This window comes from Kogia breviceps, chromosome 7 (assembly GCF_026419965.1).
Source record: "Kogia breviceps isolate mKogBre1 chromosome 7, mKogBre1 haplotype 1, whole genome shotgun sequence".
Lineage (NCBI taxonomy): Eukaryota > Metazoa > Chordata > Mammalia > Artiodactyla > Physeteridae > Kogia > Kogia breviceps.
The window spans coordinates 93,911,253-93,981,277 of NC_081316.1; positions in this window are offsets into that span (position 1 = coordinate 93,911,253).

Consider the following 70,025-nt stretch of genomic DNA (forward strand, 5'->3'; position numbering starts at 1 on the left):
TGCCCCGGTGTATGGGGTGGCTCACTGGCCACTAGCAATGTTTCTGCTCGCCACTGTGGGGCAAACGTTGTGCAGCTAAGCTCACTTGGGAAGTACAAGTGCCAGAGTTCCTTTCTGCGGCACCATCAAGAGATCACATTCGTAGCATGCGGGTACTGCTTTCCTCCTAAGCTGTGCATTCGCAGCCAGCTTCAAGGTGTTCCTTTTGTGGATAGACTCTGGAGGAGAGGCCGCTGGAGAAGGCCTCTGCTTCTATGCCCTTTGAGAAGGCTGCTTTGAGGAACCTCTTACCCTAGCCTCTGTCAAGTACAGCCTTCTGCCTCTCTCCAATACTGACTTACTTTTGACAGCTTGTCTTTCCGTTTGAGAAACCAAGAGCCCTTTTCGTGCAGGGAAAAATGTCCGTTTTCTGTTCTTCTTTTGCAAACGGTGACGTGCTTTCAGGGCTGGGGTTAGGCTTTTACCCACTCGAGGGAGGGCAGGTTCCCATTCACTTTGGAGATGGCACTCCTGCAGCGCTGTGGGCCATGTCTGTGCTTCGCAGACTGCAAACTACCCTCTCCATTCGAAGAGAACACGCACGGATTGGGAAGTCTCTGTTCTCTGGGAGTTGTGTGTGGTGCTACTGCCCCGGTGTATGGGGTGGCTCACTGGCCACTAGCAATGTTTCTGCTCGCCACTGTGGGGCAAACGTTGTGCAGCTAAGCTCACTTGGGAAGTACAAGTGCCAGAGTTCCTTTCTGCGGCACCATCAAGAGATCACATTCGTAGCATGCGGGTACTGCTTTCCTCCTAAGCTGTGCATTTGCAGCCAGCTTCAAGGTGTTCCTTTTGTGGATAGACTCTGGAGGAGAGGCCGCTGGAGAAGGCCTCTGCTTCTATGCCCTTTGAGAAGGCTGCTTTGAGGAACCTCTTACCCTAGCCTCTGTCAAGTACAGCCTTCTGCCTCTCTCCAATACTGACTTACTTCTGACAGCTTGTCTTTCCGTTTGAGAAACCAAGAGCCCTTTTCGTGCAGGGAAAAATGTCCGTTTTCTGTTCTTCTTTTGCACACGGTGACGTGCTTTCAGGCCTGGGTTAGGCTTTTATCCACTCGAGGGAGGGCAGCTTCCCATTCACTTTGGAGATGGCACTCCTGCAGCGCTGTGGGCCATGTCTGTGCTTCGCAGACTGCAAACTACCCTCTCCATTCGAAGAGAACACGCACGGATTGGGAAGTCTCTGTTCTCTGGGAGTTGTGTGGTGCTACTGCCCCGGTGTATGGGGTGGCTCACTGGCCACTAGCAATGTTTCTGCTCGCCACTGTGGGGCAAACGTTGTGCAGCTAAGCTCACTTGGGAAGTACAAGTGCCAGAGTTCCTTTCTGCGGCACCATCAAGAGATCACATTCGTAGCATGCGGGTACTGCTTTCCTCCTAAGCTGTGCATTCGCAGCCAGCTTCAAGGTGTTCCTTTTGTGGATAGACTCTGGAGGAGAGGCCGCTGGAGAAGGCCTCTGCTTCTATGCCCTTTGAGAAGGCTGCTTTGCGGAACCTCTTACCCTAGCCTCTGTCAAGTACAGCCTTCTGCCTCTCTCCAACACTGACTTACTTTTGACAGCTTGTCTTTCCGTTTGAGAAACCAAGAGCCCTTTTCGTGCAGGGAAAAATGTCCGTTTTCTGTTCTTCTTTTGCAAACGGTGACGTGCTTTCATGGCTGGGGTTAGGCTTTTACCCACTCGAGGGAGGGCTGCTTCCCATTCACTTTGGAGATGGCACTCCTGCAGCGCTGTGGGCCATGTCTGTGCTTCGCAGACTGCAAACTACACTCTCCATTCGAAGAGAACACGCACGGATTGGGAAGTCTCTGTTCTCTGGGAGTTGTGTGTGGTGCTACTGCCCCGGTGTATGGGGTGGCTCACTGGCCACTAGCAATGTTTCTGCTCGCCACTGTGGGGCAAACGTTGTGCAGCTAAGCTCACTTGGGAAGTACAAGTGCCAGAGTTCCTTTCTGCGGCACCATCAAGAGATCACATTCGTAGCATGCGGGTACTGCTTTCCTCCTAAGCTGGGCATTGGCAGCCAGCTTCAAGGTGTTCCTTTTGTGGATAGACTCTGGTGGAGAGGCCGCTGGAGAAGGCTTCTGCTTCTATGCCCTTTGAGAAAGCTGCTTTGAGGAACCTCTTACCGTAGCCTCTGCCAAGTACAGCCTTCTGCCTCTCTCCAATACTGACTTACTTTTGACAGCTTGTCTTTCCGTTTGAGAAACCAAGAGCCCTTTTCGTGCAGGGAAAAATGTCCGTTTTCTGTTCTTCTTTTGCAAACGGTGACGTGCTTTCAGGGCTGGGGTTAGGCTTTTACCCACTCGAGGGAGGGCAGCTTCCCATTCACTTTGGAGATGGCACTCCTGCAGCGCTGTGGGCCATGTCTGTGCTTCGCAGACTGCAAACTACCCTCTCCATTCGAAGAGAACACGCACGGATTGGGAAGTCTCTGTTCTCTGGGAGTTGTGTGTGGTGCTACTGCCCCGGTGTATGGGGTGGCTCACTGGCCACTAGCAATGTTTCTGTTCGCCACTGTGGGGCAAACGTTGTGCAGCTAAGCTCACTTGGGAAGTACAAGTGCCAGAGTTCCTTTCTGCGGCACCATCAAGAGATCACATTCGTAGCATGCGGGTACTGCTTTCCTCCTAAGCTGTGCATTGGCAGCCAGCTTCAAGGTGTTCCTTTTGTGGATAGACTCTGGTGGAGAGGCCGCTGTAGAAGGCATCTGCTTCTATGCCCTTTGAGAAAGCTGCTTTGAGGAACCTCTTACCGTAGCCTCTGCCAAGTACAGCCTTCTGCCTCTCTCCAATACTGACTTACTTTTGACAGCTTGTCTTTCCGTTTGAGAAACCAAGAGCCCTTTTCGTGCAGGGAAAAATGTCCGTTTTCTGTTCTTCTTTTGCAGACGGTGAGGTGCTTTCAGGGCTGGGGTTAGGCTTTTACCCACTCGAGGGAGGGCAGCTTCCCATTCACTTTGGAGATGGCACTCCTGCAGCGCTGTGGGCCATGTCTGTGCTTCGCAGACTGCAAACTACCCTCTCCATTCGAAGAGAACACGCACGGATTGGGAAGTCTCTGTTCTCTGGGAGTTGTGTGTGGTGCTACTGCCCCGGTGTATGGGGTGGCTCACTGGCCACTAGCAATGTTTCTGCTCGCCACTGTGGGGCAAACGTTGTGCAGCTAAGCTCACTTGGGAAGTACAAGTGCCAGAGTTCCTTTCTGCGGCACCATCAAGAGATCACATTCGTAGCATGCGGGTACTGCTTTCCTCCTAAGCTGTGCATTCGCAGCCAGCTTCAAGGTGTTCCTTTTGTGGATAGACTCTGGAGGAGAGGCCGCTGGAGAAGGCCTCTGCTTCTATGCCCTTTGAGAAGGCTGCTTTGAGGAACCTCTTACCCTAGCCTCTGTCAAGTACAGCCTTCTGCCTCTCTCCAATACTGACTTACTTCTGACAGCTTGTCTTTCCGTTTGAGAAACCAAAAGCCCTTTTCGTGCAGGGAAAATTGTCCGTTTTCTGTTCTTCTTTTGCACACGGTGACGTGCTTTCAGGCCTGGGTTAGGCTTTTATCCACTCGAGGGAGGGCAGCTTCCCAATCACTTTGGAGATGGCACTCCTGCAGCGCTGTGGGCCATGTCTGTGCTTCGCAGACTGCAAACTACCCTCTCCATTCGAAGAGAACACGCACGGATTGGGAAGTCTCTGTTCTCTGGGAGTTGTGTGTGGTGCTACTGCCCCGGTGTATGGGGTGGCTCACTGGCCACTAGCAATGTTTCTGCTCGCCACTGTGGGGCAAACGTTGTGCAGCTAAGCTCACTTGGGAAGTACAAGTGCCAGAGTTCCTTTCTGCGGCACCATCAAGAGATCACATTCGTAGCATGCGGGTACTGCTTTCCTCCTAAGCTGTGCATTCGCAGCCAGCTTCAAGGTGTTCCTTTTGTGGATAGACTCTGGAGGAGAGGCCGCTGGAGAAGGCCTCTGCTTCTATGCCCTTTGAGAAGGCTGCTTTGAGGAACCTCTTACCCTAGCCTCTCTCAAGTACAGCCTTCTGCCTCTCTCCAATACTGACTTACTTTTGACAGCTTGTCTTTCCGTTTGAGAAACCAAGAGCCCTTTTCGTGCAGGGAAAAATGTCCGTTTTCTGTTCTTCTTTTGCACACGGTGACTTGCTTTCAGGGCTGGGGTTAGGCTTTTACCCACTCGAGGGAGGGCAGCTTCCCATTCACTTTGGAGATGGCACTCCTGCCGCGCTGTGGGCCATGCCTGTGCTTCGCAGACTGCAAACTACCCTCTCCATTCGAAGAGAACACTCACGGATTGGGAAGTCTCTGTTCACTGGGAGATGTGTGTGGTGCTACTGCCCCGGTGTATGGGGTGGCTCACTGGCCACTAGCAATGTTTCTGCTCGCCACTGTGGGGCAAACGTTGTGCAGCTAAGCTCACTTGGGAAGTACAAGTGCCAGAGTTCCTTTCTGGGGCACCATCAAGAGATCACATTCGTAGCATGCGGGTACTGCTTTCCTCCTAAGCTGTGCATTCGCAGCCAGCTTCAAGGTGTTCCTTTTGTGGATAGACTCTGGTGGAGAGGCCGCTGGAGAAGGCCTCTGCTTCTATGCCCTTTGAGAAGGCTGCTTTGAGGAACCTCTTACCCTAGCCTCTGCCAAGTACAGCCTTCTGCCTCTCTCCAATACTGACTTACTTTTGACAGCTTGTCTTTCCGTTTGAGAAACCAAGAGCCCTTTTCGTGCAGGGAAAAATGTCCGTTTTCTGTTCTTCTTTTGCACACGGTGACGTGCTTTCAGGCCTGGGTTAGGCTTTTACCCACTCGAGGGAGGGCAGCTTCCCATTCACTTTGGAGATGGCACTCCTGCAGCGCTGTGGGCCATGTCTGTGCTTCGCAGACTGCAAACTACCCTCTCCATTCGAAGAGAACACGCACGGATTGTGAAGTCTCTGTTCTCTGGGAGTTGTGTGTGGTGCTACTGCCCCGGTGTATGGGGTGGCTCACTGGCCACTAGCAATGTTTCTGCTCGCCACTGTGGGGCAAACGTTGTGCAGCTAAGCTCACTTGGGAAGTACAAGTGCCAGAGTTCCTTTCTGGGGCACCATCAAGAGATCACATTCGTAGCATGCGGGTACTGCTTTCCTCCTAAGCTGTGCATTCGCAGCCAGCTTCAAGGTATTCCTTTTGTGGATAGACTCTGGTGGAGAGGCCGCTGGAGAAGGCTTCTGCTTCTATGCCCTTTGAGAAAGCTGCTTTGAGGAACCTCTTACCCTAGCCTCTGCCAAGTACAGCCTTCTGCCTCTCTCCAATACTGACTTACTTTTGACAGCTTGTCTTTCCGTTTGAGAAAGCAAGAGCCCTTTTCGTGCAGGGAAAAATGTCCGTTTTCTGTTCTTCTTTTGCACACGGTGACGTGCTTTCAGGCCTGGGTTAGGCTTTTACCCACTCGAGGGAGGGCAGCTTCCCATTCACTTTGGAGATGGCACTCCTGCAGCGCTGTGGGCCATGACTGTGCTTCGCAGACTGTAAACTACCCTCTCCATTCGAAGAAAACACGCACGGATTGGGAAGTCTCTGTTCTTTAGGAGATGTGTGTGGTGCTACTGCCCCGGTGTATGGGGTGGCTCACTGGCCACTAGCAATGTTTCTGCTCGCCACTGTGGGGCAAACGTTGTGCAGCTAAGCTCACTTGGGAAGTACAAGTAACAGAGTTCCTTTCTGCGGCACCATCAAGAGATCACATTCGTAGCATGCGGGTACTGCTTTCCTCCTAAGCTGTGCATTCGCAGCCATCTTCAAGGTGTTCCTTTTGTGGATAGACTCTGGAGGAGAGGCCGCTGGATAAGGCCTCTGCTTCTATGCCCTTTGAGAAGGCTGCTTTGAGGAACCTCTTACCCTAGCCTCTGTCAAGTACAGCCTTCTGCCTCTCTCCAATACTGACTTACTTTTGACAGCTTGTCTTTCCGTTTGAGAAACCAAGAGCCCTTTTCGTGCAGGGAAAAATGTCCGTTTTCTGTTCTTCTTTTGCACACGGTGACGTGCTTTCAGGCCTGGGTTAGGCTTTTACCCACTCGAGGGAGGGCAGCTTCCCATTCACTTTGGAGATGGCACTCCTGCAGCGCTGTGGGCCATGTCTGTGCTTCGCAGACTGCAAACTACCCTCTCCATTCGAAGAGAACACGCACGGATTGGGAAGTCTCTGTTCTCTGGGAGTTGTGTGTGGTGCTACTGCCCCGGTGTATGGGGTGGCTCACTGGCCACTAGCAATGTTTCTGCTCGCCACTGTGGGGCAAACGTTGTGCAGCTAAGCTCACTTGGGAAGTACAAGTGCCAGAGTTCCTTTCTGGGGCACCATCAAGAGATCACATTCGTAGCATGCGGGTACTGCTTTCCTCCTAAGCTGTGCATTCGCAGCCAGCTTCAAGGTGTTCCTTTTGTGGATAGACTCTTGTGGAGAGGCCGCTGGAGAAGGCTTCTGCTTCTATGCCCTTTGAGAAGGCTGCTTTGTGGAACCTCTTACCCTAGCCTCTGCCAAGTATAGCCTTCTGCCTCTCTCCAATACTGACTTACTTTTGACAGGTTGTCTTTCCGTTTGAGAAACCAAGAGCCCTTTTCGTGCAGGGAAAAATGTCCGTTTTCTGTTCTTTTGCACACGGTGACGTGCTTTCAGGCCTGGGTTAGGCTTTTACCCACTCGAGGGAGGGCAGCTTCCCATTCACTTTGGAGATGGCACTCCTGCAGCGCTGTGGGCCATGTCTGTGCTTCGCAGACTGCAAACTACCCTCTCCATTCGAAGAGAACACGCACGGATTGGGAAGTCTCTGTTCTCTGGGAGTTGTGTGTGGTGCTACTGCCCCGGTGTATGGGGTGGCTCACTGGCCACTAGCAATGTTTCTGCTCGCCACTGTGGGGCAAACGTTGTGCAGCTAAGCTCACTTGGGAAGTACAAGTGCCAGAGTTCCTTTCTGGGGCACCATCAAGAGATCACATTCGTAGCATGCGGGTACTGCTTTCCTCCTAAGCTGTGCATTGGCAGCCAGCTTCAAGGTGTTCCTTTTGTGGATAGACTCTGGTGGAGAGGCCGCTGGAGAAGGCTTCTGCTTCTATGGCCTTTGAGAAAGCTGCTTTTAGGAACCTCTTACCGTAGCCTCTGCCAAGTACAGCCTTCTGCCTCTCTCCAATACTGATTTACTTTTGACAGCTTGTCTTTCCGTTTGAGAAACCAAGAGCCCTTTTCGTGCAGGGAAAAATGTCCGTTTTCTGTTCTTCTTTTGCAAACGGTGACGTGCTTTCAGGGCTGGGGTTAGGCTTTTACCCACACGAGGGAGGGCAGCTTCCCATTCACTTTGGAGAGGGCACTCCTGCAGCGCTGTGGGCCATGTCTGTGCTTCGCAGACTGCAAACTACTCTCTCCATTCGAAGAGAACACGCACGGATTGGGAAGTCTCTGTTCTCTGGGAGTTGTGTGTGGTGCTACTGCCCCGGTGTATGGGGTGGCTCACTGGCCACTAGCAATGTTTCTGCTCGCCACTGTGGGGCAAACGTTGTGCAGCTAAGCTCACTTGGGAAGTACATGTGCCAGAGTTCCTTTCTGGGGCACCATCAAGAGATCACATTCGTAGCATGCGGGTACTGCTTTCCTCCTAAGCTGTGCATTCGCAGCCAGCTTCAAGGTGTTCCTTTTGTGGATAGACTCTGGTGGAGAGGCCGCTGGAGAAGGCTTCTGCTTCTATGTCCTTTGAGAAAGCTGCTTTGAGGAACCTCTTACCGTAGCCTCTGCCAAGTACAGCCTTCTACCTCTCTCCAATACTGACTTACTTTTGACAGCTTGTCTTCCCGTTTGAGAAACCAAGAGCCCTTTTCGTGCAGGGAAAATTGTCCGTTTTCTGTTCTTCTTTTGCACACGGTGACGTGCTTTCAGGCCTGGGTTAGGCTTTTATCCACTCGAGGGAGGGCAGCTTCCCAATCACTTTGGAGATGGCACTCCTGCAGCGCTGTGGGCCATGTCTGTGCTTCGCAGACTGCAAACTACCCTCTCCATTCGAAGAGAACACGCACGGATTGGGAAGTCTCTGTTCTCTGGGAGTTGTGTGTGGTGCTACTGCCCCGGTGTATGGGGTGGCTCACTGGCCACTAGCAATGTTTCTGCTCGCCACTGTGGGGCAAACGTTGTGCAGCTAAGCTCACTTGGGAAGTACAAGTGCCAGAGTTCCTTTCTGCGGCACCATCAAGAGATCACATTCGTAGCATGCGGGTACTGCTTTCCTCCTAAGCTGTGCATTCGCAGCCAGCTTCAAGGTGTTCCTTTTGTGGATAGACTCTGGAGGAGAGGCCGCTGGAGAAGGCCTCTGCTTCTATGCCCTTTGAGAAGGCTGCTTTGAGGAACCTCTTACCCTAGCCTCTCTCAAGTACAGCCTTCTGCCTCTCTCCAATACTGACTTACTTTTGACAGCTTGTCTTTCCGTTTGAGAAACCAAGAGCCCTTTTCGTGCAGGGAAAAATGTCCGTTTTCTGTTCTTCTTTTGCACACGGTGACTTGCTTTCAGGGCTGGGGTTAGGCTTTTACCCACTCGAGGGAGGGCAGCTTCCCATTCACTTTGGAGATGGCACTCCTGCCGCGCTGTGGGCCATGCCTGTGCTTCGCAGACTGCAAACTACCCTCTCCATTCGAAGAGAACACTCACGGATTGGGAAGTCTCTGTTCACTGGGAGATGTGTGTGGTGCTACTGCCCCGGTGTATGGGGTGGCTCACTGGCCACTAGCAATGTTTCTGCTCGCCACTGTGGGGCAAACGTTGTGCAGCTAAGCTCACTTGGGAAGTACAAGTGCCAGAGTTCCTTTCTGGGGCACCATCAAGAGATCACATTCGTAGCATGCGGGTACTGCTTTCCTCCTAAGCTGTGCATTCGCAGCCAGCTTCAAGGTGTTCCTTTTGTGGATAGACTCTGGTGGAGAGGCCGCTGGAGAAGGCCTCTGCTTCTATGCCCTTTGAGAAGGCTGCTTTGAGGAACCTCTTACCCTAGCCTCTGCCAAGTACAGCCTTCTGCCTCTCTCCAATACTGACTTACTTTTGACAGCTTGTCTTTCCGTTTGAGAAACCAAGAGCCCTTTTCGTGCAGGGAAAAATGTCCGTTTTCTGTTCTTCTTTTGCACACGGTGACGTGCTTTCAGGCCTGGGTTAGGCTTTTACCCACTCGAGGGAGGGCAGCTTCCCATTCACTTTGGAGATGGCACTCCTGCAGCGCTGTGGGCCATGTCTGTGCTTCGCAGACTGCAAACTACCCTCTCCATTCGAAGAGAACACGCACGGATTGTGAAGTCTCTGTTCTCTGGGAGTTGTGTGTGGTGCTACTGCCCCGGTGTATGGGGTGGCTCACTGGCCACTAGCAATGTTTCTGCTCGCCACTGTGGGGCAAACGTTGTGCAGCTAAGCTCACTTGGGAAGTACAAGTGCCAGAGTTCCTTTCTGGGGCACCATCAAGAGATCACATTCGTAGCATGCGGGTACTGCTTTCCTCCTAAGCTGTGCATTCGCAGCCAGCTTCAAGGTATTCCTTTTGTGGATAGACTCTGGTGGAGAGGCCGCTGGAGAAGGCTTCTGCTTCTATGCCCTTTGAGAAAGCTGCTTTGAGGAACCTCTTACCCTAGCCTCTGCCAAGTACAGCCTTCTGCCTCTCTCCAATACTGACTTACTTTTGACAGCTTGTCTTTCCGTTTGAGAAAGCAAGAGCCCTTTTCGTGCAGGGAAAAATGTCCGTTTTCTGTTCTTCTTTTGCACACGGTGACGTGCTTTCAGGCCTGGGTTAGGCTTTTACCCACTCGAGGGAGGGCAGCTTCCCATTCACTTTGGAGATGGCACTCCTGCAGCGCTGTGGGCCATGACTGTGCTTCGCAGACTGTAAACTACCCTCTCCATTCGAAGAAAACACGCACGGATTGAGAAGTCTCTGTTCTTTAGGAGATGTGTGTGGTGCTACTGCCCCGGTGTATGGGGTGGCTCACTGGCCACTAGCAATGTTTCTGCTCGCCACTGTGGGGCAAACGTTGTGCAGCTAAGCTCACTTGGGAAGTACAAGTAACAGAGTTCCTTTCTGCGGCACCATCAAGAGATCACATTCGTAGCATGCGGGTACTGCTTTCCTCCTAAGCTGTGCATTCGCAGCCATCTTCAAGGTGTTCCTTTTGTGGATAGACTCTGGAGGAGAGGCCGCTGGATAAGGCCTCTGCTTCTATGCCCTTTGAGAAGGCTGCTTTGAGGAACCTCTTACCCTAGCCTCTGTCAAGTACAGCCTTCTGCCTCTCTCCAATACTGACTTACTTTTGACAGCTTGTCTTTCCGTTTGAGAAACCAAGAGCCCTTTTCGTGCAGGGAAAAATGTCCGTTTTCTGTTCTTCTTTTGCACACGGTGACGTGCTTTCAGGCCTGGGTTAGGCTTTTACCCACTCGAGGGAGGGCAGCTTCCCATTCACTTTGGAGATGGCACTCCTGCAGCGCTGTGGGCCATGTCTGTGCTTCGCAGACTGCAAACTACCCTCTCCATTCGAAGAGAACACGCACGGATTGGGAAGTCTCTGTTCTCTGGGAGTTGTGTGTGGTGCTACTGCCCCGGTGTATGGGGTGGCTCACTGGCCACTAGCAATGTTTCTGCTCGCCACTGTGGGGCAAACGTTGTGCAGCTAAGCTCACTTGGGAAGTACAAGTGCCAGAGTTCCTTTCTGGGGCACCATCAAGAGATCACATTCGTAGCATGCGGGTACTGCTTTCCTCCTAAGCTGTGCATTCGCAGCCAGCTTCAAGGTGTTCCTTTTGTGGATAGACTCTTGTGGAGAGGCCGCTGGAGAAGGCTTCTGCTTCTATGCCCTTTGAGAAGGCTGCTTTGTGGAACCTCTTACCCTAGCCTCTGCCAAGTATAGCCTTCTGCCTCTCTCCAATACTGACTTACTTTTGACAGGTTGTCTTTCCGTTTGAGAAACCAAGAGCCCTTTTCGTGCAGGGAAAAATGTCCGTTTTCTGTTCTTTTGCACACGGTGACGTGCTTTCAGGCCTGGGTTAGGCTTTTACCCACTCGAGGGAGGGCAGCTTCCCATTCACTTTGGAGATGGCACTCCTGCAGCGCTGTGGGCCATGTCTGTGCTTCGCAGACTGCAAACTACCCTCTCCATTCGAAGAGAACACGCACGGATTGGGAAGTCTCTGTTCTCTGGGAGTTGTGTGTGGTGCTACTGCCCCGGTGTATGGGGTGGCTCACTGGCCACTAGCAATGTTTCTGCTCGCCACTGTGGGGCAAACGTTGTGCAGCTAAGCTCACTTGGGAAGTACAAGTGCCAGAGTTCCTTTCTGGGGCACCATCAAGAGATCACATTCGTAGCATGCGGGTACTGCTTTCCTCCTAAGCTGTGCATTGGCAGCCAGCTTCAAGGTGTTCCTTTTGTGGATAGACTCTGGTGGAGAGGCCGCTGGAGAAGGCTTCTGCTTCTATGCCCTTTGAGAAAGCTGCTTTTAGGAACCTCTTACCGTAGCCTCTGCCAAGTACAGCCTTCTGCCTCTCTCCAATACTGATTTACTTTTGACAGCTTGTCTTTCCGTTTGAGAAACCAAGAGCCCTTTTCGTGCAGGGAAAAATGTCCGTTTTCTGTTCTTCTTTTGCAAACGGTGACGTGCTTTCAGGGCTGGGGTTAGGCTTTTACCCACACGAGGGAGGGCAGCTTCCCATTCACTTTGGAGAGGGCACTCCTGCAGCGCTGTGGGCCATGTCTGTGCTTCGCAGACTGCAAACTACTCTCTCCATTCGAAGAGAACACGCACGGATTGGGAAGTCTCTGTTCTCTGGGAGTTGTGTGTGGTGCTACTGCCCCGGTGTATGGGGTGGCTCACTGGCCACTAGCAATGTTTCTGCTCGCCACTGTGGGGCAAACGTTGTGCAGCTAAGCTCACTTGGGAAGTACATGTGCCAGAGTTCCTTTCTGGGGCACCATCAAGAGATCACATTCGTAGCATGCGGGTACTGCTTTCCTCCTAAGCTGTGCATTCGCAGCCAGCTTCAAGGTGTTCCTTTTGTGGATAGACTCTGGTGGAGAGGCCGCTGGAGAAGGCTTCTGCTTCTATGTCCTTTGCGAAAGCTGCTTTGAGGAACCTCTTACCGTAGCCTCTGCCAAGTACAGCCTTCTACCTCTCTCCAATACTGACTTACTTTTGACAGCTTGTCTTCCCGTTTGAGAAACCAAGAGCCCTTTTCGTGCAGGGAAAAATGTCCGTTTTCTGTTCTTCTTTTGCAAACGGTGACGTGCTTTCAGGGCTGGGGTTAGGCTTTTACCCACTCGAGGGAGGGCAGCTTCCGATTCACTTTGGAGATAGCACTCCTGCAGCGCTGTGGGCCATGTCTGTGCTTCGCAGACTGCAAACTACCCTCTCCATTCGAAGAGAACACGCACGGATTGGGAAGTCTCTGTTCTCTGGGAGTTGTGTGTGGTGCTACTGCCCCGGTGTATGGGGTGGCTCACTGGCCACTAGCAATGTTTCTGCTCGCCACTGTGGGGCAAACGTTGTGCAGCTAAGCTCACTTGGGAAGTACAAGTGCCAGAGTTCCTTTCTGGGGCACCATCAAGAGATCACATTCGTAGCATGCGGGTACTGCTTTCCTCCTAAGCTGTGCATTCGCAGCCAGCTTCAAGGTGTTCCTTTTGTGGATAGACTCTTGTGGAGAGACCGCTGGAGAAGGCTTCTGCTTGTATGCCCTTTGAGAAGGCTGCTTTGCGGAACCTCTTACCCTAGCCTCTGCCAAGTACAGCCTTCTGCCTCTCTCCAATACTGACTTACTTTTGACAGCTTGTCTTTCCGTTTGAGAAACCAAGAGCCCTTTTCGTGCAGGGAAAAATGTCCGTTTTCTGTTCTTCTTTTGCACACGGTGACGTGCTTTCAGGCCTGGGTTAGGCTTTTACCCACTCGAGGGAGGGCAGCTTCCCATTCACTTTGGAGATGGCACTCCTGCAGCGCTGTGGGCCATGTCTGTGCTTCGCAGACTGCAAACTACCCTCTCCATTCGAAGAGAACACGCACGGATTGGGAAGTCTCTGTTCTCTGGGAGTTGTGTGTGGTGCTACTGCCCCGGTGTATGGCGTGGCTCACTGGCCACTAGCAATGTTTCTGCTCGCCACTGTGGGGCAAACGTTGTGCAGCTAAGCTCACTTGGGAAGTACAAGTGCCAGAGTTCCTTTCTGGGGCACCATCAAGAGATCACATTCGTAGCATGCGGGTACTGCTTTCCTCCTAAGCTGTGCATTGGCAGCAGCTTCAAGGTGTTCCTTTTGTGGATAGACTCTGGTGGAGAGGCCGCTGGAGAAGGCTTCTGCTTCTATGCCCTTTGAGAAGGCTGCTTTGAGGAACCTCTTACCCTAGCCTCTGCCAAGTACAGCCTTCTGCCTCTCTCCAATACTGACTTACTTTTGACAGCTTGTCTTTCCGTTTCAGAAACCAAGAGCCCTTTTCGTGCAGGGAAAAATGTCCGTTTTCTGTTCTTCTTTTGCACACGGTGACTTGCTTTCAGGGCTGGGGTTAGGCTTTTACCCACTCGAGGGAGGGCAGCTTCCCATTCACTTTGGAGATGGCACTCCTGCCGCGCTGTGGGCCATGCCTGTGCTTCGCAGACTGCAAACTACCCTCTCCATTCGAAGAGAACACGCACGGATTGGGAAGTCTCTGTTCTCTGGGAGATGTGTGTGGTGCTACTGCCCCGGTGTATGGGGTGGCTCACTGGCCACTAGCAATGTTTCTGCTCGCCACTGTGGGGCAAACGTTGTGCAGCTAAGCTCACTTGGGAAGTACAAGTGCCAGAGTTCCTTTCTGCGGCACCATCAAGAGATCACATTCGTAGCATGCGGTTACTGCTTTCCTCCTAAGCTGTGCATTCGCAGCCAGCTTCAAGGTGTTCCTTTTGTGGATAGACTCTGGTGGAGAGGCCGCTGGAGAAGGCCTCTGCTTCTATGCCATTTGAGAAGGCTGCTTTGAGGAACCTCTTACCCTAGCCTCTGCCAAGTACAGCCTTCTGCCTCTCTCCAATACTGACTTACTTTTGACAGCTTGTCTTTCCGTTTGAGAAACCAAGAGCCCTTTTCGTGCAGGGAAAAATGTCCGTTTTCTGTTCTTCTTTTGCACACGGTGACGTGCTTTCAGGCCTGGGTTAGGCTTTTACCCACTCGAGGGAGGGCAGCTTCCCATTCACTTTGGAGATGGCACTCCTGCAGCGCTGTGGGCCATGTCTGTGCTTCGCAGACTGCAAACTACCCTCTCCATTCGAAGAGAACACGCACGGATTGGGAAGTCTCTGTTCTCTGGGAGTTGTGTGTAGTGCTAATGCCCCGGTGTATGGGGTGGCTCACTGGCCACTAGCAATGTTTCTGCTCGCCACTGTGGGGCAAACGTTGTGCAGCTAAGCTCACTTGGGAAGTACAAGTGCCAGAGTTCCTTTCTGGGGCACCATCAAGAGATCACATTCGTAGCATGCGGGTACTGCTTTCCTCCTAAGCTGTGCATTCGCAGCCAGCTTCAAGGTGTTCCTTTTGTGGATAGACTCTGGTGGAGAGGCCGCTGGAGAAGGCCTCTGCTTCTATGCCCTTTGAGAAGGCTGCTTTGAGGAACCTCTTACCCTAGCCTCTGCCAAGTACAGCCTTCTGCCTCTCTCCAATACTGACTTACTTTTGACAGCTTGTCTTTCCGTTTGAGAAACCAAGAGCTCTTTTCCTGCAGGGAAAAATGTCCGTTTTCTGTTCTTCTTTTGCACACGGTTACGTGCTTTCAGGGCTGGGGTTAGGCTTTTACCCACTCGAGGGAGGGCAGCTTCCCGTTCACTTTGGAGATGGCACTCCTGCAGCGCTGTGGGCCATGTGAGTGCTTCGCAGACTGCAAACTACCCTCTCCACTCGAAGAGAACAGGCACGGATTGGGAAGTCTCTGTTCTCTGGGAGTTGTGTGTGGTGCTACTGCCCCGGTGTATGGGGTGGCTCACTGGCCACTAGCAATGTTTCTGCTCGCCACTGTGGGGCAAACGTTGTGCAGGTAAGCTCAGTTGGGAAGTACAAGTGCCAGAGTTCCTTTCTGGGGCACCATCAAGAGATCACATTCGTAGCATGCGGGTACTGCTTTCCTCCTAAGCTGTGCATTCGCAGCCAGCTTCAAGGTGTTCCTTTTGTGGATAGACTCTGGTGGAGAGGCCGCTGGAGAAGGCTTCTGCTTCTATGCCCTTTGAGAAAGCTGCTTTGAGGAACCTCTTACCCTAGCCTCTGCCAAGTACAGCCTTCTGCCTCTCTCCAATTCTGACTTACTTTTGACAGCTTGTCTTTCCGTTTGAGAAACCAAGAGCCCTTTTCGTGCAGGGAAAAATGTCCGTTTTCTGTTCTTCTTTTGCACACGGTGACGTGCTTTCAGGGCTGGGGTTAGGCTTTTACCCACTCGAGGGAGGGCAGCTTCCCATTCACTTTGGAGATGGCACTCCTGCAGCGCTGTGGGCCATGTCTGTGCTTCGCAGACTGCAAACTACCCTCTCCATTCGAAGAGAACACGCACGGATTGGGAAGTCTCTGTTCTCTTGGAGTTGTGTGTGGTGCTACTGCCCCGGTGTATGGCGTGGCTCACTGGCCACTAGCAATGTTTCTGCTCGCCACTGTGGGGCAAACGTTGTGCAGCTAAGCTCACTTGGGAAGTACAAGTGCCAGAGTTCCTTTCTGGGGCACCATCAAGAGATCACATTCGTAGCATGCGGGTACTGCTTTCCTCCTAAGCTGTGCATTGACAGCAGCTTCAAGGTGTTCCTTTTGTGGATAGACTCTGGTGGAGAGGCCGCTGGAGAAGGCTTCTGCTTCTATGCCCTTTGAGAAGGCTGCTTTGAGGAACCTCTTACCCTACCCTCTGCCAAGTACAGCCTTCTGCCTCTCTCCAATACTGACTTACTTTTGACAGCTTGTCTTTCCGTTTGAGAAACCAAGAGCCCTTTTCGTGCAGGGAAAAATGTCCGTTTTCTGTTCTTCTTTTGCAAACGGTGACGTGCTTTCAGGGCTGGGGTTAGGCTTTTACCCACTCGAGGGAGGGCAGCTTCCCATTCACTTTGGAGATGGCACTCCTGCAGCGCTGTGGGCCATGTCTGTGCTTTGCAGACTGCAAACTACCCTCTCCATTCGAAGAGAACACGCACGGATTGGGAAGTCTCTGTTCTCTGGGAGTTGTGTGTGGTGCTACTGCCCCGGTGTATGGGGTGGCTCACTGGCCACTAGCAATGTTTCTGCTCGCCACTGTGGGGCAAACGTTGTGCAGCTAAGCTCACTTGGGAAGTACAAGTGCCAGAGTTCCTTTCTGGGGCACCATCAAGAGATCACATTCGTAGCATGCGGGTACTGCTTTCCTCCTAAGCTGTGCATTCGCAGCCAGCTTCAAGGTGTTCCTTTTGTGGATAGACTCTTGTGGAGAGGCCGCTGGAGAAGGCTTCTGCTTCTATGCCCTTTGAGAAGGCTGCTTTGCGGAACCTCTTACCCCAGCCTCTGCCAAGTACAGCCTTCTGCCTCTCTCCAATACTGACTTACTTTTGACAGCTTGTCTTTCCGTTTGAGAAACCAAGAGCCCTTTTCGTGCAGGGAAAAATGTCCGTTTTCTGTTCTTCTTTTGCAAACGGTGACGTGCTTTCAGGGCTGGGGTTAGGCTTTTACCCACTCGAGGGAGGGCAGCTTCCCATTCACTTTGGAGATGGCACTCCTGCAGCGCTGTGGGCCATGTCTGTGCTTCGCAGACTGCAAACTACCCTCTCCATTCGAAGAGAACACGCACGGATTGGGAAGTCTCTGTTCTCTGGGAGTTGTGTGTGGTGCTACTGCCCCGGTGTATGGGGTGGCTCACTGGCCACTAGCAATGTTTCTGCTCGCCACTGTGGGGCAAACGTTGTGCAGCTAAGCTCACTTGGGAAGTACAAGTGCCAGAGTTCCTTTCTGGGGGACCATCAAGAGATCACATTCGTAGCATGCGGGTACTGCTTTCCTCCTAAGCTGTGCATTCGCAGCCAGCGTCAAGGTGTTCCTTTTGTGGATAGACTCCTGTGGAGAGGCCGCTGGAGAAGGCTTCTGCTACTATGCCCTTTGAGAAGGCTGCTTTGCGGAACCTCTTACCCTAGCCTCTGCCAAGTACAGCCTTCTGCCTCTCTCCAATACAGACTTACTTTTGACAGCTTGTCTTTCCGTTTGAGAAACCAAGAGCCCTTTTCGTGCAGGGAAAAATGTCCGTTTTCTGTTCTTCTTTTGCACACGGTGACGTGCTTTCAGGCCTGGGTTAGGCTTTTACCCACTCGAGGGAGGGCAGCTTCCCATTCACTTTGGAGATGGCACTCCTGCAGCGCTGTGGGCCATGACTGTGCTTCGCAGACTGTAAACTACCCTCTCCATTCGAAGAAAACACGCACGGATTGGGAAGTCTCTGTTCTCTGGGAGATGTGTGTGGTGCTACTGCCCCGGTGTATGGGGTGGCTCACTGGCCACTAGCAATGTTTCTGCTCGCCACTGTGGGGCAAACGTTGTGCAGCTAAGCTCACTTGGGAAGTACAAGTGCCAGAGTTCCTTTCTGGGGCACCATCAAGAGATCACATACGTAGCATGCGGGTACTGCTTTCCTCCTAAGCTGTGCATTCGCAGCCAGCTTCAAGGTGTTCCTTTTGTGGATAGACTCTGGAGGAGAGGCCGCTGGATAAGGCCTCTGCTTCTATGCCCTTTGAGAGGGGTGCTTTGAGGAACCTCTTACCCTAGCCTCTGCCAAGTACAGCCTTCTGCCTCTCTCCAATACTGACTTTCTTCTGACAGCTTGTCTTTCCGTTTGAGAAAGCAAGAGCCCTTTTCGTGCAGGGAAAAATGTCCATTTTCTGTTCTTCTTTTGCACACGGTGACGTGCTTTCAGGCCTGGGTTAGGCTTTTACCCACTCGAGGGAGGGCAGCTTCCCATTCACTTTGGAGATGGCACTCCTGCAGCGCTGTGGGCCATGTCTGTGCTTCGCAGACTGCAAACTACCCTCTCCATTCGAAGAGAACACGCACGGATTGGGAAGTCTCTGTTCTCTGGGAGTTGTGTGTGGTGCTACTGCCCCGGTGTATGGGGTGGCTCACTGGCCACTAGCAATGTTTCTGCTCGCCACTGTGGGGCAAACGTTGTGCAGCTAAGCTCACTTGGGAAGTACAAGTGCCAGAGTTCCTTTCTGGGGCACCATCAAGAGATCACATTCGTAGCATGCGGGTACTGCTTTCCTCCTAAGCTGTGCATTGGCAGCCAGCTTCAAGGTGTTCCTTTTGTGGATAGACTCTGGTGGAGAGGCCGCTGGAGAAGGCTTCTGCTTCTATGCCCTTTGAGAAAGCTGCTTTTAGGAACCTCTTACCGTAGCCTCTGCCAAGTACAGCCTTCTGCCTCTCTCCAATACTGATTTACTTTTGACAGCTTGTCTTTCCGTTTGAGAAACCAAGAGCCCTTTTCGTGCAGGGAAAAATGTCCGTTTTCTGTTCTTCTTTTGCAAACGGTGACGTGCTTTCAGGGCTGGGGTTAGGCTTTTACCCACACGAGGGAGGGCAGCTTCCCATTCACTTTGGAGAGGGCACTCCTGCAGCGCTGTGGGCCATGTCTGTGCTTCGCAGACTGCAAACTACTCTCTCCATTCGAAGAGAACACGCACGGATTGGGAAGTCTCTGTTCTCTGGGAGTTGTGTGTGGTGCTACTGCCCCGGTGTATGGGGTGGCTCACTGGCCACTAGCAATGTTTCTGCTCGCCACTGTGGGGCAAACGTTGTGCAGCTAAGCTCACTTGGGAAGTACATGTGCCAGAGTTCCTTTCTGGGGCACCATCAAGAGATCACATTCGTAGCATGCGGGTACTGCTTTCCTCCTAAGCTGTGCATTCGCAGCCAGCTTCAAGGTGTTCCTTTTGTGGATAGACTCTGGTGGAGAGGCCGCTGGAGAAGGCTTCTGCTTCTATGCCGTTTGAGAAAGCTGCTTTGAGGAACCTCTTACCGTAGCCTCTGCCAAGTACAGCCTTCTACCTCTCTCCAATACTGACTTACTTTTGACAGCTTGTCTTTCCGTTTGAGAAACCAAGAGCCCTTTTCGTGCAGGGAAAAATGTCCGTTTTCTGTTCTTCTTTTGCAAACGGTGACGTGCTTTCAGGGCTGGGGTTAGGCTTTTACCCACTCGAGGGAGGGCAGCTTCCGATTCACTTTGGAGATAGCACTCCTGCAGCGCTGTGGGCCATGTCTGTGCTTCGCAGACTGCAAACTACCCTCTCCATTCGAAGAGAACACGCACGGATTGGGAAGTCTCTGTTCTCTGGGAGTTGTCTGTGGTGCTACTGCCCCGGTGTATGGGGTGGCTCACTGGCCACTAGCAATGTTTCTGCTCGCCACTGTGGGGCAAACGTTGTGCAGCTAAGCTCACTTGGGAAGTACAAGTGCCAGAGTTCCTTTCTGGGGCACCATCAAGAGATCACATTCGTAGCATGCGGGTACTGCTTTCCTCCTAAGCTGTGCATTCGCAGCCAGCTTCAAGGTGTTCCTTTTGTGGATAGACTCTTGTGGAGAGGCCGCTGGAGAAGGCTTCTGCTTCTATGCCCTTTGAGAAGGCTGCTTTGCGGAACCTCTTACCCCAGCCTCTGCCAAGTACAGCCTTCTGCCTCTCTCCAATACTGACTTACTTTTGACAGCTTGTCTTTCCGTTTGAGAAACCAAGAGCCCTTTTCGTGCAGGGAAAAATGTCCGTTTTCTGTTCTTCTTTTGCAAACGGTGACGTGCTTTCAGGGCTGGGGTTAGGCTTTTACCCACTCGAGGGAGGGCAGCTTCCCATTCATTTTGGAGATGGCACTCCTGCAGCGCTGTGGGCCATGTCTGTGCTTCGCAGACTGCAAACTACCCTCTCCATTCGAAGAGAACACGCACGGATTGGGAAGTCTCTGTTCTCTGGGAGTTGTGTGTGGTGCTACTGCCCCGGTGTATGGGGTGGCTCACTGGCCACTAGCAATGTTTCTGCTCGCCACTGTGGGGCAAACGTTGTGCAGCTAAGCTCACTTGGGAAGTACAAGTGCCAGAGTTCCTTTCTGGGGGACCATCAAGAGATCACATTCGTAGCATGCGGGTACTGCTTTCCTCCTAAGCTGTGCATTCGCAGCCAGCGTCAAGGTGTTCCTTTTGTGGATAGACTCCTGTGGAGAGGCCGCTGGAGAAGGCTTCTGCTACTATGCCCTTTGAGAAGGCTGCTTTGCGGAACCTCTTACCCTAGCCTCTGCCAAGTACAGCCTTCTGCCTCTCTCCAATACAGACTTACTTTTGACAGCTTGTCTTTCCGTTTGAGAAACCAAGAGCCCTTTTCGTGCAGGGAAAAATGTCCGTTTTCTGTTCTTCTTTTGCACACGGTGACGTGCTTTCAGGCCTGGGTTAGGCTTTTACCCACTCGAGGGAGGGCAGCTTCCCATTCACTTTGGAGATGGCACTCCTGCAGCGCTGTGGGCCATGACTGTGCTTCGCAGACTGTAAACTACCCTCTCCATTCGAAGAAAACACGCACGGATTGGGAAGTCTCTGTTCTCTGGGAGATGTGTGTGGTGCTACTGCCCCGGTGTATGGGGTGGCTCACTGGCCACTAGCAATGTTTCTGCTCGCCACTGTGGGGCAAACGTTGTGCAGCTAAGCTCACTTGGGAAGTACAAGTGCCAGAGTTCCTTTCTGGGGCACCATCAAGAGATCACATACGTAGCATGCGGGTACTGCTTTCCTCCTAAGCTGTGCATTCGCAGCCAGCTTCAAGGTGTTCCTTTTGTGGATAGACTCTGGAGGAGAGGCCGCTGGATAAGGCCTCTGCTTCTATGCCCTTTGAGAGGGGTGCTTTGAGGAACCTCTTACCCTAGCCTCTGCCAAGTACAGCCTTCTGCCTCTCTCCAATACTGACTTTCTTCTAACAGCTTGTCTTTCCGTTTGAGAAAGCAAGAGCCCTTTTCGTGCAGGGAAAAATGTCCATTTTCTGTTCTTCTTTTGCACACGGTGACGTGCTTTCAGGGCTGGGGTTAGGCTTTTACCCACTCGAGGGAGGGCAGCTTCCCATTCACTTTGGAGATGGCACTCCTGCAGCGCTGTGGGCCATGACTGTGCTTCGCAGACTGTAAACTACCCTCTCCATTCGAAGAAAACACGCACGGATTGGGAAGTCTCTGTTCTTTAGGAGATGTGTGTGGTGCTACTGCCCCGGTGTATGGGGTGGCTCACTGGCCACTAGCAATGTTTCTGCTCGCCACTGTGGGGCAAACGTTGTGCAGCTAAGCTCACTTGGGAAGTACAAGTAACAGAGTTCCTTTCTGCGGCACCATCAAGAGATCACATTCGTAGCATGCGGGTACTGCTTTCCTCCTAAGCTGTGCATTCGCAGCCATCTTCAAGGTGTTCCTTTTGTGGATAGACTCTGGAGGAGAGGCCGCTGGATAAGGCCTCTGCTTCTATGCCCTTTGAGAAGGCTGCTTTGAGGAACCTCTTACCCTAGCCTCTGTCAAGTACAGCCTTCTGCCTCTCTCCAATACTGACTTACTTTTGACAGCTTGTCTTTCCGTTTGAGAAACCAAGAGCCCTTTTCGTGCAGGGAAAAATGTCCGTTTTCTGTTCTTCTTTTGCACACGGTGACGTGCTTTCAGGCCTGGGTTAGGCTTTTACCCACTCGAGGGAGGGCAGCTTCCCATTCACTTTGGAGATGGCACTCCTGCAGCGCTGTGGGCCATGTCTGTGCTTCGCAGACTGCAAACTACCCTCTCCATTCGAAGAGAACACGCACGGATTGGGAAGTCTCTGTTCTCTGGGAGTTGTGTGTGGTGCTACTGCCCCGGTGTATGGGGTGGCTCACTGGCCACTAGCAATGTTTCTGCTCGCCACTGTGGGGCAAACGTTGTGCAGCTAAGCTCACTTGGGAAGTACAAGTGCCAGAGTTCCTTTCTGGGGCACCATCAAGAGATCACATTCGTAGCATGCGGGTACTGCTTTCCTCCTAAGCTGTGCATTGGCAGCCAGCTTCAAGGTGTTCCTTTTGTGGATAGACTCTGGTGGAGAGGCCGCTGGAGAAGGCTTCTGCTTCTATGCCCTTTGAGAAAGCTGCTTTTAGGAACCTCTTACCGTAGCCTCTGCCAAGTACAGCCTTCTGCCTCTCTCCAATACTGATTTACTTTTGACAGCTTGTCTTTCCGTTTGAGAAACCAAGAGCCCTTTTCGTGCAGGGAAAAATGTCCGTTTTCTGTTCTTCTTTTGCAAACGGTGACGTGCTTTCAGGGCTGGGGTTAGGCTTTTACCCACACGAGGGAGGGCAGCTTCCCATTCACTTTGGAGAGGGCACTCCTGCAGCGCTGTGGGCCATGTCTGTGCTTCGCAGACTGCAAACTACTCTCTCCATTCGAAGAGAACACGCACGGATTGGGAAGTCTCTGTTCTCTGGGAGTTGTGTGTGGTGCTACTGCCCCGGTGTATGGGGTGGCTCACTGGCCACTAGCAATGTTTCTGCTCGCCACTGTGGGGCAAACGTTGTGCAGCTAAGCTCACTTGGGAAGTACATGTGCCAGAGTTCCTTTCTGGGGCACCATCAAGAGATCACATTCGTAGCATGCGGGTACTGCTTTCCTCCTAAGCTGTGCATTCGCAGCCAGCTTCAAGGTGTTCCTTTTGTGGATAGACTCTGGTGGAGAGGCCGCTGGAGAAGGCTTCTGCTTCTATGCCGTTTGAGAAAGCTGCTTTGAGGAACCTCTTACCGTAGCCTCTGCCAAGTACAGCCTTCTACCTCTCTCCAATACTGACTTACTTTTGACAGCTTGTCTTTCCGTTTGAGAAACCAAGAGCCCTTTTCGTGCAGGGAAAAATGTCCGTTTTCTGTTCTTCTTTTGCAAACGGTGACGTGCTTTCAGGGCTGGGGTTAGGCTTTTACCCACTCGAGGGAGGGCAGCTTCCGATTCACTTTGGAGATAGCACTCCTGCAGCGCTGTGGGCCATGTCTGTGCTTCGCAGACTGCAAACTACCCTCTCCATTCGAAGAGAACACGCACGGATTGGGAAGTCTCTGTTCTCTGGGAGTTGTCTGTGGTGCTACTGCCCCGGTGTATGGGGTGGCTCACTGGCCACTAGCAATGTTTCTGCTCGCCACTGTGGGGCAAACGTTGTGCAGCTAAGCTCACTTGGGAAGTACAAGTGCCAGAGTTCCTTTCTGGGGCACCATCAAGAGATCACATTCGTAGCATGCGGGTACTGCTTTCCTCCTAAGCTGTGCATTCGCAGCCAGCTTCAAGGTGTTCCTTTTGTGGATAGACTCTTGTGGAGAGGCCGCTGGAGAAGGCTTCTGCTTCTATGCCCTTTGAGAAGGCTGCTTTGCGGAACCTCTTACCCCAGCCTCTGCCAAGTACAGCCTTCTGCCTCTCTCCAATACTGACTTACTTTTGACAGCTTGTCTTTCCGTTTGAGAAACCAAGAGCCCTTTTCGTGCAGGGAAAAATGTCCGTTTTCTGTTCTTCTTTTGCAAACGGTGACGTGCTTTCAGGGCTGGGGTTAGGCTTTTACCCACTCGAGGGAGGGCAGCTTCCCATTCACTTTGGAGATGGCACTCCTGCAGCGCTGTGGGCCATGTCTGTGCTTCGCAGACTGCAAACTACCCTCTCCATTCGAAGAGAACACGCACGGATTGGGAAGTCTCTGTTCTCTGGGAGTTGTGTGTGGTGCTACTGCCCCGGTGTATGGGGTGGCTCACTGGCCACTAGCAATGTTTCTGCTCGCCACTGTGGGGCAAACGTTGTGCAGCTAAGCTCACTTGGGAAGTACAAGTGCCAGAGTTCCTTTCTGGGGGACCATCAAGAGATCACATTCGTAGCATGCGGGTACTGCTTTCCTCCTAAGCTGTGCATTCGCAGCCAGCGTCAAGGTGTTCCTTTTGTGGATAGACTCCTGTGGAGAGGCCGCTGGAGAAGGCTTCTGCTACTATGCCCTTTGAGAAGGCTGCTTTGCGGAACCTCTTACCCTAGCCTCTGCCAAGTACAGCCTTCTGCCTCTCTCCAATACAGACTTACTTTTGACAGCTTGTCTTTCCGTTTGAGAAACCAAGAGCCCTTTTCGTGCAGGGAAAAATGTCCGTTTTCTGTTCTTCTTTTGCACACGGTGACGTGCTTTCAGGCCTGGGTTAGGCTTTTACCCACTCGAGGGAGGGCAGCTTCCCATTCACTTTGGAGATGGCACTCCTGCAGCGCTGTGGGCCATGACTGTGCTTCGCAGACTGTAAACTACCCTCTCCATTCGAAGAAAACACGCACGGATTGGGAAGTCTCTGTTCTCTGGGAGATGTGTGTGGTGCTACTGCCCCGGTGTATGGGGTGGCTCACTGGCCACTAGCAATGTTTCTGCTCGCCACTGTGGGGCAAACGTTGTGCAGCTAAGCTCACTTGGGAAGTACAAGTGCCAGAGTTCCTTTCTGGGGCACCATCAAGAGATCACATACGTAGCATGCGGGTACTGCTTTCCTCCTAAGCTGTGCATTCGCAGCCAGCTTCAAGGTGTTCCTTTTGTGGATAGACTCTGGAGGAGAGGCCGCTGGATAAGGCCTCTGCTTCTATGCCCTTTGAGAGGGGTGCTTTGAGGAACCTCTTACCCTAGCCTCTGCCAAGTACAGCCTTCTGCCTCTCTCCAATACTGACTTTCTTCTGACAGCTTGTCTTTCCGTTTGAGAAAGCAAGAGCCCTTTTCGTGCAGGGAAAAATGTCCGTTTTCTGTTCTTCTTTTGCACACGGTGACGTGCTTTCAGGGCTGGGGTTAGGCTTTTACCCACTCGAGGGAGGGCAGCTTCACATTCACTTTGGAGATGGCACTCCTGCAGCGCTGTGGGCCATGACTGTGCTTCGCAGACTGTAAAGTACCCTCTCCATTCGAAGAAAACACGCACGGATTGGGAAGTCTCTGTTCTTTAGGAGATGTGTGTGGTGCTACTGCCCCGGTGTATGGGGTGGCTCACTGGCCACTAGCAATGTTTCTGCTCGCCACTGTGGGGCAAACGTTGTGCAGCTAAGCTCACTTGGGAAGTACAAGTAACAGAGTTCCTTTCTGCGGCACCATCAAGAGATCACATTCGTAGCATGCGGGTACTGCTTTCCTCCTAAGCTGTGCATTCGCAGCCAGCTTCAAGGTGTTCCTTTTGTGGATAGACTCTGGTGGAGAGGCCGCTGGAGAAGGCTTCTGCTTCTATGCCGTTTGAGAAAGCTGCTTTGAGGAACCTCTTACCGTAGCCTCTGCCAAGTACAGCCTTCTACCTCTCTCCAATACTGACTTACTTTTGACAGCTTGTCTTTCCGTTTGAGAAACCAAGAGCCCTTTTCGTGCAGGGAAAAATGTCCGTTTTCTGTTCTTCTTTTGCAAACGGTGACGTGCTTTCAGGGCTGGGGTTAGGCTTTTACCCACTCGAGGGAGGGCAGCTTCCGATTCACTTTGGAGATAGCACTCCTGCAGCGCTGTGGGCCATGTCTGTGCTTCGCAGACTGCAAACTACCCTCTCCATTCGAAGAGAACACGCACGGATTGGGAAGTCTCTGTTCTCTGGGAGTTGTCTGTGGTGCTACTGCCCCGGTGTATGGGGTGGCTCACTGGCCACTAGCAATGTTTCTGCTCGCCACTGTGGGGCAAACGTTGTGCAGCTAAGCTCACTTGGGAAGTACAAGTGCCAGAGTTCCTTTCTGGGGCACCATCAAGAGATCACATTCGTAGCATGCGGGTACTGCTTTCCTCCTAAGCTGTGCATTCGCAGCCAGCTTCAAGGTGTTCCTTTTGTGGATAGACTCTTGTGGAGAGACCGCTGGAGAAGGCTTCTGCTTGTATGCCCTTTGAGAAGGCTGCTTTGCGGAACCTCTTACCCTAGCCTCTGCCAAGTACAGCCTTCTGCCTCTCTCCAATACTGACTTACTTTTGACAGCTTGTCTTTCCGTTTGAGAAACCAAGAGCCCTTTTCGTGCAGGGAAAAATGTCCGTTTTCTGTTCTTCTTTTGCACACGGTGACGTGCTTTCAGGCCTGGGTTAGGCTTTTACCCACTCGAGGGAGGGCAGCTTCCCATTCACTTTGGAGATGGCACTCCTGCAGCGCTGTGGGCCATGTCTGTGCTTCGCAGACTGCAAACTACCCTCTCCATTCGAAGAGAACACGCACGGATTGGGAAGTCTCTGTTCTCTGGGAGTTGTGTGTGGTGCTACTGCCCCGGTGTATGGCGTGGCTCACTGGCCACTAGCAATGTTTCTGCTCGCCACTGTGGGGCAAACGTTGTGCAGCTAAGCTCACTTGGGAAGTACAAGTGCCAGAGTTCCTTTCTGGGGCACCATCAAGAGATCACATTCGTAGCATGCGGGTACTGCTTTCCTCCTAAGCTGTGCATTGGCAGCAGCTTCAAGGTGTTCCTTTTGTGGATAGACTCTGGTGGAGAGGCCGCTGGAGAAGGCTTCTGCTTCTATGCCCTTTGAGAAGGCTGCTTTGAGGAACCTCTTACCCTAGCCTCTGCCAAGTACAGCCTTCTGCCTCTCTCCAATACTGACTTACTTTTGACAGCTTGTCTTTCCGTTTCAGAAACCAAGAGCCCTTTTCGTGCAGGGAAAAATGTCCGTTTTCTGTTCTTCTTTTGCACACGGTGACGTGCTTTCAGGGCTGGGGTTAGGCTTTTACCCACTCGAGGGAGGGCAGCTTCCCATTCACTTTGGAGATGGCACTCCTGCCGCGCTGTGGGCCATGCCTGTGCTTCGCAGACTGCAAACTACCCTCTCCATTCGAAGAGAACACGCACGGATTGGGAAGTCTCTGTTCTCTGGGAGATGTGTGTGGTGCTACTGCCCCGGTGTATGGGGTGGCTCACTGGCCACTAGCAATGTTTCTGCTCGCCACTGTGGGGCAAACGTTGTGCAGCTAAGCTCACTTGGGAAGTACAAGTGCCAGAGTTCCTTTCTGGGGCACCATCAAGAGATCACATTCGTAGCATGCGGTTACTGCTTTCCTCCTAAGCTGTGCATTCGCAGCCAGCTTCAAGGTGTTCCTTTTGTGGATAGACTCTGGTGGAGAGGCCGCTGGAGAAGGCCTCTGCTTCTATGCCATTTGAGAAGGCTGCTTTGAGGAACCTCTTACCCTAGCCTCTGCCAAGTACAGCCTTCTGCCTCTCTCCAATACTGACTTACTTTTGACAGCTTGTCTTTCCGTTTGAGAAACCAAGAGCCCTTTTCGTGCAGGGAAAAATGTCCGTTTTCTGTTCTTCTTTTGCACACGGTGACATGCTTTCAGGCCTGGGTTAGGCTTTTACCCACTCGAGGGAGGGCAGCTTCCCATTCACTTTGGAGATGGCACTCCTGCAGCGCTGTGGGCCATGTCTGTGCTTCGCAGACTGCAAACTACCGTCTCCATTCGAAGAGAACACGCACGGATTGGGAAGTCTCTGTTCTCTGGGAGTTGTGTGTGGTGCTAATGCCCCGGTGTATGGGGTGGCTCACTGGCCACTAGCAATGTTTCTGCTCGCCACTGTGGGGCAAACGTTGTGCAGCTAAGCTCACTTGGGAAGTACAAGTGCCAGAGTTCCTTTCTGGGGCACCATCAAGAGATCACATTCGTAGCATGCGGGTACTGCTTTCCTCCTAAGCTGTGCATTCGCAGCCAGCTTCAAGGTGTTCCTTTTGTGGATAGACTCTGGTGGAGAGGCCGCTGGAGAAGGCCTCTGCTTCTATGCCCTTTGAGAAGGCTGCTTTGAGGAACCTCTTACCCTAGCCTCTGCCAAGTACAGCCTTCTGCCTCTCTCCAATACTGACTTACTTTTGACAGCTTGTCTTTCCGTTTGAGAAACCAAGAGCTCTTTTCCTGCAGGGAAAAATGTCCGTTTTCTGTTCTTCTTTTGCACACGGTTACGTGCTTTCAGGGCTGGGGTTAGGCTTTTACCCACTCGAGGGAGGGCAGCTTCCCGTTCACTTTGGAGATGGCACTCCTGCAGCGCTGTGGGCCATGTGAGTGCTTCGCAGACTGCAAACTACCCTCTCCACTCGAAGAGAACAGGCACGGATTGGGAAGTCTCTGTTCTCTGGGAGTTGTGTGTGGTGCTACTGCCCCGGTGTATGGGGTGGCTCACTGGCCACTAGCAATGTTTCTGCTCGCCACTGTGGGGCAAACGTTGTGCAGGTAAGCTCAGTTGGGAAGTACAAGTGCCAGAGTTCCTTTCTGGGGCACCATCAAGAGATCACATTCGTAGCATGCGGGTACTGCTTTCCTCCTAAGCTGTGCATTCGCAGCCAGCTTCAAGGTGTTCCTTTTGTGGATAGACTCTGGTGGAGAGGCCGCTGGAGAAGGCTTCTGCTTCTATGCCCTTTGAGAAAGCTGCTTTGAGGAACCTCTTACCCTAGCCTCTGCCAAGTACAGCCTTCTGCCTCTCTCCAATTCTGACTTACTTTTGACAGCTTGTCTTTCCGTTTGAGAAACCAAGAGCCCTTTTCGTGCAGGGAAAAATGTCCGTTTTCTGTTCTTCTTTTGCACACGGTGACGTGCTTTCAGGGCTGGGGTTAGGCTTTTACCCACTCGAGGGAGGGCAGCTTCCCATTCACTTTGGAGATGGCACTCCTGCAGCGCTGTGGGCCATGTCTGTGCTTCGCAGACTGCAAACTACCCTCTCCATTCGAAGAGAACACGCACGGATTGGGAAGTCTCTGTTCTCTTGGAGTTGTGTGTGGTGCTACTGCCCCGGTGTATGGCGTGGCTCACTGGCCACTAGCAATGTTTCTGCTCGCCACTGTGGGGCAAACGTTGTGCAGCTAAGCTCACTTGGGAAGTACAAGTGCCAGAGTTCCTTTCTGGGGCACCATCAAGAGATCACATTCGTAGCATGCGGGTACTGCTTTCCTCCTAAGCTGTGCATTGGCAGCAGCTTCAAGGTGTTCCTTTTGTGGATAGACTCTGGTGGAGAGGCCGCTGGAGAAGGCTTCTGCTTCTATGCCCTTTGAGAAGGCTGCTTTGAGGAACCTCTTACCCTACCCTCTGCCAAGTACAGCCTTCTGCCTCTCTCCAATACTGACTTACTTTTGACAGCTTGTCTTTCCGTTTGAGAAACCAAGAGCCCTTTTCGTGCAGGGAAAAATGTCCGTTTTCTGTTCTTCTTTTGCAAACGGTGACGTGCTTTCAGGGCTGGGGTTAGGCTTTTACCCACTCGAGGGAGGGCAGCTTCCCATTCACTTTGGAGATGGCACTCCTGCAGCGCTGTGGGCCATGTCTGTGCTTTGCAGACTGCAAACTACCCTCTCCATTCGAAGAGAACACGCACGGATTGGGAAGTCTCTGTTCTCTGGGAGTTGTGTGTGGTGCTACTGCCCCGGTGTATGGGGTGGCTCACTGGCCACTAGCAATGTTTCTGCTCGCCACTGTGGGGCAAACGTTGTGCAGCTAAGCTCACTTGGGAAGTACAAGTGCCAGAGTTACTTTCTGGGGCACCATCAAGAGATCACATTCGTAGCATGCGGGTACTGCTTTCCTCCTAAGCTGTGCATTCGCAGCCAGCTTCAAGGTGTTCCTTTTGTGGATAGACTCTTGTGGAGAGGCCGCTGGAGAAGGCTTCTGCTTCTATGCCCTTTGAGAAGGCTGCTTTGCGGAACCTCTTACCCCAGCCTCTGCCAAGTACAGCCTTCTGCCTCTCTCCAATACTGACTTACTTTTGACAGCTTGTCTTTCCGTTTGAGAAACCAAGAGCCCTTTTCGTGCAGGGAAAAATGTCCGTTTTCTGTTCTTCTTTTGCAAACGGTGACGTGCTTTCAGGGCTGGGGTTAGGCTTTTACCCACTCGAGGGAGGGCAGCTTCCCATTCACTTTGGAGATGGCACTCCTGCAGCGCTGTGGGCCATGTCTGTGCTTCGCAGACTGCAAACTACCCTCTCCATTCGAAGAGAACACGCACGGATTGGGAAGTCTCTGTTCTCTGGGAGTTGTGTGTGGTGCTACTGCCCCGGTGTATGGGGTGGCTCACTGGCCACTAGCAATGTTTCTGCTCGCCACTGTGGGGCAAACGTTGTGCAGCTAAGCTCACTTGGGAAGTACAAGTGCCAGAGTTCCTTTCTGGGGCACCATCAAGAGATCACATTCGTAGCATGCGGGTACTGCTTTCCTCCTAAGCTGTGCATTCGCAGCCAGCGTCAAGGTGTTCCTTTTGTGGATAGACTCCTGTGGAGAGGCCGCTGGAGAAGGCTTCTGCTACTATGCCCTTTGAGAAGGCTGCTTTGCGGAACCTCTTACCCTAGCCTCTGCCAAGTACAGCCTTCTGCCTCTCTCCAATACAGACTTACTTTTGACAGCTTGTCTTTCCGTTTGAGAAACCAAGAGCCCTTTTCGTGCAGGGAAAAATGTCCGTTTTCTGTTCTTCTTTTGCACACGGTGACGTGCTTTCAGGCCTGGGTTAGGCTTTTACCCACTCGAGGGAGGGCAGCTTCCCATTCACTTTGGAGATGGCACTCCTGCAGCGCTGTGGGCCATGACTGTGCTTCGCAGACTGTAAACTACCCTCTCCATTCGAAGAAAACACGCACGGATTGGGAAGTCTCTGTTCTCTGGGAGATGTGTGTGGTGCTACTGCCCCGGTGTATGGGGTGGCTCACTGGCCACTAGCAATGTTTCTGCTCGCCACTGTGGGGCAAACGTTGTGCAGCTAAGCTCACTTGGGAAGTACAAGTGCCAGAGTTCCTTTCTGGGGCACCATCAAGAGATCACATACGTAGCATGCGGGTACTGCTTTCCTCCTAAGCTGTGCATTCGCAGCCAGCTTCAAGGTGTTCCTTTTGTGGATATACTCTGGAGGAGAGGCCGCTGGATAAGGCCTCTGCTTCTATGCCCTTTGAGAGGGGTGCTTTGAGGAACCTCTTACCCTAGCCTCTGCCAAGTACAGCCTTCTGCCTCTCTCCAATACTGACTTTCTTCTGACAGCTTGTCTTTCCGTTTGAGAAACCAAGAGCCCTTTTCGTGCAGGGAAAAATGTCCGTTTTCTGTTCTTCTTTTGCACACGGTGACGTGCTTTCAGGGCTGGGGTTAGGCTTTTACCCACTCGAGGGAGGGCAGCTTCCCATTCACTTTGGAGATGGCACTCCTGCAGCGCTGTGGGCCATGTCTGTGCTTCGCAGACTGCAAACTAGCCTCTCCATTCGAAGAGAACACGCACGGATTGGGAAGTCTCTGTTCTCTGGGAGATGTGTGTGGTGCTACTGCCCCGGTGTATGGGGTGGCTCACTGGCCACTAGCAATGTTTCTGCTCGCCACTGTGGGGCAAACGTTGTGCAGCTAAGCTCACTTGGGAAGTACAAGTGCCAGAGTTCCTTTCTGGGGCACCATCAAGAGATCACATTCGTAGCATGCGGGTACTGCTTTCCTCCTAAGCTGTGCATTGGCAGCAGCTTCAAGGTGTTCCTTTTGTGGATAGACTCTTGTGGAGAGGCCGCTGGAGAAGGCTTCTGCTTCTATGCCCTTTGAGAAGGCTGCTTTGAGGAACCTCTTACCCTACCCTCTGCCAAGTACAGCCTTCTGCCTCTCTCCAATACTGACTTACTTTTGACAGCTTGTCTTTCCGTTTGAGAAACCAAGAGCCCTTTTCGTGCAGGGAAAAATGTCCGTTTTCTGTTCTTCTTTTGCAAACGGTGACGTGCTTTCAGGGCTGGGGTTAGGATTTTACCCACTCGAGGGAGGGCAGCTTCCCATTCACTTTGGAGATGGCACTCCTGCAGCGCTGTGGGCCATGTCTGTGCTTCGCAGACTGCAAACTACCCTCTCCATTCGAAGAGAACACGCACGGATTGGGAAGTCTCTGTTCTCTGGGAGTTGTGTGTGGTGCTACTGCCCCGGTGTATGGGGTGGCTCACTGGCCACTAGCAATGTTTCTGCTCGCCACTGTGGGGCAAACGTTGTGCAGCTAAGCTCACATGGGAAGTACAAGTGCCAGAGTTACTTTCTGGGGCACCATCAAGAGATCACATTCGTAGCATGCGGGTACTGCTTTCCTCCTAAGCTGTGCATTCGCATCCAGCTTCAAGGTGTTCCTTTTGTGGATAGACTCTTGTGGAGAGGTCGCTGGAGAAGGCTTCTGCTTCTATGCCCTTTGAGAAGGCTGCTTTGCGGAACCTCTTACCCTAGCCTCTGCCAAGTACAGCCTTCTGCCTCTCTCCAATACTGACTTACTTTTGACAGCTTGTCTTTCCGTTTGAGAAACCAAGAGCCCTTTTCGTGCAGGGAAAAATGTCCGTTTTCTGTTCTTCTTTTGCAAACGGTGACGTGCTTTCAGGGCTGGGGTTAGGCTTTTACCCACTCGAGGGAGGGCAGCTTCCCATTCACTTTGCAGATGGCACTCCTGCAGCGCTGTGGGCCATGTCTGTGCTTCGCAGACTGCAAACTACCCTCTCCATTCGAAGAGAACACGCACGGATTGGGAAGTCTCTGTTCTCTGGGAGTTGTGTGTGGTGCTACTGCCCCGGTGTATGGGGTGGCTCACTGGCCACTAGCAATGTTTCTGCTCGCCACTGTGGGGCAAACGTTGTGCAGCTAAGCTCACTTGGGAAGTACAAGTGCCAGAGTTCCTTTCTGGGGCACCATCAAGAGATCACATTCGTAGCATGCGGGTACTGCTTTCCTCCTAAGCTGTGCATTCGCAGCAGCTTCAAGGTGTTCCTTTTGTGGATAGACTCTTGTGGAGAGGCCGCTGGAGAAGGCTTCTGCTTCTTTGCCCTTTGAGAAGGCTGCTTTGCGGAACCTCTTACCCTAGCCTCTGCCAAGTACAGCCTTCTGCCTCTCTGCAATACTGACTTACTTTTGACAGCTTGTCTTTCCGTTTGAGAAACCAAGAGCCCTTTTCGTGCAGGGAAAAATGTCCGTTTTCTGTTCTTCTTTTGCACACGGTGACGTGCTTTCAGGCCTGGGTTAGGCTTTTACCCACTCGAGGGAGGGCATCTTCCCATTCACTTTGGAGATGGCACTCCTGCAGCGCTGTGGGCCATGACTGTGCTTCGCAGACTGTAAACTACCCTCTCCATTCGAAGAAAACACGCACGGATTGGGAAGTCTCTGTTCTCTGGGAGATGTGTGTGGTGCTACTGCCCCGGTGTATGGGGTGGCTCACTGGCCACTAGCAATGTTTCTGCTCGCCACTGTGGGGCAAACGTTGTGCAGCTAAGCTCACTTGGGAAGTACAAGTGCCAGAGTTCCTTTCTGGGGCACCATCAAGAGATCACATTCGTAGCATGCGGGTACTGCTTTCCTCCTAAGCTTTGCATTCGCAGCCAGCTTCAAGGTGTTCTTTTTGTGGATAGACTCTGGAGGAGAGGCCGCTGGAGAAGGCCTCTGCTTCTATGCCCTTTGAGAGGGCTGCTTTGAGGAACCTCTTACCCTAGCCTCTGCCAAGTACAGCCTTCTGCCTCTCTCCAATACTGACTTACTTTTGACAGCTTGTCTTTCCGTTTGAGAAACCAAGAGCCCTTTTCGTGCAGGGAAAAATGTCCGTTTTCTGTTCTTCTTTTGCAAACGGTGACGTGCTTTCAGGGCTGTGGTTAGGCTTTTACCCACTCGAGGGAGGGCAGCTTCCCATTCACTTTGGAGATGGCACTCCTGCAGCGCTGTGGGCCATGTCTGTGCTTCGCAGACTGCAAACTACCCTCTCCATTCGAAGAGAACACGCACGGATTGGGAAGTCTCTGTTCTCTAGGAGTTGTATGTGGTGCTACTGCCCCGGTGTATGGGGTGGCTCACTGGCCACTAGCAATGTTTCTGCTCGCCACTGTGGGGCAAACGTTGTGCAGCTAAGCTCACTTGGGAAGTACAAGTGCCAGAGTTCCTTTCTGGGGCACCATCAAGAGATCACATTCGTAGCATGCGGGTACTGCTTTCCTCCTAAGCTGTGCATTCGCAGCCAGCTTCAAGGTGTTCCTTTTGTGGATAGACTCTGGTGGAGAGGCCGCTGGAGAAGGCCTCTGCTTCTATGCCCTTTGAGAAGGCTGCTTTGAGGAACCTCTTACCCTAGCCTCTGCCAAGTACAGCCTTCTGCCTCTCTCCAATACTGACTTACTTTTGACAGCTTGTCTTTCCGTTTGAGAAAGCAAGAGCCCTTTTCGTGCAGGGAAAAATGTCCGTTTTCTGTTCTTCTTTTGCACACGGTGACGTGCTTTCAGGGCTGTGGTGAGGCTTTTACCCACTCGAGGGAGGGCAGCTTCCCATTCACTTTAGAGATGGCACTCCTGCAGCGCTGTGGGCCATGTCTGTGCTTCGCAGACTGCAAACTACCCTCTCCATTCGAAGAGAACACGCACGGACTGGGAAGTCTCTGTTCTCTGGGAGATGTGTGTGGTGCTACTGCCCCGGTGTATGGGGTGGCTCACTGGCCACTAGCAATGTTTCTGCTCGACACTGTGGGGCAAACGTTGTGCAGCTAAGCTCACTTGGGAAGTACAAGTGCCAGAGTTCCTTTCTGCGGCACCATCAAGAGATCACATTCGTAGCATGCGGGTACTGCTTTCCTCCTAAGCTGTGCATTCGCAGCCAGCTTCAAGGTGTTCCTTTTGTGGATAGACTCTGGTGGAGAGGCCGCTGGAGAAGGCTTCTGCTTCTATGCCCTTTGAGAAGGCTGCTTTGAGGAACCTCTTACCCTAGCCTCTGCCAAGTACAGCCTTCTGCCTCTCTCCAATACTGACTTACTTTTGACAGCTTGTCTTTCCGTTTGAGAAACCAAGAGCCCTTTTCGTGCAGGGAAAAATGTCCGTTTTCTGTTCTTCTTTTGCACACGGTGACGTGCTTTCAGGCCTGGGTTAGGCTTTTACCCACTCGAGGGAGGGCAGCTTCCCATTCACTTTGGAGATGGCACTCCTGCAGCGCTGTGGGCCATGTCTGTGCTTCGCAGACTGCAAACTACCCTCTCCATTCGAAGAGAACACGCACGGATTGGGAAGTCTCTGTTCTCTGGGAGTTGTATGTGGTGCTACTGCCCCGGTGTATGCGGTGGCTCACTGGCCACTAGCACTGTTTCTGCTCGCCACTGTGGGGCAAACGTTGTGCAGCTAAGCTCACTTGGGAAGTACAAGTGCCAGAGTTCCTTTCTGGGGCACCATCAAGAGATCACATTCGTAGCATGCGGGTACTGCTTTCCTCCTAAGCTGTGCATTCGCAGCCAGCTTCAAGGTGTTCCTTTGTGGATAGACTCTGGAGGAGAGGCCGCTGGATAAGGCATCTCCTTCTATGCCCTTTGAGAGGGCTGCTTTGAGGAACCTCTTACCCTAGCCTCTGCCAAGTACAGCCTTCTGCCTCTCTCCAATACTGACTTACTTCTGACAGCTTGTCTTTCCGTTTGAGAAACCAAGAGCCCTTTTCGTGCAGGGAAAAATGTCCGTTTTCTGTTCTTCTTTTGCACACGGTGACGTGATTTCAGGGCTGGGGTTAGGCTTTTACCCACTCGAGGGAGGGCAGCTTCCCATTCACTTTGGAGATGGCACTCCTGCAGCGCTGTGGGCCTTGTCTGTGCTTCGCAGACTGCAAACTACCCTCTCCATTCATAGAGAACACGCACGGATTGGGAAGTCTCTGTTCTCTGGGAGATGTGTGTGGTGCTACTGCCCCGGTGTATGGGGTGGCTCACTGGCCACTAGCAATGTTTCTGCTCGCCACTGTGGGGCAAACGTTGTGCAGCTAAGCTCACTTGGGAAGTACAAGTGCCAGAGTTCCTTTCTGGGGCACCATCAAGAGATCACATTCGTAGCATGCGGGTACTGCTTTCCTCCTAAGCTGTGCATTCGCAGCCAGCTTCAAGGTGTTCCTTTTGTGGATAGACTCTGGTGGAGAGGCCGCTGGAGAAGGCTTCTGCTTCTATGCCCATTGAGAAGGCTGCTTTGAAAAACGTCTTACCCTAGCCTCTGCCAAGTACAGCCTTCTGCCTCTCTCCAATACTGACTTACTTTTGACAGCTTCTCTTTCCGTTTGAGAAACCAAGAGCCCTTTTCGTGCAGGGAAAAATGTCCGTTTTCTGTTCTTCTTTTGCACACGGTGACGTGCTTTCAGGCCTGGGTTAGGCTTTTACCCACTCGAGGGAGGGCAGCTTCCCATTCACTTTGGAGATGGCACTCCTGCAGCGCTGTGGGCCATGACTGTGCTTCGCAGACTGCAAACTACCCTCTCCATTCGAAGAGAACACGCACGGATTGGGAAGTCTCTGTTCTCTGGGAGATGTGTGTGGTGCTACTGCCCCGGTGTATGGGGTGGCTCACTGGCCACTAGCAATGATTCTGCTCGCCACTGTGGGGCAAACGTTGTGCAGCTAAGCTCACTTGGGAAGTACAAGTGCCAGAGTTCCTTTCTGGGGCACCATGAAGAGATCACATTCGTAGCATGCGGGTACTGCTTTCCTCCTAAGCTGTGCATTCGCAGCCAGCTTCAAGGTGTTCCTTTTTTGGATAGACTCTGGTGGAGAGGCCGCTGGATAAGGCCTCTGCTTCTATGCCCTTTGAGAGGGCTGCTTTGAGGAACCTGTTACCCTAGCCTCTGTCAAGTACAGCCTTCTGCCTCTCTCCAATACTGACTTACTTCTGACAGCTTGTCTTTCCGTTTGAGAAACCAAGAGCCCTTTTCGTGCAGGGAAAAATGTCCGTTTTCTGTTCTTCTTTTGCACACGGTGACGTACTTTCAGGGCTGTGGTTAGGCTTTTACCCACTCGAGGGAGGGCAGCTTCCCATTCACTTTGGAGATGGCACTCCTGCAGCGCTGTGGGCCATGTCTGTGCTTCGCAGACTGCAAACTACCCTCTCCATTCTAAGAGAACACGCACGGATTGGGAAGTCTCTGTTCTCTGGGAGTTGTGTGTGGTGCTACTGCCCCGGTGTATGGGGTGGCTCACTGGCCACTAGCAATGTTTCTGCTCGCCACTGTGGGGCAAACGTTGTGCAGCTAAGCTCACTTGGGAAGTACAAGTGCCAGAGTTCCTTTCTGCGGCACCATCAAGAGATCACATTCGTAGCATGCGGGTACTGCTTTCCTCCTAAGCTGTGCATTCGCAGCCAGCTTCAAGGTCTTCCTTTTGTGGATAGACTCTGGTGGAGAGGCCGCTGGAGAAGGCTTCTGCTTCTATGCCCTTTGAGAAGGCTGCTTTGAGGGACCTCTTACCCTAGCCTCTGCCAAGTACAGCCTTCTGCCTCTCTCCAATACTGACTTACTTTGACAGCTTGTCTTTCCGTTTGAGGAACCAAGAGCCCTTTTCGTGCAGGGAAAAATGTCCGTTTTCTGTTCTTCTTTTGCACACGGTGACGTGCTTTCAGGGCTGTGGTTAGGCTTTTACCCACTCGAGGGAGGGCAGCTTCCCATTCACTTTGGAGATGGCACTCCTGCAGCGCTGTGGGCCATGTCTGTGCTTCGCAGACTGCAAACTACCCTCTCCATTCGAAGAGAACACGCACCGATTGGGAAGTCTCTGTTCTCTGGGAGTTGTGTGTGGTGCTACTGCCCCGGTGTATGGGGTGGCTCACTGGCCACTAGCAATGTTTCTGCTCGCCACTGTGGGGCAAACGTTGTGCAGCTAAGCTCACTTGGGAAGTACAAGTGCCAGAGTTCCTTTCTGGGGCACCATCAAGAGATCACATTCGTAGCATGCGGGTACTGCTTTCCTCCTAAGCTGTGCATTCGCAGCCAGGTTCAAGGTGTTCCTTTTGTGGATAGACTGTGGTGGAGAGGCCGCTGGAGAAGGCTTCTGCTTCTATGCCCATTGAGAAGGCTGCTTTGAAAAACCTCTTACCCTAGCCTCTGCCAAGTACAGCCTTCTGCCTCTCTCCAATACTGACTTACTTTTGACAGCTTGTCTTTCCGTTTGAGAAACCAAGAGCCCTTTTCGTGCAGGGAAAAATGTCCGTTTTCTGTTCTTCTTTTGCACACGGTGACGTGCTTTCAGGCCTGGGTTAGGCTTTTACCCACTCGAGGGAGGGCAGCTTCCCATTCACTTTGGAGATGGCACTCCTGCAGCGCTGTGGGCCATGACTGTGCTTCGCAGACTGCGAACTACCCTCTCCATTCGAAGAGAACACGCACGGATTGGGAAGTCTCTGTTCTCTGGGAGATGTGTGTGGTGCTACTGCCCCGGTGTATGGGGTGGCTCACTGGCCACTAGCAATGTTTCTGCTCGCCACTGTGGGGCAAACGTTGTGCAGCTAAGCTCACTTGGGAAGTACAAGTGCCAGAGTTCCTTTCTGGGGCACCATCAAGAGATCACATTCGTAGCATGCGGGTACTGCTTTCCTCCTAAGCTGTGCATTCGCAGCCAGCTTCAAGGTGTTCCTTTTGTGGATAGACTCTGGTGGAGAGGCCGCTGGAGAAGGCTTCTGCTTCTATGTCCTTTGAGAAGGCTGCTTTGAAAAACCTCTTACCCTAGCCTCTGCCAAGTACCGCCTTCTGCCTCTCTCCAATACTGAGTTACTTTTGACAGCTTGTCTTTCCGTTTGAGAAACCAAGAGCCCTTTTCGTGCAGGGAAAAATGTCCGTTTTCTGTTCTTCTTTTGCACACGGTGACGTGCTTTCAGGCCTGGGTTAGGCTTTTACCCACTCGAGGGAGGGCAGCTTCCCATTCACTTTGGAGATGGCACTCCTGCAGCGCTGTGGGCCATGATTGTGCTTCGCAGACTGTAAATTACCCTCTCCATTCGAAGAGAACACGCACGGATTGGGAAGTCTCTGTTCTCTGGGAGATGTGTGTGGTGCTACTGCCCCGGTGTATGGGGTGGCTCACTCGCCACTAGCAATGTTTCTGCTCGCCACTGTGGGGCAAACTTTGTGCAGCTAAGCTCACTTGGGAAGTACAAGTGCCAGAGTTCCTTTCTGGGGCACCATCAAGAGATCACATTCGTAGCATGCGGGTACTGCTTTCCTCCTAAGCTGTGCATTCGCAGCCAGCTTCAAGGTGTTCCTTTTGTGGATAGACTCTGGTGGAGAGGCCGCTGGATAAGGCCTCTGCTTCTATGCCCTTTGAGAAGGCTGCTTTGAGGAACCTCTTACCCTAGCCTCTGCCAAGTACAGCCTTCTGCCTCTCTCCAATACTGACTTACTTCTGACAGCTTGTCTTTCCGTTTGAGAAACCAAGAGCCCTTTTCGTGCAGGGAAAAATGTCCGTTTTCTGTTCTTCTTTTGCACACGGTGACGTGCTTTCAGGGCTGTGGTTAGGCTTTTACCCACTCGAGGGAGGGCAGCTTCCCATTCACTTTGGAGATGGCACTCCTGCAGCGCTGTGGGCCATGTCTGTGCTTCGCAGACTGCAAACTACCCTCTCCATTCGAAGAGAACACGCACGGATTGGGAAGTCTCTGTTCTCTGGGAGTTGTGTGTGGTGCTACTGCCCCGGTGTATGGGGTGGCTCACTGGCCACTAGCAATGTTTCTGCTCGCCACTGTGGGGCAAACGTTGTGCAGCTAAGCTCACTTGGGAAGTACAAGTGCCAGAGTTCCTTTCTGGGGCACCATAAAGAGATCACATTCGTAGCATGCGGGTACTGCTTTCCTCCTAAGCTGTGCATTCGCAGCCAGCTTCAAGGTGTTCCTTTTGTGGATAGACTGTGGTGGAGAGGCCGCTGGAGAAGGCTTCTGCTTCTATGCCCATTGAGAAGGCTGCTTTGAAAAACCTCTTACCCTAGCCTCTGCCAAGTACAGCCTTCTGCCTCTCTCCAATACTGACTTACTTTTGACAGCTTGTCTTTCCGTTTGAGAAACCAAGAGCCCTTTTCGTGCAGGGAAAAATGTCCGTTTTCTGTTCTTCTTTTGCACACGGTGACGTGCTTTCAGGCCTGGGTTAGGCTTTTACCCACTCGAGGGAGGGCAGCTTCCCATTCACTTTGGAGATGGCACTCCTGCAGCGCTGTGGGCCATGACTGTGCTTCGCAGACTGCGAACTACCCTCTCCATTCGAAGAGAACACGCACGGATTGGGAAGTCTCTGTTCTCTGGGAGATGTGTGTGGTGCTACTGCCCCGGTGTATGGGGTGGCTCACTGGCCACTAGCAATGTTTCTGCTCGCCACTGTGGGGCAAACGTTGTGCAGCTAAGCTCACTTGGGAAGTACAAGTGCCAGAGTTCCTTTCTGGGGCACCATCAAGAGATCACATTCGTAGCATGCGGGTACTGCTTTCCTCCTAAGCTGTGCATTCGCAGCCAGCTTCAAGGTGTTCCTTTTGTGGATAGACTCTGGTGGAGAGGCCGCTGGAGAAGGCTTCTGCTTCTATGTCCTTTGAGAAGGCTGCTTTGAAAAACCTCTTACCCTAGCCTCTGCCAAGTACCGCCTTCTGCCTCTCTCCAATACTGAGTTACTTTTGACAGCTTGTCTTTCCGTTTGAGAAACCAAGAGCCCTTTTCGTGCAGGGAAAAATGTCCGTTTTCTGTTCTTCTTTTGCACACGGTGACGTGCTTTCAGGCCTGGGTTAGGCTTTTACCCACTCGAGGGAGGGCAGCTTCCCATTCACTTTGGAGATGGCACTCCTGCAGCGCTGTGGGCCATGATTGTGCTTCGCAGACTGTAAATTACCCTCTCCATTCGAAGAGAACACGCACGGATTGGGAAGTCTCTGTTCTCTGGGAGATGTGTGTGGTGCTACTGCCCCGGTGTATGGGGTGGCTCACTCGCCACTAGCAATGTTTCTGCTCGCCACTGTGGGGCAAACGTTGTGCAGCTAAGCTCACTTGGGAAGTACAAGTGCCAGAGTTCCTTTCTGGGGCACCATCAAGAGATCACATTCGTAGCATGCGGGTACTGCTTTCCTCCTAAGCTGTGCATTCGCAGCCAGCTTCAAGGTGTTCCTTTTGTGGATAGACTCTGGTGGAGAGGCCGCTGGATAAGGCCTCTGCTTCTATGCCCTTTGAGAAGGCTGCTTTGAGGAACCTCTTACCCTAGCCTCTGCCAAGTACAGCCTTCTGCCTCTCTCCAATACTGACTTACTTCTGACAGCTTGTCTTTCCGTTTGAGAAACCAAGAGCCCTTTTTGTGCAGGGAAAAATGTCCGTTTTCTGTTCTTCTTTTGCACACGGTGACGTGCTTTCAGGGCTGTGGTTAGGCTTTTACCCACTCGAGGGAGGGCAGCTTCCCATTCACTTTGGAGATGGCACTCCTGCAGCGCTGTGGGCCATGTCTGTGCTTCGCAGACTGCAAACTACCCTCTCCATTCGAAGAGAACACGCACGGATTGGGAAGTCTCTGTTCTCTGGGAGTTGTGTGTGGTGCTACTGCCCCGGTGTATGGGGTGGCTCACTGGCCACTAGCAATGTTTCTGCTCGCCACTGTGGGGCAAACGTTGTGCAGCTAAGCTCACTTGGGAAGTACAAGTGCCAGAGTTCCTTTCTGGGGCACCATAAAGAGATCACATTCGTAGCATGCGGGTACTGCTTTCCTCCTAAGCTGTGCATTCGCAGCCAGCTTCAAGGTGTTCCTTTTGTGGATAGACTCTGGTGGAGAGGCCGCTGGATAAGGCCTCTGCTTCTATGCCCTTTGAGAGGGCTGCTTTGAGGAACCTGTTACCCTAGCCTCTGTCAAGTACAGCCTTCTGCCTCTCTCCAATACTGACTTACTTCTGACAGCTTGTCTTTCCGTTTGAGAAACCAAGAGCCCTTTTCGTGCAGGGAAAAATGTCCGTTTTCTGTTCTTCTTTTGCACACGGTGACGTGCTTTCAGGGCTGGGGTTAGGCTTTTACCCACTCGAGGGAGGGCAGCTTCCCATTCACTTTGGAGATGGCACTCCTGCAGCGCTGTGGGCCATGTCTGTGCTTCGCAGACTGCAAACTACCCTCTCCATTCGAAGAGAACACGCACGGATTGGGAAGTCTCTGTTCTCTGGGAGTTGTGTGTGGTGCTACTGCCCCGGTGTATGGGGTGGCTCACTGGCCACTAGCAATGTTTCTGCTCGCCACTGTGGGGCAAACGTTGTGCAGCTAAGCTCACTTGGGAAGTACAAGTGCCAGAGTTCCTTTCTGCGGCACCATCAAGAGATCACATTCGTAGCATGCGGGTACTGCTTTCCTCCTAAGCTGTGCATTCGCAGCCAGCTTCAAGGTGTTCCTTTTGTGGATAGACTCTGGTGGAGAGGCCGCTGGAGAAGGCTTCTGCTTCTATGCCCTTTGAGAAGGCTGCTTTGAGGAACCTCTTACCCTAGCCTCTGCCAAGTACACCCTTCTGCCTCTCTCCAATACTGACTTACTTTGACAGCTTGTCTTTCCGTTTGAGGAACCAAGAGCCCTTTTCGTGCAGGGAAAAATGTCCGTTTTCTGTTCTTCTTTTGCACACGGTGACGTGCTTTCAGGGCTGTGGTTAGGCTTTTACCCACTCGAGGGAGGGCAGCTTCCCATTCACTTTGGAGATGGCACTCCTGCAGCGCTGTGGGCCATGTCTGTGCTTCGCAGACTGCAAACTACCCTCTCCATTCGAAGAGAACACGCACGGATTGGGAAGTCTCTGTTCTCTGGGAGTTGTGTGTGGTGCTACTGCCCCGGTGTATGGGGTGGCTCACTGGCCACTAGCAATGTTTCTGCTCGCCACTGTGGGGCAAACGTTGTGCAGCTAAGCTCACTTGGGAAGTACAAGTGCCAGAGTTCCTTTCTGGGGCACCATCAAGAGATCACATTCGTAGCATGCGGGTACTGCTTTCCTCCTAAGCTGTGCATTCGCAGCCAGCTTCAAGGTGTTCCTTTTGTGGATAGACTGTGGTGGAGAGGCCGCTGGAGAAGGCCTCTGCTTCTATGCCCTTTGAGAAGGCTGCTTTGAGGAATCTCTTACCCTAGCCTCTGCCAAGTACAGCCTTCTGCCTCTCTCCAATACTGACTTACTTTTGACAGCTTGTCTTTCCGTTTGAGGAACCAAGAGCCCTTTTCGTGCAGGGAAAAATGTCCGTTTTCTGTTCTTCTTTTGCACACGGTGATGTGCTTTCAGGGCTGTGGTTAGGCTTTTACCCACTCGAGGGAGGGCAGCTTCCCATTCACTTTGGAGATGGCACTCCTGCAGCGCTGTGGGCCATGTCTGTGCTTCGCAAACTGCAAACTACCCTCTCCATTCGAAGAGAACACGCACGGATTGGGAAGTCTCTGTTCTCTGGGAGTTGTGTGTGGTGCTACTGCCCCGGTGTATGGGGTGGCTCACTGGCCACTAGCAATGTTTCTGCTCGCCACTGTGGGGCAAACGTTGTGCAGCTAAGCTCACTTGGGAAGTACAAGTGCCAGAGTTCCTTTCTGCGGCACCATCAAGAGATCACATTCGTAGCATGCGGGTACTGCTTTCCTCCTAAGCTGTGCATTCGCAGCCAGCTTCAAGGTGTTCCTTTTGTGGATAGACTCTGGTGGAGAGGCCGTTGGAGAAGGCTTCTGCTTCTATGCCCTTTGAGAAGGCTGCTTTGAGGAACCTCTTACCCTAGCCTCTGCCAAGTACACCCTTCTGCCTCTCTCCAATACTGACTTACTTTGACAGCTTGTCTTTCCGTTTGAGGAACCAAGAGCCCTTTTCGTGCAGGGAAAAATGTCCGTTTTCTGTTCTTCTTTTGCACACGGTGACGTGCTTTCAGGGCTGTGGTTAGGCTTTTACCCACTCGAGGGAGGGCAGCTTCCCATTCACTTTGGAGATGGCACTCCTGCAGCGCTGTGGGCCATGTCTGTGCTTCGCAGACTGCAAACTACCCTCTCCATTCGAAGAGAACACGCACGGATTGGGAAGTCTCTGTTCTCTGGGAGTTGTGTGTGGTGCTACTGCCCCGGTGTATGGGGTGGCTCACTGGCCACTAGCAATGTTTCTGCTCGCCACTGTGGGGCAAACGTTGTGCAGCTAAGCTCACTTGGGAAGTACAAGTGCCAGAGTTCCTTTCTGGGGCACCATCAAGAGATCACATTCGTAGCATGCGGGTACTGCTTTCCTCCTAAGCTGTGCATTCGCAGCCAGCTTCAAGGTGTTCCTTTTGTGGATAGACTGTGGTGGAGAGGCCGCTGGAGAAGGCCTCTGCTTCTATGCCCTTTGAGAAGGCTGCTTTGAGGAATCTCTTACCCTAGCCTCTGCCAAGTACAGCCTTCTGCCTCTCTCCAATACTGACTTACTTTTGACAGCTTGTCTTTCCGTTTGAGGAACCAAGAGCCCTTTTCGTGCAGGGAAAAATGTCCGTTTTCTGTTCTTCTTTTGCACACGGTGATGTGCTTTCAGGGCTGTGGTTAGGCTTTTACCCACTCGAGGGAGGGCAGCTTCCCATTCACTTTGGAGATGGCACTCCTGCAGCGCTGTGGGCCATGTCTGTGCTTCGCAAACTGCAAACTACCCTCTCCATTCGAAGAGAACACGCACGGATTGGGAAGTCTCTGTTCTCTGGGAGTTGTGTGTGGTGCTACTGCCCCGGTGTATGGGGTGGCTCACTGGCCACTAGCAATGTTTCTGCTCGCCACTGTGGGGCAAACGTTGTGCAGCTAAGCTCACTTGGGAAGTACAAGTGCCAGAGTTCCTTTCTGGGGCACCATCAAGAGATCACATTCGTAGCATGCGGGTACTGCTTTCCTCCTAAGCTGTGCATTCGCAGCCAGCTTCAAGGTGTTCCTTTTGTGGATAGACTCTGGTGGAGAGGCCGCTGGAGAAGGCCTCTGCTTCTATGCCCTTTGAGAGGGCTGCTTTGAGGAACCTGTTAACCTAGCCTCTGTCAAGTACAGCCTTCTGCCTCTCTCCAATACTGACTTACTTTTGACAGCTTGTCTTTCCGTTTGAGGAACCAAGAGCCCTTATCGTGCAGGGAAAAATGTCCGTTTTCTGTTCTTCTTTTGCACACGGTGATGTGCTTTCAGGGCTGTGGTTAGGCTTTTACCCACTCGAGGGAGGGCAGCTTCCCATTCACTTTGGAGATGGCACTCCTGCAGCGCTGTGGGCCATGTCTGTGCTTCGCAGACTGCAAACTACCCTCTCCATTCGAAGAGAACACGCACGGATTGGGAACTCTCTGTTCTCTGGGAGTTGTGTGTGGTGCTACTGCCCCGGTGTATGGGGTGGCTCACTGGCCACTAGCAATGTATCTGCTCGCCACTGTGGGGCAAACGTTGTGCAGCTAAGCTCACTTGGGAAGTACAAGTGCCAGAGTTCCTTTCTGGGGCACCATCAAGAGATCACATTCGTAGCATGCGGGTACTGCTTTCCTCCTAAGCTGTGCATTCGCAGCCAGCTTCAAGGTGTTCCTTTTGTGGATAGACTCTGGTGGAGAGGCCGCTGGATAAGGCCTCTGCTTCTATGCCCTTTGAAAGGGCTGCTTTGAGGAACCTGTTACCCTAGCCTCTGTCAAGTACAGCCTTCTGCCTCTCTCCAATACTGACTTACTTTTGACAGCTTGTCTTTCCGTTTGAGAAACCAAGAGCCCTTTTCGTGCAGGGAAAAATGTCCGTTTTCTGTTCTTTTGCACACGGTGACGTGCTTTCAGGGCTGTGGTTAGGCTTTTACCCACTCGAGGGAGGGCAGCTTCCCATTCACTTTGGAGATGGCACTCCTGCAGCGCTGTGGGCCATGTCTGTGCTTCGCAGACTGCAAACTACCCTCTCCATTCGAAGAGAACACGCACGGATTGGGAAGTCTCTGTTCTCTGGGAGTTGTGTGTGGTGCTACTGCCCCGGTGTATGGGGTGGCTCACTGGCCACTAGCAATGTTTCTGCTCGCCACTGTGGGGCAAACGTTGTGCAGCTAAGCTCACTTGGGAAGTACAAGTGCCAGAGTTCCTTTCTGGGGCACCATCAAGAGATCACATTCGTAGCATGCGGGTACTGCTTTCCTCCTAAGCTGTGCATTCGCAGCCCGCTTCAAGGTGTTCCTTTTGTGGATAGACTCTGGTGGAGAGGCCGCTGGAGAAGGCTTCTGCTTCTATGCCCTTTGAGAAGGCTGCTTTGAGGAACCTCTTACCCTAGCCTCTGCCAAGTACAGCCTTCTGCCTCTCTCCAATACTGACTTACTTTTGACAGCTTGTCTTTCCGTTTGAGGAACCAAGAGCCCTTTTCGTGCAGGGAAAAATGTCCGTTTTCTGTTCTTCTTTTGCACACGGTGACGTGCTTTCAGGGCTGTGGTTAGGCTTTTACCCACTCGAGGGAGGGCAGCTTCCCGTTCACTTTGGAGATGGCACTCCTGCAGCGCTGTGGGCCATGACTGTGCTTCGCAGACTGTAAACTACCCTCTCCATTTAAAGAGAACACGCACGGATTGCGAAGTCTCTGTTCTCTGGGAGATGTGTGTGGTGCTACTGCCCCGGTGTATGGGGTGGCTCACTGGCCACTAGCAATGTTTCTGCTCGCCACTGTGGGGCAAACGTTGTGCAGCTAAGCTCACTTGGGAAGTACAAGTGCCAGATTTCCTTTCTGGGGCACCATCAAGAGATCACATTTGTAGCATGCGGGTACTGCTTTCCTCCTAAGCTGTGCATTCGCAGCCAGCTTCAAGGTGTTCCTTTTGTGGATAGACTCTGGTGGAGAGGCCGCTGGAGAAGGCCTCTGCTTCTATGCCCTTTGAGAAGGCTGCTTTGAGGAACCTCTTACCCTAGCCTCTGCCAAGTACAGCCTTCTGCCTCTCTCCAATACTGACTTATTTTTGACAGCTTGTCTTTCCGTTTGAGGAACCAAGAGCCCTTTTCGTGCAGGGAAAAATGTCCGTTTTCTGTTCTTCTTTTGCACACGGTGACGTGCTTTCAGGGCTGTGGTTAGGCTTTTACCCACTCGAGGGAGGGCAGCTTCCCATTCACTTTGGAGATGGCACTCCTGCAGCGCTGTGGGCCATGTCTGTGCTTCGCAGATTGCAAACTACCCTCTCCATTCGAAGAGAACACGCACGGATTGGGAAGTCTCTGTTCTCTGGGAGTTGTGTGTGGTGCTACTGCCCCGGTTTATGGGGTGGCTCACTGGCCACTAGCAATGTTTCTGCTCGCCACTGTGGGACAAACGTTGTGCAGCTAAGCTCACTTGGGAAGTACAAGTGCCAGAGTTCCTTTCTGGGGCACCATCAAGAGATCACATTCGTAGCATGCGGGTACTGCTTTCCTCCTAAGCTGTGCATTCGCAGCCAGCTTCAAGGTGTTCCTTTTGTGGATAGACTCTGGTGGAGAGGCCGCTGGAGAAGGCCTCTGCTTCTATGCCCTTTGAGAAGGCTGCTTTGAGGAACCTCTTACCCTAGCCTCTGCCAAGTACAGCCTTCTGCCTCTCTCCAATACTGACTTACTTTTGACAGCTTGTCTTTCCGTTTGAGAAACCAAGAGCCCTTTTCGTGCAGGGAAAAATGTCCGTTTTCTGTTCTTCTTTTGCACACGGTGACGTGCTTTCAGGGCTGTGGTTAGGCTTTTACCTTCTCGAGGGAGGGCAGCTTCCCATTCACTTTGGAGATGGCACTCCTGCAACGCTGTGGGCCATGTCTGTGCTTCGCAGACTGCAAACTACCCTCTCCATTCGAAGAGAACACGCACGGATTGGGAAGTCTTTGTTCTCTGGGAGATGTGTGTGGTGCTACTGCCCCGGTGTATGGGGTGGCTCACTGGCCACTAGCAATGTTTCTGCTCGCCACTGTGGGGCAAACGTTGTGCAGCTAAGCTCACTTGGGAAGTACAAGTGCCAGAGTTCCTTTCTGGGGCACCATCAAGAGATCACATTCGTAGCATGCGGGTACTGCTTTCCTCCTAAGCTGTGCATTCGCAGCCAGCTTCAAGGTGTTCCTTTTGTGGATAGACTCTGGTGGAGAGGCCGCTGGAGAAGGCTTCTGCTTCCATGCCCTTTGAGAAGGCTGCTTTGAGGAACCTCTTACCCTAGCCTCTGCCAAGTACAGCCTTCTGCCTCTCTCCAATACTGACTTACTTTTGACAGCTTGTCTTTCCGTTTGAGAAACCAAGAGCCCTTTTCATGCAGGGAAAAATGTCCGTTTTCTGTTCTTCTTTTGCACACGGTGACGTGCTTTCAGGCCTGGGTTAGGCTTTTACCCACTCGAGGGAGGGCAGCTTCCCATTCACTTTGGAGATGGCACTCCTGCAGCGCTGTGGGCCATGACTGTGCTTCGCAGACTGTAAACTACCCTCTCCATTCGAAGAGAACACGCACGGATTGGGAAGTCTCTGTTCTCTGGGAGATGTGTGTGGTGCTACTGCCCCGGTGTATGGGGTGGCTCACTGGCCACTAGCAATGTTTCTGCTCGCCACTGTGGGGCAAACGTTGTGCAGCTAAGCTCACTTGGGAAGTACAAGTGCCAGAGATCCTTTCTGGGGCACCATCAAGAGATCACATTCGTAGCATGCGGATACTGCTTTCCTCCTAAGCTGTGCATTCGCAGCCAGCTTCAAGGTGTTCCTTTTGTTGATAGACTCTTGTGGAGAGGCCGCTGGAGAAGGCCTCTGCTTCTATGCCCTTTGAGAAGGCTGCTTTGAGGAACCTCTTACCCTAGCCTCTGCCAAGTACAGCCTTCTGCCTCTCTCCAATACTGACTTACTTCTGACAGCTTGTCTTTCCGTTTGAGAAACCAAGAGCCCTTTTCGTGCAGGGAAAAATGTCCGTTTTCTGTTCTTCTTTTGCACACGGTGACGTGCTTTCAGGGCTGTGGTTAGGCTTTTACCCACTCGAGGGAGGGCAGCTTCCCATTCACTTTGGAGATGGCACTCCTGCAGCGCTGTGGGCCATGTCTGTGCTTCGCAGACTGCAAACTACCCTCTCCATTCGAAGAGAACACGCACGGATTGGGAAGTCTCTGTTCTCTGGGAGATGTGTGTGGTGCTACTGCCCCGGTGTATGGGGTGGCTCACTGGCCACTAGCAATGTTTCTGCTCGCCACTGTGGGGCAAACGTTGTGCAGCTAAGCTCACTTGGGAAGTACAAGTGCCAGAGTTCCTTTCTGGGGCACCATCAAGAGATCACATTCGTAGCATGCGGGTACTGCTTTCCTCCTAAGCTGTGCATTCGCAGCCAGCTTCAAGGTGTTCCTTTTGTGGATAGACTCTGGTGGAGAGGCCGCTGGAGAAGGCTTCTGCTTCTATGCCCTTTGAGAAGGCTGCTTTGAGGAACCTCTTACCCTAGCCTCTGCCAAGTACAGCCTTCTGCCTCTCTCCAATACTGACTTACTTTTGACAGCTTGTCTTTCCGTTTGAGAAACCAAGAGCCCTTTTCGTGCAGGGAAAAATGTCCGTTTTCTGTTCTTCTTTTGCACACGGTGACGTGCTTTCAGGCCTGGGTTAGGCTTTTACCCACTCGAGGGAGGGCAGCTTCCCATTCACTTTGGAGATGGCACTCCTGCAGCGCTGTGGGCCATGACTGTGCTTCGCAGACTGTAAACTACCCTCTCCATTCGAAGAGAACACGCACGGATTGGGAAGTCTCTGTTCTCTGGGAGATGTGTGTGGTGCTACTGCCCCGGTGTATGGGGTGGCTCACTGGCCACTAGCAATGTTTCTGCTCGCCACTGTGGGGCAAACGTTGTGCAGCTAAGCTCACTTGGGAAGTACAAGTGCCAGAGTTCCTTTCTGGGGCACCATCAAGAGATCACATTCGTAGCATGCGGGTACTGCTTTCCTCCTAAGCTGTGCATTCGCAGCCAGCTTCAAGGTGTTCCTTTTGTGGATAGACTCTGGTGGAGAGGCCGCTGGAGAAGGCCTCTGCTTCTATGCCCTTTGAGAAGGCTTCTTTGAGGAACCTCTTACCCTAGCGTGTGCCAATTACAGCCTTCTGACTCTCTCCAATACTGACTTACTTCTGACAGCTTGTCTTTCCGTTTGAGAAAGCAAGAGCCCTTTTCGTGCAGGGAAAAATGTCCGTTTTCTGTTCTTCTTTTGCACACGGTGACGTGCTTTCAGGCCTGGGTTAGGCTTTTACCCACTCGAGGGAGGGCAGCTTCCCATTCACTTTGGAGATGGCACTCCTGCAGCGCTGTGGGCCATGACTGTGCTTCGCAGACTGTAAACTACCCTCTCCATTCGAAGAGAACACGCACGGATTGGGAAGTCTCTGTTCTCTGGGAGATGTGTGTGGTGCTACTGCCCCGGTGTATGGGGTGGCTCACTGGCCACTAGCAATGTTTCTGCTCGCCACTGTGGGGCAAACGTTGTGCAGCTAAGCTCACTTGGGAAGTACAAGTGCCAGAGTTCCTTTCTGGGGCACCATCAAGAGATCACATTCGTAGCATGCGGGTACTGCTTTCCTCCTAAGCTGTGCATTCGCAGCCAGCTTCAAGGTGTTCCTATTGTGGATAGACTCTGGTGGAGAGGCCGCTGGAGAAGGCCTCAGCTTCTATGCCCTTTGAGAAGGCGGCTTGGAGGAACCTCTTACCCTAGCCTCTGCCAAGTACAGCCTTCTGCCTCTCTCCAATACTGACTTACTTTTGACAGCTTGCCTTTCCGTTTGAGGAACCAAGAGCCCTTTTCGTGCAGGGAAAAATGTCCGTTTTCTGTTCTTCTTTTGCACACGGTGACGTGCTTTCAGGGCTGTGGTTAGGCTTTTACCCACTCGAGGGAGGGCAGCTTCCCATTCACTTTGGAGATGGCACTCCTGCAGCGCTGTGGGCCATGTCTGTGCTTCGCAGACTGCAAACTACCCTCTCCATTCGAAGAGAACACGCACGGATTGGGAAGTCTCTGTTCTCTGGGAGTTGTGTGTGGTGCTACTGCCCCGGTGTATGGGGTGGCTCACTGGCCACTAGCAATGTTTCTGCTCGCCACTGTGGGGCAAACGTTGTGCAGCTAAGCTCACTTGGGAAGTACAAGTGCCAGAGTTCCTTTCTGGGGCACCATCAAGAGATCACATTCGTAGCATGCGGATACTGCTTTCCTCCTAAGCTGTGCATTCGCAGCCAGCTTCAAGGTGTTCCTTTTGTGGATAGACTCTGGTGGAGAGGCCGCTGGAGAAGGCCTCTGCTTCTATGCCCTTTGAGAAGGCTGCTTTGAGGAACCTCTTACCCTAGCCTCTGCCAAGTACAGCCTTCTGCCTCTCTCCAATACTGACTTACTTTTGACAGCTTGTCTTTCCGTTTGAGAAACCAAGAGCCCTTTTCGTGCAGGGAAAAATGTCCGTTTTCTGTTCTTCTTTTGCACACGGTGACGTGCTTTCAGGGCTGTGGTTACGCTTTTACCTTCTCGAGGGAGGGCAGCTTCCCATTCACTTTGGAGATGGCACTCCTGCAACGCTGTGGGCCATGTCTGTGCTTCGCAGACTGCAAACTACCCTCTCCATTCGAAGAGAACACGCACGGATTGGGAAGTCTTTGTTCTCTGGGAGATGTGTGTGGTGCTACTGCCCCGGTGTATGGGGTGGCTCACTGGCCACTAGCAATGTTTCTGCTCGCCACTGTGGGGCAAACGTTGTGCAGCTAAGCTCACTTGGGAAGTACAAGTGCCAGAGTTCCTTTCTGGGGCACCATCAAGAGATCACATTCGTAGCATGCGGGTACTGCTTTCCTCCTAAGCTGTGCATTCGCAGCCAGCTTCAAGGTGTTCCTTTTGTGGATAGACTCTGGTGGAGAGGCCGCTGGAGAAGGCTTCTGCTTCCATGCCCTTTGAGAAGGCTGCTTTGAGGAACCTCTTACCCTAGCCTCTGCCAAGTACAGCCTTCTGCCTCTCTCCAATACTGACTTACTTTTGACAGCTTGTCTTTCCGTTTGAGAAACCAAGAGCCCTTTTCATGCAGGGAAAAATGTCCGTTTTCTGTTCTTCTTTTGCACACGGTGACGTGCTTTCAGGCCTGGGTTAGGCTTTTACCCACTCGAGGGAGGGCATCTTCCCATTCACTTTGGAGATGGCACTCCTGCAGCGCTGTGGGCCATGACTGTGCTTCGCAGACTGTAAACTACCCTCTCCATTCGAAGAGAACACGCACGGATTGGGAAGTCTCTGTTCTCTGGGAGATGTGTGTGGTGCTACTGCCCCGGTGTATGGGGTGGCTCACTGGCCACTAGCAATGTTTCTGCTCGCCACTGTGGGGCAACGTTGTGCAGCTAAGCTCACTTGGGAAGTACAAGTGCCAGAGTTCCTTTCTGGGGCACCATCAAGAGATCACATTCGTAGCATGCGGGTACTGCTTTCCTCCTAAGCTGTGCATTCGCAGCCAGCTTCAAGGTGTTCCTTTTGTGGATAGACTCTGGTGGAGAGGCCGCTGGAGAAGGCTTCTGCTTCTATGCCCTTTGAGAAGGCTGCTTTGAGGAACCTCTTACCCTAGCCTCTGCCAAGTACAGCCTTCTGCCTCTCTCCAATACTGACTTACTTTTGACAGCTTGTCTTTCCGTTTGAGAAACCAAGAGCCCTTTTCGTGCAGGGAAAAATGTCCGTTTTCTGTTCTTCTTTTGCACACGGTGACGTGCTTTCAGGCCTGGGTTAGGCTTTTACCCACTCGAGGGAGGGCAGCTTCCCATTCACTTTGGAGATGGCACTCCTGCAGCGCTGTGGGCCATGACTGTGCTTCGCAGACTGTAAACTACCCTCTCCATTCGAAGAGAACACGCACGGATTGGGAAGTCTCTGTTCTCTGGGAGATGTGTGTGGTGCTACTGCCCCGGTGTATGGGGTGGCTCACTGGCCACTAGCAATGTTTCTGCTCGCCACTGTGGGGCAAACGTTGTGCAGCTAAGCTCACTTGGGAAGTACAAGTGCCAGAGTTCCTTTCTGGGGCACCATCAAGAGATCACATTCGTAGCATGCGGGTACTGCTTTCCTCCTAAGCTGTGCATTCGCAGCCAGCTTCAAGGTGTTCCTTTTGTGGATAGACTCTGGTGGAGAGGCCGCTGGAGAAGGCCTCTGCTTCTATGCCCTTTGAGAAGGCTTCTTTGAGGAACCTCTTACCCTAGCGTGTGCCAATTACAGCCTTCTGACTCTCTCCAATACTGACTTACTTCTGACAGCTTGTCTTTCCGTTTGAGAAAGCAAGAGCCCTTTTCGTGCAGGGAAAAATGTCCGTTTTCTGTTCTTCTTTTGCACACGGTGACGTGCTTTCAGGCCTGGGTTAGGCTTTTACCCACTCGAGGGAGGGCAGCTTCCCATTCACTTTGGAGATGGCACTCCTGCAGCGCTGTGGGCCATGACTGTGCTTCGCAGACTGTAAACTACCCTCTCCATTCGAAGAGAACACGCACGGATTGGGAAGTCTCTGTTCTCTGGGAGATGTGTGTGGTGCTACTGCCCCGGTGTATGGGGTGGCTCACTGGCCACTAGCAATGTTTCTGCTCGCCACTGTGGGGCAAACGTTGTGCAGCTAAGCTCACTTGGGAAGTACAAGTGCCAGAGTTCCTTTCTGGGGCACCATCAAGAGATCACATTCGTAACATGCGGGTACAGCTTTCCTCCTAAGCTGTGCATTCGCAGCCAGCTTCAAGGTGTTCCTTTTGTGGATAGACTCTGGTGGACAGGCCGCTGGAGAAGGCCTCAGCTTCTATGCCCTTTCAGAAGGCGGCTTTGAGGAACCTCTTACCCTAGCCTCTGCCAAGTACAGCCTTCTGCCTCTCTCCAATACTGACTTACTTTTGACAGCTTGTTTTTCCGTTTGAGGAACCAAGAGCCCTTTTCGTGCAGGGAAAAATGTCCGTTTTCTGTTCTTCTTTTGCACACGGTGACGTGCTTTCAGGGCTGTGGTTAGGCTTTTACCCACTCGAGGGAGGGCAGCTTCCCATTCACTTTGGAGATGGCACTCCTGCAGCGCTGTGGGCCATGTCTGTGCTTCGCAGACTGCAAACTACCCTCTCCATTCGAAGAGAACACGCACGGATTGGGAAGTCTCTGTTCTCTGGGAGTTGTGTGTGGTGCTACTGCCCCGGTTTATGGGGTGGCTCACTGGCCACTAGCAATGTTTCTGCTCGCCACTGTGGGGCAAACGTTGTGCAGCTAAGCTCACTTGGGAAGTACAAGTGCCAGAGTTCCTTTCAGGGGCACCATCAAGTGATCACATTCGTAGCATGCGGGTACTGCTTTCCTCCTAAGCTGTGCATTCGCAGCCAGCTTCAAGGTGTTCCTTTTGTGGATAGACTCTGGTGGAGAGGCCGCTGGAGAAGGCTTCTGCTTCCATGCCCTTTGAGAAGGCTGCTTTGAGGAACCTCTTACCCTAGCCTCTGCCAAGCACAGCCTTCTGCCTCTCTCCAATACTGACTTACTTTTGACAGCTTGTCTTTCCGTTTGAGAAACCAAGAGCCCTTTTCATGCAGGGAAAAATGTCCGTTTTCTGTTCTTCTTTTGCACACGGTGACGTGCTTTCAGGCCTGGGTTAGGCTTTTACCCACTCGAGGGAGGGCAGCTTCCCATTCACTTTGGAGATGGCACTCCTGCAGCGCTGTGGGCCATGACTGTGCTTCGCAGACTGTAAACTACCCTCTCCATTCGAAGAGAACACGCACGGATTGGGAAGTCTCTGTTCTCTGGGAGATGTGTGTGGTGCTACTGCCCCGGTGTATGGGGTGGCTCACTGGCCACTAGCAATGTTTCTGCTCGCCACTGTGGGGCAAACGTTGTGCAGCTAAGCTCACTTGGGAAGTACAAGTGCCAGAGTTCCTTTCTGGGGCACCATCAAGAGATCACATTCGTAGCATGCGGTTACTGCTTTCCTCCTAAGCTGTGCATTCGCAGCCAGCTTCAAGGTGTTCCTTTTGTGGATAGACTCTGGTGGAGAGGCCGCTGGAGAAGGCCTCTGCTTCTATGCCCTTTGAGAAGGCTTCTTTGAGGAACCTCTTACCCTAGCCTCTGCCAAGTACAGCCTTCTGCCTCTCTCCAATACTGACTTACTTCTGACAGCTTGTCTTTCCGTTTGAGAAACCAAGAGCCCTTTTCGTGCAGGGAAAAATGTCCGTTTTCTGTTCTTCTTTTGCACACGGTGACGTGCTTTCAGGCCTGGGTTAGGCTTTTACCCACTCGAGGGAGGGCAGCTTCCCATTCACTTTGGAGATGGCACTCCTGCAGCGCTGTGGGCCATGACTGTGCTTCGCAGACTGTAAACTACCCTCTCCATTCGAAGAGAACACGCACGGATTGGGAAGTCTCTGTTCTCTGGGAGATGTGTGTGGTGCTACTGCCCCGGTGTATGGGGTGGCTCACTGGCCACTAGCAATGTTTCTGCTCGCCACTGTGGGGCAAACGTTGTGCAGCTAAGCTCACTTGGGAAGTACAAGTGCCAGAGTTCCTTTCTGGGGCACCATCAAGAGATCACATTCGTAGCATGCGGGTACAGCTTTCCTCCTAAGCTGTGCATTCGCAGCCAGCTTCAAGGTGTTCCTTTTGTGGATAGACTCTGGTGGAGAGGCCGCTGGAGAAGGCCTCAGCTTCTATGCCCTTTGAGAAGGCGGCTTTGAGGAACCTCTTACCCTAGCCTCTGCCAAGTACAGCCTTCTGCCTCTCTCCAATACTGACTTACTTTTGACAGCTTGTCTTTCCGTTTGAGGAACCAAGAGCCCTTTTCGTGCAGGGAAAAATGTCCGTTTTCTGTTCTTCTTTTGCACACGGTGACGTGCTTTCAGGGCTGTGGTTAGGCTTTTACCCACTCGAGGGAGGGCAGCTTCCCATTCACTTTGGAGATGGCACTCCTGCAGCGCTGTGGGCCATGTCTGTGCTTCGCAGACTGCAAACTACCCTCTCCATTCGAAGAGAACACGCACGGATTGGGAAGTCTCTGTTCTCTGGGAGTTGTGTGTGGTGCTACTGCCCCGGTTTATGGGGTGGCTCACTGGCCACTAGCAATGTTTCTGCTCGCCACTGTGGGGCAAACGTTGTGCAGCTAAGCTCACTTGGGAAGTACAAGTGCCAGAGTTCCTTTCAGGGGCACCATCAAGAGATCACATTCGTAGCATGCGGATACTGCTTTCCTCCTAAGCTGTGCATTCGCAGCCAGCTTCAAGGTGTTCCTTTTGTGGATAGACTCTGGTGGAGAGGCCGCTGGAGAAGGCCTCTGCTTCTATGCCCTTTGAGAAGGCTGCTTTGAGGAACCTCTTACCCTAGCCTCTGCCAAGTACAGCCTTCTGCCTCTCTCCAATACTGACTTACTTTTGACAGCTTGTCTTTCCGTTTGAGAAACCAAGAGCCCTTTTCGTGCAGGGAAAAATGTCCGTTTTCTGTTCTTCTTTTGCACACGGTGACGTGCTTTCAGGGCTGTGGTTAGGCTTTTACCTTCTCGAGGGAGGGCAGCTTCCCATTCACTTTGGAGATGGCACTCCTGCAACGCTGTGGGCCATGTCTGTGCTTCGCAGACTGCAAACTACCCTCTCCATTCGAAGAGAACACGCACGGATTGGGAAGTCTTTGTTCTCTGGGAGATGTGTGTGGTGCTACTGCCCCGGTGTATGGGGTGGCTCACTGGCCACTAGCAATGTTTCTGCTCGCCACTGTGGGGCAAACGTTGTGCAGCTAAGCTCACTTGGGAAGTACAAGTGCCAGAGTTCCTTTCTGGGGCACCATCAAGAGATCACATTCGTAGCATGCGGGTACTGCTTTCCTCCTAAGCTGTGCATTCGCAGCCAGCTTCAAGGTGTTCCTTTTGTGGATAGACTCTGGTGGAGAGGCCGCTGGAGAAGGCTTCTGCTTCCATGCCCTTTGAGAAGGCTGCTTTGAGGAACCTCTTACCCTAGCCTCTGCCAAGTACAGCCTTCTGCCTCTCTCCAATACTGACTTACTTTTGACAGCTTGTCTTTCCGTTTGAGAAACCAAGAGCCCTTTTCATGCAGGGAAAAATGTCCGTTTTCTGTTCTTCTTTTGCACACGGTGACGTGCTTTCAGGCCTGGGTTAGGCTTTTACCCACTCGAGGGACGGCATCTTCCCATTCACTTTGGAGATGGCACTCCTGCAGCGCTGTGGGCCATGACTGTGCTTCGCAGACTGTAAACTACCCTCTCCATTCGAAGAGAACACGCACGGATTGGGAAGTCTCTGTTCTCTGGGAGATGTGTGTGGTGCTACTGCCCCGGTGTATGGGGTGGCTCACTGGCCAACTAGCAATGTTTCTGCTCGCCACTGTGGGGCAACGTTGTGCAGCTAAGCTCACTTGGGAAGTACAAGTGCCAGAGTTCCTTTCTGGGGCACCATCAAGAGATCACATTCGTAGCATGCGGGTACTGCTTTCCTCCTAAGCTGTGCATTCGCAGCCAGCTTCAAGGTGTTCCTTTTGTGGATAGACTCTGGTGGAGAGGCCGCTGGAGAAGGCTTCTGCTTCTATGCCCTTTGAGAAGGCTGCTTTGAGGAACCTCTTACCCTAGCCTCTGCCAAGTACAGCCTTCTGCCTCTCTCCAATACTGACTTACTTTTGACAGCTTGTCTTTCCGTTTGAGAAACCAAGAGCCCTTTTCGTGCAGGGAAAAATGTCCGTTTTCTGTTCTTCTTTTGCACACGGTGACGTGCTTTCAGGCCTGGGTTAGGCTTTTACCCACTCGAGGGAGGGCAGCTTCCCATTCACTTTGGAGATGGCACTCCTGCAGCGCTGTGGGCCATGACTGTGCTTCGCAGACTGTAAACTACCCTCTCCATTCGAAGAGAACACGCACGGATTGGGAAGTCTCTGTTCTCTGGGAGATGTGTGTGGTGCTACTGCCCCGGTGTATGGGGTGGCTCACTGGCCACTAGCAATGTTTCTGCTCGCCACTGTGGGGCAAACGTTGTGCAGCTAAGCTCACTTGGGAAGTACAAGTGCCAGAGTTCCTTTCTGGGGCACCATCAAGAGATCACATTCGTAACATGCGGGTACTGCTTTCCTCCTAAGCTGTGCATTCGCAGCCAGCTTCAAGGTGTTCCTTTTGTGGATAGACTCTGGTGGAGAGGCCGCTGGAGAAGGCCTCAGCTTCTATGCCCTTTGAGAAGGCGGCTTTGAGGAACCTCTTACCCTAGCCTCTGCCAAGTACAGCCTTCTGCCTCTCTCCAATACTGACTTACTTTTGACAGCTTGTCTTTCCGTTTGAGGAACCAAGAGCCCTTTTCGTGCAGGGAAAAATGTCCGTTTTCTGTTCTTCTTTTGCACACGGTGACGTGCTTTCAGGGCTGTGGTTAGGCTTTTACCCACTCGAGGGAGGGCAGCTTCCCATTCACTTTGGAGATGGCACTCCTGCAGCGCTGTGGGCCATGTCTGTGCTTCGCAGACTGCAAACTACCCTCTCCATTCGAAGAGAACACGCACGGATTGGGAAGTCTCTGTTCTCTGGGAGTTGTGTGTGGTGCTACTGCCCCGGTTTATGGGGTGGCTCACTGGCCACTAGCAATGTTTCTGCTCGCCACTGTGGGGCAAACGTTGTGCAGCTAAGCTCACTTGGGAAGTACAAGTGCCAGAGTTCCTTTCAGGGGCACCATCAAGTGATCACATTCGTAGCATGCGGATACTGCTTTCCTCCTAAGCTGTGCATTCGCAGCCAGCTTCAAGGTGTTCCTTTTGTGGATAGACTCTGGTGGAGAGGCCGCTGGAGAAGGCTTCTGCTTCCATGCCCTTTGAGAAGGCTGCTTTGAGGAACCTCTTACCCTAGCCTCTGCCAAGTACAGCCTTCTGCCTCTCTCCAATACTGACTTACTTTTGACAGCTTGTCTTTCCGTTTGAGAAACCAAGAGCCCTTTTCATGCAGGGAAAAATGTCCGTTTTCTGTTCTTCTTTTGCACACGGTGACGTGCTTTCAGGCCTGGGTTAGGCTTTTACCCACTCGAGGGAGGGCAGCTTCCCATTCACTTTGGAGATGGCACTCCTGCAGCGCTGTGGGCCATGACTGTGCTTCGCAGACTGTAAACTACCCTCTCCATTCGAAGAAAACACGCACGGATTGGGAAGTCTCTGTTCTCTGGGAGATGTGTGTGGTGCTACTGCCCCGGTGTATGGGGTGGCTCACTGGCCACTAGCAATGTTTCTGCTCGCCACTGTGGGGCAAACGTTGTGCAGCTAAGCTCACTTGGGAAGTACAAGTGCCAGAGTTCCTTTCTGGGGCACCATCAAGAGATCACATTCGTAGCATGCGGGTACAGCTTTCCTCCTAAGCTGTGCATTCGCAGCCAGCTTCAAGGTGTTCCTTTTGTGGATAGACTCTGGTGGAGAGGCCGCTGGAGAAGGCCTCAGCTTCTATGCCCTTTGAGAAGGCTGCTTTGAGGAACCTCTTACCCTAGCCTCTGCCAAGTACAGCCTTCTGCCTCTCTCCAATACTGACTTACTTTTGACAGCTTGTCTTTCCGTTTGAGAAACCAAGAGCCCTTTTCGTGCAGGGAAAAATGTCCGTTTTCTGTTCTTCTTTTGCACACGGTGACGTGCTTTCAGGGCTGTGGTTAGGCTTTTACCTTCTCGAGGGAGGGCAGCTTCCCATTCACTTTGGAGATGGCACTCCTGCAACGCTGTGGGCCATGTCTGTGCTTCGCAGACTGCAAACTACCCTCTCCATTCGAAGAGAACACGCACGGATTGGGAAGTCTTTGTTCTCTGGGAGATGTGTGTGGTGCTACTGCCCCGGTGTATGGGGTGGCTCACTGGCCACTAGCAATGTTTCTGCTCGCCACTGTGGGGCAAACGTTGTGCAGCTAAGCTCACTTGGGAAGTACAAGTGCCAGAGTTCCTTTCTGGGGCACCATCAAGAGATCACATTCGTAGCATGCGGGTACTGCTTTCCTCCTAAGCTGTGCATTCGCAGCCAGCTTCAAGGTGTTCCTTTTGTGGATAGACTCTGGTGGAGAGGCCGCTGGAGAAGGCTTCTGCTTCCATGCCCTTTGAGAAGGCTGCTTTGAGGAACCTCTTACCCTAGCCTCTGCCAAGTACAGCCTTCTGCCTCTCTCCAATACTGACTTACTTTTGACAGCTTGTCTTTCCGTTTGAGAAACCAAGAGCCCTTTTCATGCAGGGAAAAATGTCCGTTTTCTGTTCTTCTTTTGCACACGGTGACGTGCTTTCAGGCCTGGGTTAGGCTTTTACCCACTCGAGGGAGGGCAGCTTCCCATTCACTTTGGAGATGGCACTCCTGCAGCGCTGTGGGCCATGACTGTGCTTCGCAGACTGTAAACTACCCTCTCCATTCGAAGAGAACACGCACGGATTGGGAAGTCTCTGTTCTCTGGGAGATGTGTGTGGTGCTACTGCCCCGGTGTATGGGGTGGCTCACTGGCCACTAGCAATGTTTCTGCTCGCCACTGTGGGGCAAACGTTGTGCAGCTAAGCTCACTTGGGAAGTACAAGTGCCAGAGATCCTTTCTGGGGCACCATCAAGAGATCACATTCGTAGCATGCGGATACTGCTTTCCTCCTAAGCTGTGCATTCGCAGCCAGCTTCAAGGTGTTCCTTTTGTTGATAGACTCTTGTGGAGAGGCCGCTGGAGAAGGCCTCTGCTTCTATGCCCTTTGAGAAGGCTGCTTTGAGGAACCTCTTACCCTAGCCTCTGCCAAGTACAGCCTTCTGCCTCTCTCCAATACTGACTTACTTCTGACAGCTTGTCTTTCCGTTTGAGAAACCAAGAGCCCTTTTCGTGCAGGGAAAAATGTCCGTTTTCTGTTCTTCTTTTGCACACGGTGACGTGCTTTCAGGGCTGTGGTTAGGCTTTTACCCACTCGAGGGAGGGCAGCTTCCCATTCACTTTGGAGATGGCACTCCTGCAGCGCTGTGGGCCATGTCTGTGCTTCGCAGACTGCAAACTACCCTCTCCATTCGAAGAGAACACGCACGGATTGGGAAGTCTCTGTTCTCTGGGAGATGTGTGTGGTGCTACTGCCCCGGTGTATGGGGTGGCTCACTGGCCACTAGCAATGTTTCTGCTCGCCACTGTGGGGCAAACGTTGTGCAGCTAAGCTCACTTGGGAAGTACAAGTGCCAGAGTTCCTTTCTGGGGCACCATCAAGAGATCACATTCGTAGCATGCGGGTACTGCTTTCCTCCTAAGCTGTGCATTCGCAGCCAGCTTCAAGGTGTTCCTTTTGTGGATAGACTCTGGTGGAGAGGCCGCTGGAGAAGGCTTCTGCTTCTATGCCCTTTGAGAAGGCTGCTTTGAGGAACCTCTTACCCTAGCCTCTGCCAAGTACAGCCTTCTGCCTCTCTCCAATACTGACTTACTTTTGACAGCTTGTCTTTCCGTTTGAGAAACCAAGAGCCCTTTTCGTGCAGGGAAAAATGTCCGTTTTCTGTTCTTCTTTTGCACACGGTGACGTGCTTTCAGGCCTGGGTTAGGCTTTTACCCACTCGAGGGAGGGCAGCTTCCCATTCACTTTGGAGATGGCACTCCTGCAGCGCTGTGGGCCATGACTGTGCTTCGCAGACTGTAAACTACCCTCTCCATTCGAAGAGAACACGCACGGATTGGGAAGTCTCTGTTCTCTGGGAGATGTGTGTGGTGCTACTGCCCCGGTGTATGGGGTGGCTCACTGGCCACTAGCAATGTTTCTGCTCGCCACTGTGGGGCAAACGTTGTGCAGCTAAGCTCACTTGGGAAGTACAAGTGCCAGAGTTCCTTTCTGGGGCACCATCAAGAGATCACATTCGTAGCATGCGGGTACTGCTTTCCTCCTAAGCTGTGCATTCGCAGCCAGCTTCAAGGTGTTCCTTTTGTGGATAGACTCTGGTGGAGAGGCCGCTGGAGAAGGCCTCTGCTTCTATGCCCTTTGAGAAGGCTTCTTTGAGGAACCTCTTACCCTAGCGTGTGCCAATTACAGCCTTCTGACTCTCTCCAATACTGACTTACTTCTGACAGCTTGTCTTTCCGTTTGAGAAAGCAAGAGCCCTTTTCGTGCAGGGAAAAATGTCCGTTTTCTGTTCTTCTTTTGCACACGGTGACGTGCTTTCAGGCCTGGGTTAGGCTTTTACCCACTCGAGGGAGGGCAGCTTCCCATTCACTTTGGAGATGGCACTCCTGCAGCGCTGTGGGCCATGACTGTGCTTCGCAGACTGTAAACTACCCTCTCCATTCGAAGAGAACACGCACGGATTGGGAAGTCTCTGTTCTCTGGGAGATGTGTGTGGTGCTACTGCCCCGGTGTATGGGGTGGCTCACTGGCCACTAGCAATGTTTCTGCTCGCCACTGTGGGGCAAACGTTGTGCAGCTAAGCTCACTTGGGAAGTACAAGTGCCAGAGTTCCTTTCTGGGGCACCATCAAGAGATCACATTCGTAGCATGCGGGTACTGCTTTCCTCCTAAGCTGTGCATTCGCAGCCAGCTTCAAGGTGTTCCTATTGTGGATAGACTCTGGTGGAGAGGCCGCTGGAGAAGGCCTCAGCTTCTATGCCCTTTGAGAAGGCGGCTTGGAGGAACCTCTTACCCTAGCCTCTGCCAAGTACAGCCTTCTGCCTCTCTCCAATACTGACTTACTTTTGACAGCTTGCCTTTCCGTTTGAGGAACCAAGAGCCCTTTTCGTGCAGGGAAAAATGTCCGTTTTCTGTTCTTCTTTTGCACACGGTGACGTGCTTTCAGGGCTGTGGTTAGGCTTTTACCCACTCGAGGGAGGGCAGCTTCCCATTCACTTTGGAGATGGCACTCCTGCAGCGCTGTGGGCCATGTCTGTGCTTCGCAGACTGCAAACTACCCTCTCCATTCGAAGAGAACACGCACGGATTGGGAAGTCTCTGTTCTCTGGGAGTTGTGTGTGGTGCTACTGCCCCGGTGTATGGGGTGGCTCACTGGCCACTAGCAATGTTTCTGCTCGCCACTGTGGGGCAAACGTTGTGCAGCTAAGCTCACTTGGGAAGTACAAGTGCCAGAGTTCCTTTCTGGGGCACCATCAAGAGATCACATTCGTAGCATGCGGATACTGCTTTCCTCCTAAGCTGTGCATTCGCAGCCAGCTTCAAGGTGTTCCTTTTGTGGATAGACTCTGGTGGAGAGGCCGCTGGAGAAGGCCTCTGCTTCTATGCCCTTTGAGAAGGCTGCTTTGAGGAACCTCTTACCCTAGCCTCTGCCAAGTACAGCCTTCTGCCTCTCTCCAATACTGACTTACTTTTGACAGCTTGTCTTTCCGTTTGAGAAACCAAGAGCCCTTTTCGTGCAGGGAAAAATGTCCGTTTTCTGTTCTTCTTTTGCACACGGTGACGTGCTTTCAGGGCTGTGGTTACGCTTTTACCTTCTCGAGGGAGGGCAGCTTCCCATTCACTTTGGAGATGGCACTCCTGCAACGCTGTGGGCCATGTCTGTGCTTCGCAGACTGCAAACTACCCTCTCCATTCGAAGAGAACACGCACGGATTGGGAAGTCTTTGTTCTCTGGGAGATGTGTGTGGTGCTACTGCCCCGGTGTATGGGGTGGCTCACTGGCCACTAGCAATGTTTCTGCTCGCCACTGTGGGGCAAACGTTGTGCAGCTAAGCTCACTTGGGAAGTACAAGTGCCAGAGTTCCTTTCTGGGGCACCATCAAGAGATCACATTCGTAGCATGCGGGTACTGCTTTCCTCCTAAGCTGTGCATTCGCAGCCAGCTTCAAGGTGTTCCTTTTGTGGATAGACTCTGGTGGAGAGGCCGCTGGAGAAGGCTTCTGCTTCCATGCCCTTTGAGAAGGCTGCTTTGAGGAACCTCTTACCCTAGCCTCTGCCAAGTACAGCCTTCTGCCTCTCTCCAATACTGACTTACTTTTGACAGCTTGTCTTTCCGTTTGAGAAACCAAGAGCCCTTTTCATGCAGGGAAAAATGTCCGTTTTCTGTTCTTCTTTTGCACACGGTGACGTGCTTTCAGGCCTGGGTTAGGCTTTTACCCACTCGAGGGAGGGCATCTTCCCATTCACTTTGGAGATGGCACTCCTGCAGCGCTGTGGGCCATGACTGTGCTTCGCAGACTGTAAACTACCCTCTCCATTCGAAGAGAACACGCACGGATTGGGAAGTCTCTGTTCTCTGGGAGATGTGTGTGGTGCTACTGCCCCGGTGTATGGGGTGGCTCACTGGCCACTAGCAATGTTTCTGCTCGCCACTGTGGGGCAACGTTGTGCAGCTAAGCTCACTTGGGAAGTACAAGTGCCAGAGTTCCTTTCTGGGGCACCATCAAGAGATCACATTCGTAGCATGCGGGTACTGCTTTCCTCCTAAGCTGTGCATTCGCAGCCAGCTTCAAGGTGTTCCTTTTGTGGATAGACTCTGGTGGAGAGGCCGCTGGAGAAGGCTTCTGCTTCTATGCCCTTTGAGAAGGCTGCTTTGAGGAACCTCTTACCCTAGCCTCTGCCAAGTACAGCCTTCTGCCTCTCTCCAATACTGACTTACTTTTGACAGCTTGTCTTTCCGTTTGAGAAACCAAGAGCCCTTTTCGTGCAGGGAAAAATGTCCGTTTTCTGTTCTTCTTTTGCACACGGTGACGTGCTTTCAGGCCTGGGTTAGGCTTTTACCCACTCGAGGGAGGGCAGCTTCCCATTCACTTTGGAGATGGCACTCCTGCAGCGCTGTGGGCCATGACTGTGCTTCGCAGACTGTAAACTACCCTCTCCATTCGAAGAGAACACGCACGGATTGGGAAGTCTCTGTTCTCTGGGAGATGTGTGTGGTGCTACTGCCCCGGTGTATGGGGTGGCTCACTGGCCACTAGCAATGTTTCTGCTCGCCACTGTGGGGCAAACGTTGTGCAGCTAAGCTCACTTGGGAAGTACAAGTGCCAGAGTTCCTTTCTGGGGCACCATCAAGAGATCACATTCGTAGCATGCGGGTACTGCTTTCCTCCTAAGCTGTGCATTCGCAGCCAGCTTCAAGGTGTTCCTTTTGTGGATAGACTCTGGTGGAGAGGCCGCTGGAGAAGGCCTCTGCTTCTATGCCCTTTGAGAAGGCTTCTTTGAGGAACCTCTTACCCTAGCGTGTGCCAATTACAGCCTTCTGACTCTCTCCAATACTGACTTACTTCTGACAGCTTGTCTTTCCGTTTGAGAAAGCAAGAGCCCTTTTCGTGCAGGGAAAAATGTCCGTTTTCTGTTCTTCTTTTGCACACGGTGACGTGCTTTCAGGCCTGGGTTAGGCTTTTACCCACTCGAGGGAGGGCAGCTTCCCATTCACTTTGGAGATGGCACTCCTGCAGCGCTGTGGGCCATGACTGTGCTTCGCAGACTGTAAACTACCCTCTCCATTCGAAGAGAACACGCACGGATTGGGAAGTCTCTGTTCTCTGGGAGATGTGTGTGGTGCTACTGCCCCGGTGTATGGGGTGGCTCACTGGCCACTAGCAATGTTTCTGCTCACCACTGTGGGGCAAACGTTGTGCAGCTAAGCTCACTTGGGAAGTACAAGTGCCAGAGTTCCTTTCTGGGGCACCATCAAGAGATCACATTCGTAACATGCGGGTACAGCTTTCCTCCTAAGCTGTGCATTCGCAGCCAGCTTCAAGGTGTTCCTTTTGTGGATAGACTCTGGTGGACAGGCCGCTGGAGAAGGCCTCAGCTTCTATGCCCTTTCAGAAGGCGGCTTTGAGGAACCTCTTACCCTAGCCTCTGCCAAGTACAGCCTTCTGCCTCTCTCCAATACTGACTTACTTTTGACAGCTTGTTTTTCCGTTTGAGGAACCAAGAGCCCTTTTCGTGCAGGGAAAAATGTCCGTTTTCTGTTCTTCTTTTGCACACGGTGACGTGCTTTCAGGGCTGTGGTTAGGCTTTTACCCACTCGAGGGAGGGCAGCTTCCCATTCACTTTGGAGATGGCACTCCTGCAGCGCTGTGGGCCATGTCTGTGCTTCGCAGACTGCAAACTACCCTCTCCATTCGAAGAGAACACGCACGGATTGGGAAGTCTCTGTTCTCTGGGAGTTGTGTGTGGTGCTACTGCCCCGGTTTATGGGGTGGCTCACTGGCCACTAGCAATGTTTCTGCTCGCCACTGTGGGGCAAACGTTGTGCAGCTAAGCTCACTTGGGAAGTACAAGTGCCAGAGTTCCTTTCAGGGGCACCATCAAGTGATCACATTCGTAGCATGCGGGTACTGCTTTCCTCCTAAGCTGTGCATTCGCAGCCAGCTTCAAGGTGTTCCTTTTGTGGATAGACTCTGGTGGAGAGGCCGCTGGAGAAGGCTTCTGCTTCCATGCCCTTTGAGAAGGCTGCTTTGAGGAACCTCTTACCCTAGCCTCTGCCAAGCACAGCCTTCTGCCTCTCTCCAATACTGACTTACTTTTGACAGCTTGTCTTTCCGTTTGAGAAACCAAGAGCCCTTTTCATGCAGGGAAAAATGTCCGTTTTCTGTTCTTCTTTTGCACACGGTGACGTGCTTTCAGGCCTGGGTTAGGCTTTTACCCACTCGAGGGAGGGCAGCTTCCCATTCACTTTGGAGATGTCACTCCTGCAGCGCTGTGGGCCATGACTGTGCTTCGCAGACTGTAAACTACCCTCTCCATTCGAAGAGAACACGCACGGATTGGGAAGTCTCTGTTCTCTGGGAGATGTGTGTGGTGCTACTGCCCCGGTGTATGGGGTGGCTCACTGGCCACTAGCAATGTTTCTGCTCGCCACTGTGGGGCAAACGTTGTGCAGCTAAGCTCACTTGGGAAGTACAAGTGCCAGAGTTCCTTTCTGGGGCACCATCAAGAGATCACATTCGTAGCATGCGGGTACTGCTTTCCTCCTAAGCTGTGCATTCGCAGCCAGCTTCAAGGTGTTCCTTTTGTGGATAGACTCTGGTGGAGAGGCCGCTGGAGAAGGCCTCTGCTTCTATGCCCTTTGAGAAGGCTTCTTTGAGGAACCTCTTACCCTAGCCTCTGCCAAGTACAGCCTTCTGCCTCTCTCCAATACTGACTTACTTCTGACAGCTTGTCTTTCCGTTTGAGAAACCAAGAGCCCTTTTCGTGCAGGGAAAAATGTCCGTTTTCTGTTCTTCTTTTGCACACGGTGACGTGCTTTCAGGCCTGGGTTAGGCTTTTACCCACTCGAGGGAGGGCAGCTTCCCATTCACTTTGGAGATGGCACTCCTGCAGCGCTGTGGGCCATGACTGTGCTTCGCAGACTGTAAACTACCCTCTCCATTCGAAGAGAACACGCACGGATTGGGAAGTCTCTGTTCTCTGGGAGATGTGTGTGGTGCTACTGCCCCGGTGTATGGGGTGGCTCACTGGCCACTAGCAATGTTTCTGCTCGCCACTGTGGGGCAAACGTTGTGCAGCTAAGCTCACTTGGGAAGTACAAGTGCCAGAGTTCCTTTCTGGGGCACCATCAAGAGATCACATTCGTAGCATGCGGGTACAGCTTTCCTCCTAAGCTGTGCATTCGCAGCCAGCTTCAAGGTGTTCCTTTTGTGGATAGACTCTGGTGGAGAGGCCGCTGGAGAAGGCCTCAGCTTCTATGCCCTTTGAGAAGGCGGCTTTGAGGAACCTCTTACCCTAGCCTCTGCCAAGTACAGCCTTCTGCCTCTCTCCAATACTGACTTACTTTTGACAGCTTGTCTTTCCGTTTGAGGAACCAAGAGCCCTTTTCGTGCAGGGAAAAATGTCCGTTTTCTGTTCTTCTTTTGCACACGGTGACGTGCTTTCAGGGCTGTGGTTAGGCTTTTACCCACTCGAGGGAGGGCAGCTTCCCATTCACTTTGGAGATGGCACTCCTGCAGCGCTGTGGGCCATGTCTGTGCTTCGCAGACTGCAAACTACCCTCTCCATTCGAAGAGAACACGCACGGATTGGGAAGTCTCTGTTCTCTGGGAGTTGTGTGTGGTGCTACTGCCCCGGTTTATGGGGTGGCTCACTGGCCACTAGCAATGTTTCTGCTCGCCACTGTGGGGCAAACGTTGTGCAGCTAAGCTCACTTGGGAAGTACAAGTGCCAGAGTTCCTTTCAGGGGCACCATCAAGAGATCACATTCGTAGCATGCGGATACTGCTTTCCTCCTAAGCTGTGCATTCGCAGCCAGCTTCAAGGTGTTCCTTTTGTGGATAGACTCTGGTGGAGAGGCCGCTGGAGAAGGCCTCTGCTTCTATGCCCTTTGAGAAGGCTGCTTTGAGGAACCTCTTACCCTAGCCTCTGCCAAGTACAGCCTTCTGCCTCTCTCCAATACTGACTTACTTTTGACAGCTTGTCTTTCCGTTTGAGAAACCAAGAGCCCTTTTCGTGCAGGGAAAAATGTCCGTTTTCTGTTCTTCTTTTGCACACGGTGACGTGCTTTCAGGGCTGTGGTTAGGCTTTTACCTTCTCGAGGGAGGGCAGCTTCCCATTCACTTTGGAGATGGCACTCCTGCAACGCTGTGGGCCATGTCTGTGCTTCGCAGACTGCAAACTACCCTCTCCATTCGAAGAGAACACGCACGGATTGGGAAGTCTTTGTTCTCTGGGAGATGTGTGTGGTGCTACTGCCCCGGTGTATGGGGTGGCTCACTGGCCACTAGCAATGTTTCTGCTCGCCACTGTGGGGCAAACGTTGTGCAGCTAAGCTCACTTGGGAAGTACAAGTGCCAGAGTTCCTTTCTGGGGCACCATCAAGAGATCACATTCGTAGCATGCGGGTACTGCTTTCCTCCTAAGCTGTGCATTCGCAGCCAGCTTCAAGGTGTTCCTTTTGTGGATAGACTCTGGTGGAGAGGCCGCTGGAGAAGGCTTCTGCTTCCATGCCCTTTGAGAAGGCTGCTTTGAGGAACCTCTTACCCTAGCCTCTGCCAAGTACAGCCTTCTGCCTCTCTCCAATACTGACTTACTTTTGACAGCTTGTCTTTCCGTTTGAGAAACCAAGAGCCCTTTTCATGCAGGGAAAAATGTCCGTTTTCTGTTCTTCTTTTGCACACGGTGACGTGCTTTCAGGCCTGGGTTAGGCTTTTACCCACTCGAGGGAGGGCATCTTCCCATTCACTTTGGAGATGGCACTCCTGCAGCGCTGTGGGCCATGACTGTGCTTCGCAGACTGTAAACTACCCTCTCCATTCGAAGAGAACACGCACGGATTGGGAAGTCTCTGTTCTCTGGGAGATGTGTGTGGTGCTACTGCCCCGGTGTATGGGGTGGCTCACTGGCCAACTAGCAATGTTTCTGCTCGCCACTGTGGGGCAACGTTGTGCAGCTAAGCTCACTTGGGAAGTACAAGTGCCAGAGTTCCTTTCTGGGGCACCATCAAGAGATCACATTCGTAGCATGCGGGTACTGCTTTCCTCCTAAGCTGTGCATTCGCAGCCAGCTTCAAGGTGTTCCTTTTGTGGATAGACTCTGGTGGAGAGGCCGCTGGAGAAGGCTTCTGCTTCTATGCCCTTTGAGAAGGCTGCTTTGAGGAACCTCTTACCCTAGCCTCTGCCAAGTACAGCCTTCTGCCTCTCTCCAATACTGACTTACTTTTGACAGCTTGTCTTTCCGTTTGAGAAACCAAGAGCCCTTTTCGTGCAGGGAAAAATGTCCGTTTTCTGTTCTTCTTTTGCACACGGTGACGTGCTTTCAGGCCTGGGTTAGGCTTTTACCCACTCGAGGGAGGGCAGCTTCCCATTCACTTTGGAGATGGCACTCCTGCAGCGCTGTGGGCCATGACTGTGCTTCGCAGACTGTAAACTACCCTCTCCATTCGAAGAGAACACGCACGGATTGGGAAGTCTCTGTTCTCTGGGAGATGTGTGTGGTGCTACTGCCCCGGTGTATGGGGTGGCTCACTGGCCACTAGCAATGTTTCTGCTCGCCACTGTGGGGCAAACGTTGTGCAGCTAAGCTCACTTGGGAAGTACAAGTGCCAGAGTTCCTTTCTGGGGCACCATCAAGAGATCACATTCGTAACATGCGGGTACTGCTTTCCTCCTAAGCTGTGCATTCGCAGCCAGCTTCAAGGTGTTCCTTTTGTGGATAGACTCTGGTGGAGAGGCCGCTGGAGAAGGCCTCAGCTTCTATGCCCTTTGAGAAGGCGGCTTTGAGGAACCTCTTACCCTAGCCTCTGCCAAGTACAGCCTTCTGCCTCTCTCCAATACTGACTTACTTTTGACAGCTTGTCTTTCCGTTTGAGGAACCAAGAGCCCTTTTCGTGCAGGGAAAAATGTCCGTTTTCTGTTCTTCTTTTGCACACGGTGACGTGCTTTCAGGGCTGTGGTTAGGCTTTTACCCACTCGAGGGAGGGCAGCTTCCCATTCACTTTGGAGATGGCACTCCTGCAGCGCTGTGGGCCATGTCTGTGCTTCGCAGACTGCAAACTACCCTCTCCATTCGAAGAGAACACGCACGGATTGGGAAGTCTCTGTTCTCTGGGAGT